Here is a 72,089-nt window from a genome sequence, read left to right on the forward strand (position 1 = left end):
GCCACTACCCAAAGCGCATACTGGGTACACACACTGCCTCGTTGTAGTGGATAGATTTACCAAGTGGATGGAAGCATTCCCCTACAGAACGAACACCGCTCCAACAGCTGCACCGTTGTTACTGAGTGAGGTGATCTGCAGGTGGGAAGTGCCAATACAGGTAGATAGCGATCAGGGATCGCACTTTACGGGTAAAATTTTTACCGAACTTCAGAAACTCATGAAAATGGAACACAAGTTATATATATCACATCACCGCAGTCCTCGGGGGCTATAGTGGGAGGAAATAGCACCCATAAGACAATGTTAAAGAAATTCTGTACCGATCACCCCACATCAACAGTATTTTATACATAACCTCAATGTGAGGGGGTAAGGGCAATTGGAGAAGCACTCCGAAGACAACCTCCGCTCTAAGGTAATTCAGAGGAATCTTGTTTTTTCCAGGATACCCATGTGCCTGATGGCGATACACTTCACACCGCAGAGTATGACCAAAATTTCCCCTTACCAGGCAATAACCGGATGTCTAATGAGGACTCCCGGACATCCACTTGTGTCCGAGCATAGATCACCACTTTTGATGGGCGCGGCCAACCAGGCCTGGTTAGAAAAGATAATCAAACAGAAAGCGGAGAAAAATAAGTTTGTAGCTCACCAAATGGGCAAATCTAAACAGCAGATTAAGAAGTACTTTGATAAAAAGGTTCGATCATTTGAATATCAGATGGGAGATGTTGTGATGGTGCTTAACTATGGGAAAATGGAGCACGTATTTGAACCAAAGTGGAAAGGCCCTTTCCCTATTATAGATAAGGCCAGTCCAGCCGTCTATCGAATCCAATTTCCCCAGGGTAGAAATAATCAGAAAACAACCAAATGGTATCACATTAACCAGTTAAAAACCGCCGCGGAATAAATGCTACAAATTGCTATACTTACATGAAGCAACCAGTAAACCAACATGGCTACCAGTCATCTGAGACTCACAAGAATCATCCTCTGCCTGAGCCTCACCAGCTACCCGGTGGAGAGCACTGTTATCATAAACAGTGGAAGCACTGAGGGCTCCTATTATGACACTGACCGCCGCCAAGATCCCGAATGTAGCAAAACGGTATACTATACCGACTGCAATTGGGAGAATCCCTCGGATGGTGACAGCATGTTCATCGTAGATATTCCAGAAGGTGACGCCGTGAGTCTTTTAAAAAATTTGTTCATGAGATGTGGGCATTGCTGGCAAGGCCACCATTTATTGCCCATCCCTAATTGGCCTTGAGAAGGTGGTGGTGAGCTGCCTTCTTGAACTGCTGCAGTCTGTGTGGTGAAGGTTCTCCCACAGTGCTGTTAGGTAGGGAGTTCCAGGATTTTGACCCAGCGACGATGAAGGAACGGCGATATATTTCCAAGTCAGGATGGTGTGTGACTTGGAGGGGAACTTGCAGGTGGTGTTGCTCCCATGTGCCTGCTGCCCTTGTCCTTCTAGGTGGTAGAGGTCACGGGTTTGGGAGGTGCTGTCGAAGAAGCCTTGGTGAGTTCCTGCAGTGCATCCTGTAGATGGTACATACTGCAGCCACGGTGCGTCAGTGGTGAAGGGAGAGAATGTTTAGGGTGGTAGATGGGGTGCCAATCAAGCGGGCTGCTTTGTTCTGTATGGTGTCGAGCTTTTTGAGTGTTGTTGGAGCTGCACTCATCCAGGCAAGTGGAGAGTATTCCATCACACTCCTGACTTGTGCCTTGTAGATGGTGGAAAGGCTTTGGGGAGTCAGGAGGTGAGTCACTCGCCACAGAATACCCAGCCTCTGACCTGCTCTCAAAGCCACAGTATTTATGTGGCTGGTCCAGTTAAATTTCTGGTCAATGGTGACCCCTCAGGATGTTGATGGTGGGGGATTCGGCGATGGTAATGCCGTTGAATGTCAAGGGGAGGTGGTTAGACTTTCTCTTGTTGGAGATGGTCATTGCCTGGCACTTGTCTGGCGTGAATGTTACTTGCCACTTATCAGCCCAAGCCTGGATGTTGTCCAGTTCTTGCTGCATGAGGGCACGGACTGCATCATTGTATTGCAAATGGAACTGAACACTATGCAATCATCAGCGAACATCCCTATTTCTGACCTTATGATGGAGTGAAGGTCATTAATGAAGCAGCTGAAGATGGTTGGGCCTAGGACACTGCCCTGAGGAACTCCTGTAGCAATATCCTGGGGCTGAGCTGATTGGCCTCCAACAACCACTACCATCTTCCTTTGTGCTAGGTATGACTCCAACCACTGAAGAGCTTTCCCCCTAATTCCCATTGACTTCAATTTTACTAGGACTCCTTGGTGCCATACTCGGTCAAATGCTGCCTTGATGTCAAGTGCAGTCACTCTCACCTCAACTCGGTAATTCAGCTCTTTTGTCCATGTTTGGACCAAGGCTGTAATGAGGTCTGGGGCCGAGTGGTCCTGGCGGAACCCAAACTGAGCATCGGTGAGCAGGTTATTGGTGAGTAAGTGCCACTTGATAGCACTGTCGACGACACCTTCCATCACTTCGCTGATGATTAAGAGTAGACTGATGGGGCGGTAATTGGCCACATTGGATTTGTCCTGCTTTTTGTGGATAGGACATACCTGGGCAATTTTCCACATTGTCGGCTGGATGCCAGTATTGTTTCTGTACTGGAACAGCTTGGCTAGAGGCGCAGCTAGTTCTGGAGCACAAGTCTTCAGCACTACTGCCGGGATGTTGTCAGAGCCCATAGCCTTTGCGATGTCCAGCGCACTCAGCCGTTTCTTGATATCACCTGGAGTGAATTGAGTTGGCTGAAGACTGGCTTCCATGATCGTGGGGATATCGGGAGGAGGCCGAGATGGATCATCCACTCGGCACTTCTGGCTGAAAATGGTTGCAAACGCTTCAGCCTTGTCTCCATCATGAGTGTCACTATGACAAGAACATGGATCTGTCGTGGCATCAAACGACAATGAACACTAAGGGAAAGACCGCCCGTACATATGGTCACACCAACAGCAGCCAGTTGGGCAGCTGGGTATCCCCTACACCTTTAACCATGAACGGGACCTGAACTACCCAAGCTTCACCCCAAGACACGATGGCTGTTGTGCATGCGGAGACAGCAAAGGAGACGAAAACCTGGGCGAGTTGGTCCACTTATGAGTAAATCCAAGGACCACAATGAAAGTTCTCACACATCACAAAGGAGACAGCAGTGCCCCAAGCAACAGCCGGGACCACTAAATGGACTTGTAGCAATTAGGACCCACAAAGCCTTATATAATGATGTGCACTATGAGATAATACCGGTTATTTTTAACTATAGCACGGTACATATGCCCCAGGGCTTGTGTGACCCCAAACACGAGGAGTTTTATCACCAGTTAGTACAACAATAGATTAAGGACTTTGTGAGGCGCAATGCAGGACGAGATGTAGATGAGCCTTGGCTACCAGAAAGCCAAGACCCCCTGTTTCAAGTCCCAGAACAAACACCACAGACAGAAGTCAACAGTACCACAGTCAGTGCTGGTAACGCTACAGAAAGGATTAGGAGGATGGATAGGGATCAGAGCTATTGCCAGCACTGCCATCTGGAACCAAATAGATATCGAAAGTATTTGGGAGCATTATGAGGCCATGAGACAACAACTGAAGGGAATTCTCAATAACAGTAATAAAAGGCAGGGAGATGAGATCTTTGAGCAACAACAAATACTCCAGTCTATGAATGAAACGATCACCGAAATGTATAAAGTTCAGGATAAGGTGAATGGGATAATCAAGGAAGGCAGCCAGGTGAAGGGGAACATCTCCAAGGTCATTACCTGCGCCATTTATGGCGGATTCTTCGTGAATCAAGTCCAGCGAGACTTTACCAACATCGAAAGTAATAGTGTCCAGTTTTGTAACAGATAAAAACCTTGAGGAATGGTTCATGCATAATAGCACCCAGGATTGGTGTAAAATTCAGAGATATGGGTTTGTATATTATGTGAAACGGCCATGCAGTACTAATAATGACACAGAAACTGATATCATACCTGTAGCCATGTGGCTGCCCAGACTTGGGGAGAATAAATGGGAAGTATTAAAGGTGGAGTCTATTGGAACACTAGAAGACAGGATGCATAAAGCCTTCCAAACGTACTTGAAAAACCTCATTTGAAAGAGCACCACCTGAAAGGCCCCCAATCTAGATTGTTGCACCAGATCGCAAGGATCCTGGATTTGTCAGTGCAATAGCACCAACCCAGGGGTCCCAGCATGTGGGTTCACTTTAGATAGTCAGTCACCTGCTTATACTGTACAATGGCAGAGATGGGGTAAATACGAAGCCCAGAGTATATACTTAGGGCAAGGAGAATACAGTGTGACCACCTCTCAGTCCCACTTCCAACAGGGAAATCAGACATGCACAGTCCAGCACCCAACATTTTGTTTGGTACCCACAGAATTGACTAAAATAGGGCATAATGTGTTGGTGCCGTTAGCCACCCATAATATCACCACCATCCAAGTTAATATCTCTATGCAGCATGAAGCTCTTAAAGCCATGGTCAAGTTTGGCCATCCAATCCCGCTCTTGTCACTAAATCTTAAATTGGTGTTAGCAATAATGGCCTCCTTCCAACAACATCTCATTAAGATGCAACAAGACAATGAAAATATCGAAAAAAAACATGCTAGGAGACCACCAGTGGTGGGAGATCGCCTACAAAATGCGGGTCAGCACCCTTGGACCAGAATATTATCCATGGTTATGCTCTGCGCACAATGAATTGTATTGATTGTATTGAATGTATTAGTGTGCTAGTTGTGATGCTTGCTAAAGAAATTGTGGATAACCTGGAATTAGCTGTGCTTATCAAAAGGTAATGCTTTTGATAACTAAAGAGGGGTCAATAAGGATATCTCCCCCTCAAGGTGGGGACTGTAAACAAGGGGTAAAAGGGGTCTTTTAACATATATGTTAAAGCTTAAAACTGTGGGATGAGGATGAATAGGTTAAAATGTTTGACTAAGTTAAAGAAGGCTAATCAAGGTAGCAGCCTTGAGACAGTAACAAATTTAATACAGCTACCTCAAGACAATGAAAAACAATCTAGACAGCAGCCTTGAGACTGTAACGAATTTAATACAGCTGCCTCAAGGTAAGGAACAAAGGGATGTCAGTTGCTGCGTTCAGCAGAATTTGAGAAGCTGGGCAAACATCTTACATCCTGACCAGCCACAAATGAGGCAGTGCGAGACGGTGGGCACTAACTCATGTGAGGGGCTGCACATACACATCGGGAAACAGGGTACAAAGATAGCCCCGTCTGCGATCAGAAACACAGTGGGGGGAGATCTAAGCCACTCAACATCGAGGGACCAATGCTGCCCTTAGGGCTAACCTTGTGTGGTGGGAGGGACGCGGAGCCTGGCTGTCCAGTCGATCACTAAAGTCACCTAGACGGGTAATATAATGCCTGATTGACTGTTAACTACTGCTTGCATGATTATAAATGTTATAAATATGTTATTAACTATAATATGATTATATGTTATTGCTCGCAATAAAAACTCTGAATAATGGACTTTAGCAATATGGTCTTGCGTCAAATTATTGGGCATTGATTGAGTCCTTGGAGTCCTAGTGGGGTACTTAATTATTGGTGCTCACTAGCGTACATCTGAGGGTCTCAGATCTTACAACAGGCTCGATGGGCTGATCAGCCTCTTTCTGTGCTGTAACCATTCTATGATTCTATGAATTACTACATTTGTTGCGTATAGTGCAATTCGCTGTTTCAAAACTTTAATTTTGTATAAAATGTACTGGAGGCAGCAAAAATATCAATTCTGAGGAGGTTTATGTAACAAATCACTTGCCCTAAGCATCAGCTCCTATGTTATTGTTTTAAATTATTTATTTCTGGCTATCCAATGGAGGGAATCTGATGCTTGGCAGTGGTGAAATATATATCCGAGCTCTTTTAAAAAATGTAATTATTTTTCCATAGTATACCCTGGCACTGAAGTGTAAAGAGCACTGGATGAAAAGCCATCTTATGTAAGGAAATAGTTTCAGTATTACCTATCACAAAGCACGGGCTCTATAGCCTGGAGGAAACTGTCAAGGTTTCCAGAGGTGATTTAATATGCAACTGTTCTGCCTACATTCAGTATGAGCTGTTGTGTAGCAATAATGACCATATTTTAATTTTGAAGCTCATTCAATTGGTATTGAAGAGTCAGAATGTCAAGAATCTACTTTTCTTTATCAGTCCTTTCTCACTGTATCTAATCATCTATAATGAATCAATTAACAAGCTCTTTTTGCCCATTTTTAAGCTTTAATCAGCCTATAAGCAATTTTGGGGTCATCTGATTATTTTTCCTTGGGGTTTCACCTCATCTTATTTGCCCAGTTGGAATTTTCTGTTGTATTGGTTCATTTTTATTTCCATTAATTATTTTTTGTTTCATTCTTCAGTTCTCTTGACACCAACTATTTTATTTTCCTCAATCAGACTCCCTTTGTCCTGCAATTTACATTTATTTGGTACCTTAAAAGTCAAATACCAAGCAGGAATTGGGAGTGGAGTTAGGGGAGCAACCAAAGGAGAGTCCAAAGAGATTTGTTAAGGACGATTTGGAAGGTAGCGGGGTTTCCAAACAGAATTCTAGAGTCCCTGGCTGTGATGGTTGAAGGTTTGCCATCGATAGTGAAGTGGAATGGGGGGAAAATACAAAAGAAAGGAAGGTGCTAACTTTAATGTAGGATTGAAGGAGGCTGTGGAGGTAAGGAGGAGGGCTGGAGGGTTTCGTAGGCAAGGATGAGGATTTAGAGGAGACCTGATAGATGTATATCAAATAGTGAATAGGCTAGAGTGCGTGCCTATTGATAGATTACTTCAGTTTGGCAGATTTGGGAGGACCAGGAAACATGCATTTAAACTATGCAGGAGTAGGAATAGGTTACATGTTAGGTGTTTTTTCTTTTCCCAGAGAGTATGAGCCTCTGGAATGCGGCGCCAGCTTGTGCGGTGTGTGTTAATTCTCTGTATGCCTTCAAAAGGGAGCCAAACTGGTTCTTGGTTGGGGCACAGATTGCATCATATAGAAGGTACGTCCTTTAACAATTAACATATGCATGGTCAACGTGATCTCCTGGACTGGCTTTGATCGCCTGAGCGGAATGAAGAGGAATTTTCCAGATATTTTTCCCTTTATTGGCGGTGAGTTTTTTGCCTCTCCCAGGAGAATACATCGCTGCTTGGGGGTTTGAAGTGTCTAGTCACGATGCTCCAGGCATCGTGGGTATGGGGCAGGCTTGATGGACCAATTTGTCTTTTCTTGCCCATCATTTTCGTATGTTCATATTTTGAAATTAATGTGTTGGAGAACGGGGAGACAATGGAAGTTGGCGGGGACAAGGAAGATAGGTGAGTGGAACTTGCCGCAAATTAGGATGGAGGTGTTGGAAGTCTGGATAGTGAGAGTTTGTGCAGGGTTGCTGTTGAGTACATTGGAGGAATCAAGTCTTGAGGTGAAGAAGGCAAAGCTGAGGGTTTCAGTCACAGTGGGGCTGAGTTCGGGACAAAGGTGACCAATACTGCAAAGATGAAAGTAGGTAATGGACTAGATGTGAGACTAGAGGCTCAGCACACTGTCAAACAGGGCATCAGGTTTAGTTTCAGTGAACACCGAGGTAGGGGATGGAATCAGGAACTAAAATGCAGAGTTTCTGGTGGAAACTGAACATGATGCTTTTAGTCTTGATCTTGACAAAGTCCACAACCCAAGGTCAGACAACACAACAACAGTGGTGGAGAGGTAAAGCTGTCTGTCAGCAGCTTATGTATGGAAACTGACTCAATCCTTACAGTGTCTCCATGAAGCAGCAAGTGTGTGAGGAATAGGAGGGGTCCAAAGATGGAACCTTGTGGCAAACCAAAGATAATTACGTCGAGAAGTGCGGAGAAAGTGGCATGGGCCTGTTGGGCCGAATGGCCTGTTTCTGTGCTGTAAATTCTATGTAACCACTGCAGGAGAACCTTGATAGGATGGTGCAATGGGGGAGATGAAATGGAGCTGGATGAAGGGATTCAAACAGAAAATGCTGCGTCAAAGTTGGATGGTAATGATACATTCAAGAACCCTGAAGAGGAAATAAGTTGGTAATGGAAGTGGATGGAAAGATTAAGAGTGGGTTTTTTGAGAAGGAGGTTAATCACAAAAATTTTGAAAGTAGAGGGAATGTCTGAGAAGAGGGAGTAATTAATGGTGTTTGTAAGCATTGGGCCAAAGAGAGGGAGTTGTGTGATCAAGGATTGGGTCAGATAGTGGGTATCATTGAAGAGATGAGGCCAATGAATGCTGAGGATGTGATAGGGGAGAAGCCAATACTGAAAAGATGAATATTCTGTGGTTGGGGTGGATGTGGAGTTGATTTTGGGGAAGGAGGATGAATGGGACATTGGGAGGATGAGGCAAGAGATGGCTGAGGCAGCTGAGTGGATGGTTTCAGTTCCATGACCTCCTTGCACCTGGCATTAGAGGTGAAGATGTAAGGGAGGGAAGTCAAATGGGATTGTCCTTATGGTCATGGATGATCCTGGAGTAGGAAGAGAACTTGACAGAAGAGATGATATTACATGAGCTGGTCAAGCCATATTTAGTGATGTATAACCAACCATGTCAACTTCAGGCCTGCTCCCTATTCAATCTTGACTCCTTTCCCAATTTCTCCCTCTCGTAAAATAAAAATATTAAGACAATAAATTGAAGGGGCTATGATGAAAATATGATGAGCAGAAGAACAGAAAATAAACTAGTTAAGAGAAATATAGAAAACAAGTCAGACTTTGAAGAAAACTAAAAAGAAAAGATTTACTTCAATAATTATTTCCCTTGATGCTGCCTTCTACTGCCAAAATTTCTTGGAAACTCAAGCCCAGATTTCCCAATCAAGATTTGCGTCCCCCCAGTCTCACTCTGCCCTGGGGTCTGTGTAATTATAATAACTGTGGAAGGCTCCCAGTGATATCAGTCCACTGGGCCGCACACCTCAGGCGATGGGGGATAAGGAAATTGCGGTGGCAAGTATTTGGTGGTGCTGATTAAAGCTAAAAAAGTTTGATTTTTTGAAATTCTCCTGGTTCCAGTAGTGCAATCAATTATTTGGCAATCAATTACACCAGGCCATGATGTCAATTTCAGCCCCACTGCCTTAGCAACACTGGTTGGAAGGAATGCAATGATGTTTCTGATGCTTGGCACTGCTGAGACATTAATGACGGGAAATAGTTCGGATGGCCTATTTCTGTTGTTAACATTTGAAATAGGAGTTAGTGTATTCAGCGTATACCATTTATTCAGTGAAAAGTCCTGCATTTGGTCATAGAAATTGGGAGCCAGCAGAGCAGCTCCCCACCATATTTCCTGCATGCACTCACCCAGTAACGGTCCCAAAACGGATAGTAAACATCCAGAAAATCCGGCCCTTGGCTTATTTTCTCGTATGTCATCATCCAGCAATTTTAAGGTTTGGACACTTTTTTTTTCTATTAAAAGTCTCAATTTACAGTAAAATATTGACTGCACATTTCAAGCTACAAGATTTTATCTCAAGCTTTCAAAATGACCTTGGGTATTTCAATAAAGCCCTAATAATTTTGGCTTTGAGGATTCAGGCACACTAAGTTGATTAGTTGTGAACCTCCAGGTCATTGCTTACTATTGTTACAGCTGTCAATTGCGATCATTGTTTGTACAGTATTTGTCTGTGGTGGTTTAGTGCAGGCATCCAAACCCTGACAAGTTAGTGACAAACATGAATGTAATCATTGGAATGACACATCTGTGTTCACTGGCAGCTTGGCAGCAAGTACGCATTTGATTGCTGACATTGACAGATGCACCTGCATTCCAAAATAGTCTGAGAAGACTAATCTGGTTATTTGGACTTTTGTACCATCTTGATGATGGAGTACAGGCCACAATATTGGCTTCATCCAATATATCAGCACTGGGCCATTCTGGGATGGTTGATTGGTAGCTCATTCAAAGAGGCTTTGACTTACATCAACATTGGTGTATGAGTCAGGTGGCATCAAACAAAATCTCAGTTCTGGTCAGCCTTGGCTCAGTGGTAGCACTCTCACCTCTTAGTCAGAAGGTTGTGGGATCATAATCCCACCACAGAGGCTTGGGTGGCACTCCCGTACAGTACTGAGGGAGTGCTGCACTGTCGGAGGTGACGTATTTCAAATGAGACATCTGCTGTCTCATGTGGACCTAAATGATCCCATGGCACTATTTTGAAGAAGAGCAGGGAGTTCTTCCTGGCCAACATTTATCCCTCGACCAAAACCTTAAAATCAGATTATCTGGTCATTATTTAATTGCTATTTGTGGGAGCTTGCAGTGCACAAATTGGCTGCCGCGTTTCCTACATTACAACAGTGACTACACTTCAAAAAAGTAGTTCAGTGGCTGTAAAGCACTTTGGGACATTGTGAAAGGTGCTATATAAATGCTAGTCTTTCTTATCTTTTTTCTTTAACTGCCAAAACACATGTTGAACTCATCTGGGAATTTCTCACCTTCCACACAGGTCATTCAGGCCTCAGTTTGGGCAACTCTAGTAAGCATCAACAGATTTGAAGAAGTAAAGGAGGAGAATCACATGATCGTCTGCTCCTCTAGTACAAGGCAAAATTCAATGATAACTTGGCTTCTAAATTGGGCTTTTGCATATCTATGGGTTTCTCAATGATAATCCATGCACATATTAACTTTGACAAGTTCGTCCAGGCAAAAGCCCAGGGACCTTCCCCCACCCCGCACCCTGCCCCACCCACAGAAGTTGGATTCTTGGGGAAAGAATGTCCAGAACACTCCAAATGAGATTGCAGTTAACAAAAAATATTTAGTTAAATTCATTCACTGGCCAATAACACATAATAATGCAACAGTTAGGTGACCAATATTACAAGGGACAAGTCCCTACCTATGTGGATATCATACAGCCTGCAAATCTCTTACAATATTCTGCAATTTATCTCATGTATCTTAATTGCAAGTAGGAGCACCAATATATGTAATTTAAACAGAGCACATTAACTTGTACATTATTTTGGCTTGACTAAAATCCTTACATAAATTGGACAATTTAATACTTCTACGTTACTGTGTTGACTTGGGTCTTGATCTTTTTGTTAAGTACAGATTGTTTGATCAAAGGTAAAATTGCCTGACCACAAAGTAGCTGATGATACCTCTGTACTTTAAGTATTTTGAAATTAGAAGCAGTCTTGTAAATAAACTCAGTTACACCTTTAATTGTGTTTGAAATGTTGTCTAATTGCCAGTAAAGGTAAAACTGTCAACAGCAAAAAGTAATGCTTTTCTGAAAAGGTCTTTATTTAATTTCTTCCTTTTTTCTCCTTCTTCCCACCTGGATGAGGAAGAAAAATAGTAAAATTAAAAATCAGTAATCCGATCAGTTGATTTGTTCATAGCACTCCATAAAATAGAAGAGCACAACTTAATTGCACATGTGGTAGACACGTGAACTTTCAGGCATTTTCTCATTTAAGTTCTTTTGTTCAAAAATATTCTTTTAAAATTGGAAAGTTCTTGAAGTGTATTCTTCAGCAAAACTGCCTACGAAAACAACTTATATATAATCACTAAAAGTACTGTCAAAGGCCATGGAAAAGCAAACTAGGCACTGGGTTCATTTCTACAGGGATAGAATTGAAAAGCAGAGAAGTTACGTTAAACTTGTATAGAACCTTGGTTAGACCACACTTGGAGTACTGTGCATATTATACTCTCCACATTATAAAAAGGATGTAGAGGCATTGCAGAAAATGCAAAAAAAGATTCACAAGGATGATACCAGAATTGAGAGGATATATTTATCAGGAAAGGCTGAAGAGAGAAAAGAGAAAGCTGAGGGGTGACCTGATAAGAGGGACGCTAAATTGGGCCATGCAGCGTCCGTTGATTCAGCACTACGTGGCCTCTTGAACATCCAAGATGGCGTCTTGGCTGCGCACGCATGTTTCCAGCATGATGTGCGCCGGACGCCATCTTGGTATAGGAGTTAGCGCATGCGCAAATACCGAACGCCAGAAGCATGAAAAGCAAGGAGAAAATGCATGCAATCTGTGTGCTGATTTAAAGTGATAGACACCAGATTGGACCTTAACGCTCAACTCAACGCACAGTCTTAACCAAGCAGACCTGAACGTGTCTTGGAGCGCCTGGAGGGCCTCCCCACCAGCTCTATTTAAAGAGACCATGCAGGATTTACAGGTTAGCTGCTGGATTATTGCTTCTGGCTGTTGGTGGAATAGGAAGTATTTTTTGAAGCCCCCTTTACTTACTGAGAGTTGCTAGAGTACATTTGAGAGTGGTTTGGCAGGTACTACCTTATGGTTCGGGAAGTTACAACCATGGTTGAACAACATTTGTGCCAACCATGGGTAGTCTGCTAGGGCTCCCGCTGGATATTGAGCACAACTGGGAGCATGCAGAGAAACTCATGCACAGCAGGTCAAGATGCGAGGAGAGGGAGAACGAGGAGGCGCAGGGAACTGAGCAAGAGGCCGCATCCAATGAGGGCCTTCCGGGACCAATTGTCTTACCTCAATATGACCGAGGAGGATTGATTCCAATGGCCGAGGTTCACCAAGGAAGCTGCGACCGAGATCTGCCAACTGGTGCGGTCACAGCTGCAGCCTCAGATCAGGGCGAGGACAGCATTGTCTGTGGCTGTGAAGGTAACCGTGGTGCTGAATTTCTATGACTCAGGATCATTTCAGGCCTCTGCTGGCGACAAATGCAACATCTCACAGTGTGCAGTGCGCTGCTGCGTAAGGGAGGTCACAGACGCACTGTACGAGATAAGGAACGGGCTCATCACCTTCCCTCTTGACAGAGGCAAGCAGAATGAGCGAGCACGGGGGTTCGCTCGCATTGCTGGCTTCCCCATGGTACAGGGTGCCATTGACTGCACACGCATTGCCCTGCGTGCCCCACATACCAACTCAGCTGTCCTCGTCAACCGAAAGGGCTTCCACTCCCTGAACGTGGAGCTGGTGTGCGACCACATCTTGGAGGTCGATGCCCACTACCCTGGGAGCAGTCATGATGCCTTCATCATGCAGCAGTCCAATGTGCCAGCTATCTTTCATCCGACTCGGCAAGTCAAAGGCTGGCTACTGGGCGACAAGGACTATCCCCTCACGCCGTGGCTCATGACTCCGGGGTCAGGAAACCATGCACACGTGTACAGCAGAGAGCCATGCTGCCACACACAACATCGTGGAGCACACCATAAGCCTCCTCAAACAACACTTCCGCTGCCTGGACCAGTCTGGAGGAGCCCTGCAGTACTCCGCTGAGCGGGTGGGAAGATTTGTGGTGGTCTGCTGCATGCTGCACAACCTCACAAGCCTGAGGGACCAGCCTTTGCCACCAATGATCGCAGAAGGCCTTGAGCCAGGGGTGGAGGAGGGGGAAGAGACTGGGGAGGAGGAGGAAGGGAAAGAGGCTGGGGAGGAGGAGGAGGAAAACACAAGGGTGCAACAGAGACCACATGCCATTTCTGCAAGGGCTCTGAGTGCTCACCTGATCCATGCCCACTATCAATAGTGTCAACTACATCCCCCAACTCACCAACAGTCCTACACTCCCTACCTTTCTGCTCTCACAAGACAATCAAATCGCCCTCCATCTGATTACACGTTGGATTTCCCCCTCAGCTCATCGCACAAATAAAAAACACCACAAAATGCAAATTCAAACTCACATTTATCAATGAATAATTGAAATTATAGAAACAGAACAGAACTATTCACCCTTGTGCATTGCCTTAGTGCCTGTTGTTGTGTGCCTTTCCCTATGCTAATACTCCCACGAGGTGCTTCCTCAGGAGGCTGCTGGCCTTCAATTGAGGAGAGTGCAGATGGCCTTGGAGGACGACCTCAAGCAGCTCTGGGCCGGGAGGGCCTGGCTTCAGTCTGCACCATCTCAGCATGGACTACAGCAGTCTGTCCTGGCTGGCCGATAGGCAACAACAAGGGCACTGGCGGTGTGGCAGTGGTGGGAGCAGGAATGCTGTTGTCCTTAGAGAGGACAGCAGGTCCGACTGCCATGGCGCCACTGCCACTCTCCCGGTGCGGTGCCTCAGCAATTCTGGTGATCAGTTGGAGAACGGATTGCTGGAGTGCTGTGACGCTCTGGAAGCCCCGTTCCACAGTGGTCCCCAGAGCCACAATAGCAGCAGTCTGAGCTTCCATGGCAGCAGTCTGAGTAGCAACCGTAGCTTGCAGACCTTTGATGACATCGGTTTGTGCTGCAATGGAAGCCGCGACATCAGTCATCGGATGCTGCATCATGGTGAGTTCCTCAGGTGTGCTGATGGAGGTGACCACCCGTTCCATGTTGGAAAGAATGGGCTCCAAGCTCTGCACAAAGCCCTGCGCCAAGTTGGAGCTGGACTCCTCCATGCCCCTTCTCATTGTGTGCAGGCTTTCAGGCAGGCTTTCCAGTGCCCCAAGCATTTGGTGGTTTACGCCCATCAGTCGTCTTCTGAAGCCTGGCCCATCAAAGTCCTCATCTGACTCTTCTGCAGCAGAACTAGTGAGGGACCTCGCCCTCCGGCGAGCTGGCACCTGTGGTATCCGTTCCCTCCACCCAGGCTCCTGTGCACTTATGCCTGGTGTCTCACCGCATGCAGATCCCTCCTTTAACCTAGCCTCTAAAGGACATGCAGTGTCAGTCTCTGAGCTGGTGGAAGAAAGTGTCAGATCGAGTGACAGTGTGGCTTCAGTGTCCTCCTCCTCTTCCTCCTCGGATGGTGCTGCCACATGCTCTTGGGTATCTGCAATGACAAAGGGAAACAGGTTAAGTTGTGGAATGGGGAGAGGAGCAAGTAAGACGTGTGTGCTGACAGCATCTGCAGCCCATGAGTCAGAAAATATTATGGGAGGAGGAAGATATGGGAAAGGAGAAGGAGCATTAGATATGCATAGACCTCCTTTATCGGGACCTCCAGCGTGGCATGTTGTCATGGCTGCAGCGACGGCTCGCCCATTGATCTGAAGCACTGTCTCCTCTAGGGGGATGTGGATGTGTAAGCAACCCCGTCCACCCTCAGATCTCTCCTGCTGCCGGCTGTTATGCTCCACCTTCTCCTGCAAGACAGAGGACAGTGTGTCAGTGAGTATCCTGCAAAGTGTGCAGGTGATGTGTCTGTTGTGGTTGAATAGCTGCCATTGTATGTGACCTGTGAGTGGTGGTTATGTGACCTGCAAGTGTGGTACTATGTGTGGGTGAGATGCAGCATGCCAAGTGCAGCATTGCGTACGGATGGGCAGTGTTTGTTGGCGGGTGGGTGATGGGGGGTGTGATGCATGGAGCAGTGATGCAGTTGGTAGGATGTGCCACTTGACACTTGTGTTCACTCACCTTGACCACTCGTGTCAAATCATTGCACTTCTTTCGGCACCGCACCCACATGCATGGTGCCATGCTCCTGGCATTCACTTCCTGGGCCATAGTCTGCCAATGCCTGCTGGTGGGTGGGAGCATTGAGGATCATCACTGTATGGGACAGGCTCGATGGAGCAGCTGGTCTTTTCCGATCCATCAGTTTCGTATATTTCATATGTTTGGGTTCAGAAGGAAATTTTGCAGAACATTATCTCAGGAGAATGAACAGGTGAGGTAGAATCCATGATATGATTAATTGTGCATTGTCTTTGAAGGAGCAGGCTTAACAGAGCAAATGTTCTTTACTCATTCTCTGCTTTCTTAAATTTTTTGAATTCCAGGAGCCCACAGTAAGTATGAGGCACATCACCCAACATCCCATCTACATTTAGTACACAGTGATATCAGCCTTAGCCAGGAACTTGGCCAGATCTCTTTTGAACACTTGCAGTAAATCTGATCTCACTGCACCGAGCTAGAAACTTGTTCCAAAGGTCAATGACCCTCTGAGAAAAGAAAAACCTTCTTTGATTGTGATAACTAAGGGCTTTTAAACTAGATATAAATCTAGTGGCCTTCCTCTGAACCTTTTCCAGTGCCTCTATATCACCCACCATGTCAGGGGGCCAAAACTGGACTCCAGAACATTCACAGAAACATAGGAATTGCTAAATGTTCATCTAGTTAGAAGTTCATCTAGTTCGCCTTCTATCATCCTGTTATCTCATGATGCAGTAATTTCAACAAGATCATGACTGATCTTCTACATCAACGCCATTTTCCTGCACCATCCCCATATCCCATGATGCCTTTAATATCTAGAAATCTATCAATCTCTGTTTTGAATGTACTCAATGACTGAGCCTCCACAGCCCTCTGGGGTAGAGAATGCCAAAGATTCACCACCCTCTGAGTGAAGAAATTTCTCCTCATCTCAGTCCTAAATGGCCTACCCGTTATTCTGAGACTGTGACCCCTGATTCTAGACTCACCAGCCAGGGGAAACATCCTCCCTGCATCTACCCTGTCGAGCCCTGTAAGAATTTTGTATGTTTCAATGCGATCACATCTTAAACTATGGAGAATACAGGCCTAGTCTACTCAATCTCTCCTCATAAGCCGATCCGGCATCCCAGGAATCAGTCTGGTGAACCTTCTTTGCACCCCCTCTATGGCAAGTACATATTCTCTTGGGTAAGGAGACGAAAATTGTACACAATACTCCAGGTGGGTCACACCAAGTTCCTAAATAATTGCAGTAAGACATCTTTAGTCCTGTACTCAAATCCTCTTGTAATAAAGGCCAACATACCATTTGCCTTCCTAATTGCTTGCTGCACCTGCATCTGGTGGCCATGAAACTACCGGATTGTCGTAAAAACCCACCTGGTTCACGAATGTCCTTTAGGGAAGGAAGCCTACCGTCCTTACCCGGTCTGGGCTATATTTGACTCCAGACCCACAGCAACGTGGTTGATTCTTAATCGCCCTCTGAAATGGCCTTGCAAACCACTCAGTTGTACAATCCTGCTACGAACAGTCATAATAAGAATAAAACCGGACGGACCACCCGGCATCAGACCACGAGGCACCGGACACGACAAAGGCAAACCAAGCCCAGTCGACCCTGCAAAGTCCTCCTCACTAACATCTGGGGACTTGTGCCAAAATTGGGAGAGCTGTCCCACAGACTAGTCAAGCAACAGCCTGACATAGCCATACTCGAATCATACCTTTCAGCCAACGTCCCAGACTCTTCCATCTCCATCCCTGGGTATGTCCTGTCCTACCGGCAGGACAGACCCACCAGAGGTGGCGGTACAGTGATATACAGTCAGGAAGGAGTGGCCCTGGGAATCCTCAACATTGACTCCATGAAATCTCATGGAATCAGGTCAAACATTGGCAAGGAAACCTCCTACCGCCCTTCCTCAGCTGATGAATCAGTCCGCCTCCATGTTGAGCACCACTTGGAGGAAGCAATGAGGGTAGCAAGGGCACAGAATGTACTCTGGGTGGGGGACTTCAATGTCCATCACCAAGAGTGGCTCAGTAGCACCATTACTGATCCGAGCTGGCCGAGTCCTGAAGGACATACATGCCAGACTGAGCCTGCGGCAGGTGGTGAACGAACCAACATGAGGGAAAAACGTACCTGACTTTGTCCTCACCAATCTACCTGTCGCAGATACATCTGTCCATGACAGTATTGGTAGGAGTGACCACCGCACAGTCCTTGTGGAGACGAAGTCCTGTCTTCACACTGAGGACACCATCCAACGTGTTGTGTGGCACTACCACCGTGCTAAATGGGATAGATTCAGAACAGATCTAGCAGCTCAAAACTGGGCATCCATGAGGTGCTGTGGGCCATCAGCAGCAGCAGAATTGTATTCCAGCACAATCTGTAACCTCATGGCCCAGCATATTCCTCACTCTACCATTACCAACAAGCCAGGGGATCAACCCTGGTTCAATGAGGAGTGTAAAAGAGCATGCCAGGAGCAGCAGCAGGCATACCTAAAAATGAGGTGCCAACTGGGGAAGCTACAACACAGGACTACATGCATGCTAAACAGCGGAAGCAACATGCTATAGACAGAGCTAAGCGATTCCACAACCAATGGATCAGATCAAAGCTCTGCAGTCCTGCCACATCCAGTTGTGAATGGTGGTGGACAATTAAACTAACGGGAGGAGTAGGCTCTGTAAACATCCCCATCTTCAAAGATGGCAGAGTCCAGCGCGTGAGTGCAAAAGACAAGGCCGAAGCGTTTGCAACCATCTTCAGCCAGAAGTGTCGAGTAGATGATCCATCTCGGCCTCCTCCCGATATCCCCACCATCACAGAAGCCAGTCTTCAGCCAATTCGATTCACTCCACGCGAAATCAAGAAACGCCTGAGTGTACTGGATACAACAAATGCTATGGGCCCTGACAACATCCCGGCTGTAGTGCTGAATACTTGCGCTCCAGAACTAGCCGCGCCTCTCGCCAAACTGTTCCAGTACAGCTACAACACTGGCATCTACCCGACAATGTGGAAAATTGCCCAGGTATGTCCTGTCCACAAAAAGCAGGACAAATCCAATCCGGCCAATTACCGCCCCATCAGTCTACTCAAAGCGATGGAAGGTGTCGTCGACAGTGCTTTCAAGCGGTACTTACTCACCAATAACCTGCTCACCGATGCTCAGTTTGGGTTCTGCCAGGACCACGCTGCTCCAGACCTCATTACAGCCTTGGACCAAACATGGACAAAAGAGCTGAATTCCAGAGGTGAGGTGAGAGTGACTGCCCTTGACATCAAGGCAGCATTTGACCGAGTGTGGCACCAAGGAGTCCTAGTAAAATTGAAGTCAATGGGAATCAGGGGGAAAACTCTCCAGTGGCTGGAGTCATACCTAGCACAAAGGAAGATGGTAGTGGTTGCTGGAGGCCAATCATCTCAGCCCCAAGATATTGCTGCAGGAGTTCCTCAGGGCAGTGTCCTAGGCCCAACCATCTTCAGCTGCTTCATCAATGACCTTCCCTCCATCATAAGGTCAGAAATGGGGATGTTCGCTGATGATTGCACATTGTTCAGATCCATTCGCAACCCCTCAGATAATGAAGCAGTCCGTGCCCGCATGCAGCAAGACCTGGACAACATCCAGGTAACATTCACACCAGACAAGTTCCAGGCAATGACCATCTCCAACAAGAGAGGGTCTAACCACTTCCCCTTGACATTTAAAGGCATTACCATCACCGAATCCCCCACCATCTACATCCTAGGGGTCACCATTGACCAGAAACTTAACTGGACCAGCCACGTAAATACTGTGGCTACAAGAGCAGGTCAGAGGCTGGGTATTCTGCAACGAGTGACTCGCCTCCTGACTCCCCAAAGCCTTTCCACCAACGACAAGCACAAACAGAAGTGTGATGGAATACTCTCCACTTGCCTGGATGAGTGCAGCTCCAACAACACTCAAGAAGCTCGAAACCATCCAGAACAAAGCAGCCCACTTGATTGGCACCCCATCCACCACCCTAAATATTCACTTCCTTCATCACCGGCGCACCGTGGCTGCAGCGTGTACCATCCACAGGATGCACTGCAGCAACTCGCCAAGGCTTCCTCGACAGCACTTCCCAAACCCGCAACCTCTAACACCTAGAAGGACAAGGGTAGCCGGCACATGGGAACAACACCACCTGCACGTTCCCCTCCAAGTCACACACCATCCTGACTTGGAAATATATCGCCGTTCTTTCATCGTCGCTGGGTCAAAATCCTGGAACTCCCTACCTAACAGCACTTTGGGAGACCCTTCACCTTACGGACTGCAGAAGCTCAAGAAGGCGGCTCACCACCACCTTCTCAAGGGCAATTAGGGATGGGCAATGAATGCTGGCCTTGGTGGTCGGGAAACTTTTAGAAACGATAATCTGGGACAGAATTAACAGTCACTTGGACAAGTGTGAATTTATTAGGGAAAGCTTGCATGGATTTGTTAAAGGCAAATCTTGTTTAACTCACTTCATAGAGTTTTTTGATGAGGTAACAGAGAGGGTCGATGAGGGCACTGTGATTGATGTGTTGTATATGGACTTTCAAAAGGCGTTTGATAAAGTGCCGCATAATAGGCTTGTCATCGAGATTGAATCCCTTGGAATGAATGGTTACAGAATTGACTAACAGAGTAGTGGTGAATGGCTGTTTTTCGGACCAGAGAGAGGTATACAGTGGTGTTCTCCAAGGGTCGGTACCACTGCTTTTCTTGATATATATTAATGACTTGGACTTGGGTGTACAGGTCACAATTTCCAAATTTGCAGATGACACAAAACTTGGAAGCGTAATGATCGGTGAGGAGGATAGTGATAGACTTCAAGAGAATATAGACAGGCTGGTAGCATGGGCGGAGGCATGGCAGATGAATTTTAATGCAGAAAAATGCAAAGTGATACATTTCGGTAGGGAGAATGAGGAGAGGTAATCTAAAATAAAGGGCACAATTTTAAAAGGGTACAGGAAAAGAGAGATCTGGGGTATGTGTACACAAATCGTTGAAGTTGGGCGGGTAGGTTGAGGAAACAGTTGATAAAGCATACAGGATCCTGGGCTTTATAAATAGAGACATAGGGCCTGATGTTACCAGGGCTGCGGGTTCTCGGCGGGGGGGCTATCGGGCGCGTGGGTAACGCGCCCGGTGAAATTAGTCAGTTTCCCGCGCGATTGTAGGATCCAATCCACTAATTGGATCCACTCACCTGCTCCTCCGGGTTCCCCACTGCTGATCTGCGCGTCGGGCGGGCTGCGCATGCGCAGTAAGATCTGTCAGCTGGAGGAGCTCTATTTAAAGGGGCAGCCCTCCACTGACAGATGCTGCAACAAATAGCAAAAATTACAGCATGGAGCAGCCCAGGGGGAAGGCTGCTCCCAGTTTAATGATGCCTCACTCCAGGTATCAATACATGGGGTGAGGAGGAGCGGGAGGACAGAGATCTTCCTCCCGGCGTGCGAGAGGAAGCGGCCTGCCTCTGCCACCAGGAAGGCCTGGCTCGAGGTGGCAGAGGAGGTCACCTGCACCACCAACATATCGCCCACCTGCATACAATGCAGGAGGCGCTCCAACGACCTCAGTAGGTCAGCCAAAGTGAGTACACGTAGTCTTTCCCCTACACTCCGTCTGCCACATCACTGCCCCCACCCCACATCTCCTTCAGCACTGCCAACACTACTCTGTCACATCACCCCTCAGACCCACTCAAACCTCATCCTCATCTTACCTGCACCTACTCACCTCGCCAGTACTCACCCCGCCACTACCACTCAACCCAATCCTCATACAATCTCATGGCTCTCTCTCATACTCACCCTCTCGTGCATCTCTTTCACGGCCAGCCTCACTCAACCTGCCACTACCTGTGCTGCAGCCACAGGGCATGCATCACATATGTGCAGTAGGCAGCGTAAGGCAAACGTGTCGTGAGCATGACGGGGATGCACAAGGGTGTCTGAGGGTTTGTCATGGGTGTTACTTATATTGAATTTCTGACCAACTCACATTACATATTATATTGGCACCACTACTGCCATGTCTTCGCGAATCCTGTCTGGTTTGTGCAATAATGCCCTCTCCTGAGGATCACTATGAGGACCCACAACTGATGCCACCCATTGTGTCATTGCAGATTGGGTGTAGGTGTATTTGCAGGGCTCTTTTGCGCAGACGACTGAGTGACATCGGCGATGTCCCCGGTTGCACCCTGGAAGGATGCGGAGGAGAAGTTGTTGAGGGCAGTGGTGACTTTGACAACGACAGGTAAGAAGATGGTGCTCGGGCCAGCTGGGAGCAGCTCGGCATGAAAGAGGCTGCAGATGTCCACGACTACATGTCGAGTGACTCTGAGCCTCCGTGTGCACTGCTGCTCAGAGAGGTCCAGGAAGCTGAGCCTCGGTCTGTGGACCCTGTGGCAAGGGTAGTGCCCTCTGCGACGCATCTCTCTCTGCGGTAGCCCTCCCTCCTGCTGTACAGGTGGATGTGTCACAGCACTCTGTTGTGGAGCTCCACGTGTCAGAGGTGGACGGCGTGGATGGCAAGGCTGGTGAGGCTGGTGATGCTGTTCGCCCTCTGAGGAGGTCAGGACTGCAGCTACGGCGGCCCCCATCCGCAAGATGTACATCTGAGGGGGTCCGCAAGGTAGGTACATGTCTCCGGACCCCGGGGTAAGTGTGCAGGTTGGTGACTTTGACTGTCAGGAGGAGGGTGGTGGAGGCCAAACTTTGTCCCAAGTGACAGAGTGGCCTCCTGCAATGGGTGAGGGTCTCCCCCACCCACCTGTCAAATGGACCTTTGCAGCTGCCACAGGCTGACAGCTGCAACACGTCCATTTGACCTGGGAGTGTTTCCCCCAGTGTGGGAAACAGTCCCAGTATGCTCTAAAATCCCACATAATCCTTTAATCAGGTCAGTTAAATAGAGCCCATAGAGTAGAAAGCAAGGAAGTCATCATGAACCTTTAGAAAACATTGGTTCAGCCACAACTGGAGTATTGTGTCCAGTTCTAGGTGTCACACTTCAGGAAAGATGCAAAGGCCTTAAAGAGGGTGCAGAAGAGATTTACTGGAATGATTCCAGGGATGAGGGACTTTAGTTACATGGATAGACTGGAGAAGCTGGGGTTGTTCTCCTTGGAACAGAGAAAGATGAGAGCAGATTTGATGGAGGTATTCAAAATTATGAAGGGTCTAGACAGAGTAGATGGAGAGAAACTGTTCCCAATGGCAGAAGGGTCAAGAACCAGAAGACATAGATTTAAGGTGATTGGCAAAAGAACCAAAGGCGACATGAGGAAAAACTTTTCCACACAGTGACTGGTTAGGATCTGGAATGCACTGCCCGAGGGGGTGGTGGAGGCAGATTCAATCATGACTTTCAAAAGGGAACTGGGTAAGTACTTGAAAGGAAAAAAAATGCAGGGCTACGGGGATAGGGCACGGGAGTGGCACTAGCTGGATTGTTCTTGCATAGAACCAGCATGGACTCGATGGGCTGAATGGCCTCCTCCTGTGCTGTAACCTTTCTATGATTCTAACCAGACTTTTATTCTGGCCACGGTGGTTTCTAATTGCAGATGTGAAATTACTATATATATAATAAATTGGCATTTTGAATTTCTTGAATACTTTAATGATATGAAGTAAACATTGTGTGATTTGAAGTTTAAGTTGTGTTGAGTATTGGTGAGCATGAATTGATGTGTTGAATTATTGGGACATTTTGAAGTAACTCTATTTGTTTAATCATGTTTTACGGTATATGGAAATGTGATAGCTGTTAGTAAACTGACCCATTGATCTTGTGATTGATTGTGGTCAAACCAAAATGATCATGAAGAAGAAAAAAAAGAATGGTTAAAGGATTTCTGCAATCTCTGTGATAATGATCTGGAGTAGTTAGATTGTACTGCAGAATTGTTTCATAGAATGTTTAAAGTTAATTGAAGGAAATACTATTAATTTCTAATGTTTTAACGGATTTTCAATTACTAAGGATGGATAAAAGTTGGTAATCGGAGAAGCTGAAATGTATTATCCAGAGTTTAATTATATTCGGATCTTTGTGCAAGTTATCACTGTTATAAAACCACAAAGACTTTTTGGAAAAAGATCAATTTGAACTTCTTTAAAGCACTTATGCTTTAATAACATTACAGCAAAAAAAACTGCTATTGTGATTGACTCCTCCCAGGATGTTAATCTGACTCACAAGCAGTTTTATTGTCCCTTAGTGAGTTCCAAGAGAGAGAGAGAGAGAAACTTTGGGAGATAGACAGGAAAGCTAGTCCGTCTCTCCCATGTTCCTCTGGACACATTTTTCTATGTTTGTTTCAGTTTAAAGGGATTATTCTTTAAATTACATCATTTAGTACTATTATTGCAGTGCTTTAGGTAATTGTATAAGATTTTTAAGTTTCTTAATTTAAGTGGCTATTTCCCCACAGTGGTGGAAGGAAATCATGAATTGACAAATTTACCCCTTGGGCTATCAAGAAGAGCCACAGTGGATTTCCTGTTATTCCATTCTTTTAAAAATAGGGAATTATGGTTGGTGTGGAAGCTATCCAGTTGCGTTAGGAATTTAAGACCTTAGCTGCAGACATCGGCAAATATCAAATGTCACAACATTTGGACTGAGACCTTGCCTCTCAATTTAACCAATTCAGGGTTATTTGTTATTTTACGAGACAAAGTGCTCGAGGGGAAGGGAAATATGGGAGTTACCTTCAAAATTAATTACAAGTACTTCTGTCTCTATTGTAAAACCACCAAACTTTATTATGAAATTGAAATTGATAAGACAATTATAATTGATATGAGTTGCTGTTCAAGCACTTGAGAAGGGAAAATGTATTTAAAATTTAAGGGGACGATCAAATTTAATTAAAACAAAAAAAATCCAATCTAAGTGGTTCCTGTTCAGTGCTATGTATCAAAGGGTGTATTTTGGGGAAATAAAATTGTATATTGACAAGTCCTGTCAGTCCAATAATACTGCTCTCTGGAAATGGGATAATTTTGAAATGATAAAATGAACTCAAGATATTTTGGGGAAAAACGTGGTCCAAGAAGAGTTTAGGAAAAATAAACAAAAATGTGTTCAGTATAACTTCGACCAGGTTGGGAATGTCTAATCTATGCTTTAAGGGTTAATGCAAATATTGTGTTGGACAGTAAAGTTCCTCTAGAGGTCTGATAAATAGAAACATAGAAACATAGAAAATAGGAGCAGAAGTAGGCCCTTCGAGTCTGATCCACCATTCAATATGATCATGGCTGATCCTTTATCTCAATACCATATTCCCGCTCTCTCCCCATACCTCTTGATGCTTTTGTGTCTAGAAATCTATCTAGCTCCTTCTTAAGTATATTCAGTGACTTGGCCTCCACAGCCTTCTGTGGTAGAGAATTCCACAGGTTCACCACCCTCTGAGTGAAGACATTTCTCCTCATCTCAGTCCTAAATGTCCTACCCTGTATCCTAAGACTGTGACCCCTCGTTCTGGGCCACCCAGCCAGGGGAAACATCCTCCCTGCATCCAGTCTGTCTAGCCCTGTCAGAATTTTATATGTTTCAACGAGATCCCCTCTCATTCTTCTAAACTCGAGTGAATACAGGCCGAGTCGACCCAATCTCTCCTCATATGACAGTCCTGCCATCCCAGGAATCAATCTGGTCAACCTTCACTGCACTTCCTCTATGACAAGTATATCCTTTCTTCGGTAAGGAGACCAAAACTGCACACAATACTCCAGGTGTGGTCTCACCAAGGCCCTGTATAACTGCAGTAAGATATCCTTGCTCCTGTACTCAAATCCTCTGGCAATGAAGGCCAGCATACAATTTGCCTTCCTAACTGCTTGCTGCACCTGCATGTTTGCTTTCAGTGACTGGTGTACAATGACACCCAGGTCCCTTTGTACATCAACATTTCCCAATCTATCACCATTTAAATAATACTCTGCCTTTCTGTTTTTCCTTCCGAGGTGGATAACTTCACATTTATCCACATTATACTGCATCTGCCATGTATTTGCCCACTCACTCAACTTGTCTAAATTGCCTTAATGAGATGAAATGGTTAATTGATAGCTTTTTCTTGGAGATGTCTGTGTCCTTGCCTATACTGAACAATGAGAAAACTGGATTTGATAGCTTGGCTACTACCCGAGACATCGGGACCCTGCAGAGGGAGATGAAATGGTTAATGTGGCTCAGGAGAGTCAGAAAACCTTTTAACCAAGGCACTGACACATGATCCATAGGGAAACCACCTGATTAATGAGATAATCAGGATAGAGTTAAAAACACTGGTACCTATCAGAGGGATTGAAATTAAAGTAAAAAGGGACATAGAAATTTGGATTTCCAAATTTAGGGTTGGGTTCCTTTGAGTTAACAATGAAATTGGGACCGAAGCTAAGTAGCCACCCTGCCCAATCCTAAATCTAGGGCCCAGAAATGGTCTGGTGACTGTTGAAATTCGTGAATGGCTGTGTAATGAAGTAAGATAGTCATTATCCGGACTTGGCAAGGAGTTCATAATGATGCCTGTTATGAGTTGGTACCGGCGTTGATATCCCTATCAGCGATAGCCTTTCTACCAAGGCTTTGTTATCAGGCCCACAGTAAATTATATAGTGCAATGCTGCAGGAGATAGTATATGACTTTCATCAATGAAATGCAGGTCGGGATTTAGACCAAGCATGGCCCCCACAACCTCATACACCAGGCCATAAAATATATAAAAGGGTGTAGCCGAGTGGATAGGTATTGAGGTTACTGTAGGCACTTCAGCAAGGAATAGATCAGATATTGAAACAATGATTGAACATGATGAAACCATGCATATACAAATAAAGGGTATTTTACAAGCATGAATAAGGGGGATGAGAACCTGAATGCCTGGTGAAAGTTATCAATAGGTGGGTTGGTACCCATGTGGCCTATCAAACCTGAGATTGGTATTGTATAACAAATAGTGATGTTACATTTAGGCATGGTAACGCTATCTGTCCTATCACTTGTTCTCCTTTCTTTCTCACCCCCATGGAAATTACTGAGGTTGGGGAACATACACTCATGCCAATGCGACCACACAATGTAATGGAGATTTATGTTAATCTCACTTCAGCACCTGATTAAAATGAATCAAGCCAATACGCATATAGAGCACAGTACAAAAGTGAGGTGACCATGAGTGGTGGGAAACAGTGTATAATGTGGGACAACACCCTTGGATCAGAATAATTAGTATGACTTTAATATGTATGCAATATATACTGGTGTTTGTTATGATAATTTGCTCATGTATAATGCAACATTTAATTAGAAATCATGGAAAAGAAATGCTTTTGCGTATGTCATGGCAAACCCATCCTAAACGGGAATCAATGATAAAAACTTACAACCAAGGACAATGCTCAGGGTATTAAGTCAATCAGTCAGAAGATTTGACAGGCCCACTTGAGGAGGGGATGTGGGGTTCAAAACCTCTTAAACAAAAGACATTTGATGGAAAAGGTGAACTATTCCCCTTTTAAACAAAAACATTTGAAAACCTGCAAACACTGTGATGTAGTAAACTGTGTTCTCGCAAATCCTGTTTTCCCTCAATGACGCTGATGGCATTGGATAAGTATGAGTTTCGGGATCAAAGACATTGTGCTGCAGATAGAGATCTAGATTATTAAATAAGTAAGGTAGATGGATAATATTGAGCTTAAAGTGTTGTCAGACTTTGAAAACACATGGGCTCTTGGAAATACAAGTTTTTCAACACAGCAGGGAGTAATTTAAGAAAAGGCAACAAGGGTATACATCATAGGCTTCAGATCAGTAAAGCAATGATAGGTGTGAAAAAAGCATGAGCCTCTCATTCCTCTCTGGTAATCTGTTCAAAGAACTGGGATTTGTAAAACATCAAATAGCATTGCATCCAACATATGGTCAAATGGTATAAGGAATGGATTTGAAACCATTGAAGCAATCAAAATTGGAGATGTCAGGACCATTAACAATGTCTGGGCACAGAAATGAAAGGGGCTATCTCTACATGAAGGGCCATAAACAGAGATAGTAAAGGGGCCTTTTACGTTCCATGGTTCGAACACATGGTCTTTTCTACATTAAAGGGTTTCCAGTCGTATGATCAAAGCCTAAACTGTCAATCATTGAGGTATGCTAATCATTGAGGAATAGCAACAGGGAGTGATTGGACAAAAAGAATGAACCTCCCCAATCCTATACCCTATTGGTAAAAACAATATAAAAGGAAGACATTGAGAGAAGAACAACCTCAAGGCAGTCACAAGGAACGCACACTGCAGTCGAACATCACGCAAGAAGAAGAGGACCTCATGGACTGAAGAGCTGATCAGCCTTCAGGCCTCAATGAGCAAAATCCTTGGACTAAAGCTATATATATTACATGATTTGCCTGATATGTGTATGAATTGTTAAGTCATTACATAATAACGTTGCAAATTATTATAATGGGATTTTATAGAGGAAAGTCATATGTATGGTTTGATTTTGTTTCATGAATGCTCGTATGAATTATCATTAAATAATTACTTTTAATGAAACTATCATGAGTGAGGATTACTTCTTTGCTTGACCATTCATCCAGTTCCAAGAATCACAGGAAATAAGGAATACCCTACACATAGGAACATAGGAACAGGAGTAGGCCATTTAGTCCCTTGAGCCTGTTCCATCAATTAATGAGATCATGGTGACCTAACACCATATATCCACCTTAGCCCCATATTCCTTAATACCTTTGGTTAACAAAAATCTACCAATCTCAGATTTAAAATTAACAATTGAGCTAGCATCAACTCCCGTTTGCAGAAGAGAGTCTTTGTGTGTAGAAGTGTTTCCTAACTTCACAGGGAAACCTGCTGAAAAAATTTTAAAGATGTCCTGACATCAAAATCGCCAGGACGTCCGGGAAACCCATGCTTCTGGATTTCCTGTCCCAAAATCCTTCCCCCTGCTATCTCCACAGCTCGGAATATATATCCAGGCCAAGGTGCTAGCTGTGGCTCAGTTGGTAGCACTCTTGGCTCTCAGTCAGAAGGTTGTGGATTCAAGTTCCACTCCACAGACTTGAGCACATAATTTAGGTTAACACTTCAGTACTGAGGGAGTGCTGCACTGTCAGAGGTGCTGCCTTTCGGATGAGATATTAAACTTAGGTCCCCATCTGCCCTCTCAAGTGGATGTAAAAGATCCCATGGCACTATTCGAAGAAGAGCAGGAGAGCAGGGGAGTTCTCCCCATTGTCCTGGCCAACATTTATCCCTCAACCAACATCACTAAAGCAGACTATATGGTCATTATCACATTGCTGCTTGTGGGACCTTACTGTGCGCATATTGGCTGCCGTGTTACCCACATCACAACAGTGACTACATTTCAAAATTGTCTGTAAAGCACTTTGGGACGTACTGAGGTCATAAAAGGCACTATATAAATGTAAGTCCTTTCTTTTACATGAGAGAGAATGATATGTTGATTGGGTGAGATTAAGGTGGAAGGAGGCTCGTGTGGAGCATAAATGGTATAGACCTGTTGGGCCGAATGGCCTGTTTTTGCGTTGTAGAATTCTATATAATTCTATGTAAATTATTTACATTAGTTCCTCATTGAAACAGAACTTTTAAAAATTATTACATACATTATTAACACCATCTACCTACAATATTGGAAGGTCATATTCAGGTGAAATGGTCAAAGACCATATTACTTCTGATTGGCACTTAATATATCCATGGAAACAATACAATTCATACTATTGATATTTTATTATGCACATCAGTTCTGCTGAAAGGAAAAGTACCAAAGTTAGCTTTACTCCAGTGTTTCTGTGAAAACAAGGAGATTAGAAAAAGGGAACGATTAGTTCATTGGCGGGGGGGGCAAGAAATGGTTGGAAAATCCATTTTTAACCATTGATTAGAAAATGTATATGGATCATAAGTGGAATAAGATTTATGTACATCACTGCACAAATATAAGATACAGTCAGCATTTTGTGTGCCAATTATGAGAAGTTATAGTAATTTATTATAAAATGAAAATGTAATTTAAGTTGTCATTTTAGTTCACTTGCTAAACAGTTCCCTCATTTTTACCTTTAATGCCCTCATCACTAGGAAGTCGCTCATTCTCTCCTATCCCTGTCATTCCCCCCACCTGAAGGGCTGAGAACTGCAGACCCGAGTTCATCAGGTGCATGAGCAGTCCTGAGCCTCCATCGCTATCAATGCTCTGAGTGGGGTGAAAATCAGACTGAAGGGATTCAAACACAAAGCTGTGGGAGAAGTAAGGTGATGACATCTCTGCAGCATTGAACACATTCAATCACACCATCCTCCAAGGACTATCCTCCATAACTGCACTCCTCAATGCAGCCAGCCCATTTCCAGCCCTCACGTGATCACCTCTAGAGTTTTTGAACGACTCATCATTGGACCCTTCCTTTTGTTCATGTTACCCCTGCCCCCAAGTCTCTCCACCACTTCTCGACCCCACGGCAACCTTTCTGCTATCATAGATGAGTCAGAGTTTCCTCCAATTGAAAATTGGCAAGACTGAAGCCCCCGACAAAAGCTCTGCTCTCTCATAAACAATTCTTTGGCTCAATGAGCCTGAATTAGGCTATATGCAAACTTGTTGTTTTCTTTGACCCATAGCTGATCTCTAAACCCCATATCCTACCCTTTACATAGAACGCTTGAACCATCTGAGCAAGACTGCGTGCCTCCATTTCTATCTTAACCCCACTGCTGCCAAAACTCTCATCCACATCTGTAGGTTCAACTTCTCCAATACTCTAGTCACACTCTGTCCCTCACTAAGGACCACTCATTCATCATGCCCAGCCTTACTGACGTATACTTGCTCCTCGTCCCACAACAGATTGAATTTAAAATCCTCATTTGCAAATTGCTGAACTGCCTCATACCATCCTATCTCAGTAACATTCTCCAGATTTATGTTCACTCTCGGGGCCTCTGGTCTTCAAAAACTGGCCTCCTGTGCAACCTCCTTCCTCCCTTCCTTCACCTCACCATTTCTCTGCTCTTATTCTCTGAAACTCCCTTCCTAAACCCTGCTTCCACTCTACTCATTTGCCCCCTTTAGAAGCTTTCTCCAAATCAATTCATCAGTCACCTGCCCAAAAAAGGCTTGGTATCTGCTTCTTTTCTTTTCGATAAAGTACCTTGAGGTGATTTTCCATGTTAAAGTTGTTGCTTTATACCCCAACAGCTTATATAAATGTTAGTGGATATTATAACTGCAGCTAATTTGTATTAAGAAATGTGGTTACTGCTAGATGCTAATGTTTTCAGTAACTTTTAAAATAAATTTTAGCTTTCTGAGGCTTATTAATATTTTGCTGCATTCTGTTTTGTTACTTTGCTCACTGTTCTCTTTCTTTCTTGTTTGTCTCCTTTCTTTCTCTCTGTGGTTTCTTTCTCTCTCAGTTTTGCCTCTACTTCTGTTACTTGGTTGTCCCACTTTCCATGTCTCTCATTTCATAGGTCTTTCATCATTCTCCTACTCATTTGACTTGAAAATAGTAAATGAGATCCTCTGTCAAAATGACATTATTACATATTTGCTTTGAAAACTGCTGAATCTTGGCACATGAGAGGCAGAGCAGAGCAAAGCTGCATAGATTGAGAATTTACAGAATAAGTAAAGGGCAGCAGGCTTGTGCAGATGGCCTGCAATTTCTGCTGCCATGACCTTTTCCAACTTATTTAATCTCATGAGATAAAAAACCCAAGCAAATTCTCTCAGAAGATAAAACTCTCTGAAATTTCCCTTTGACACCCAATGATAATTGAACAAAAACTCCTAGATATCAATCTAATATCATAATCTACATGATTCAGCCTGACCAGCTGCCTCCCATTGATGACAAATTCATGGTCACAACAAAACTGAAACTATGCTGTTCCATAAATCATCTATAATTATCTCTTGGCCTTCAATCCTGTTCGCAGCAAGATATTTATCCGGCTTCTTTTCATGGACATAGAATTAATGACCTTTGATGGACATCTATTGTACATATTTACTACTATGTAGAGAATAAAATTCCAAGGTCTAGAAAAAATGTCAAATAACGTAACTATCTATAGTTCTGGGTTTTTTTCTACTTGAGTCTATACTTAACCTAGTGTTCATTTGAATATGGAATCTGTGTAGATCTAGGAGCACTGAGGACATTTTGATTTGAAATGTAATTTAAACAGTGGTAGGTCTGAATCTCTTTATCATAAACCATGGAACATCCTCTGGGGTAAATTGAGAGCATCAGCTGTGGTTATAGAATTTGCCATTGGAGGCCAGGAGCATTTGTCAAAGTAATCGTGGGACAGGGAGCCAGGATTTGGGGGCTGTCATCAGAACTACTAGCATTCAATGCAAGGTATTTCACCTACCCTACGGAGGTTCATGTTGGCAAGCAAGATGGGAATTTATAGTTAAGACCTTTAGTATTGTTGCAGGGTAGATTCCATAATGTATTATGATGAGCACGAAGGCCTTTGGATTTTGGGATGTAGCAGCAAGGCATTAAAAGAAAATAAACAAATTAAGGGAATGAATGTGATGGTCTTAGATATGTCTGAATTACTGAGGTATCAATCATCTTTTTTTGTTTGCTCATTTTTATTTCTTACTCCAGTATATATCTACATAAATAATATGGACCAAGTTCTTTGGGGTTGAAACTTAACAGTTATATTTTTAATAGCACTGGTTCACGGATCAATGACATCAATAAAATAATGTATGTAGGAATTTCACATGAGTCATATAACTGTATAACTAAAATTGCCACTCAGCAAGATTCAATTTCTTTTCTACTTAGGGAAAGGCCAATTTTAGAGTGAAAAAATAGACTATATTTGGGCTAGAACAGCAAGATTGGTGCAGAATAACGCAAAAGATGGAAGAGGTGGTGAAAAAAAAGATTTGATAGGTCTATTTGTACCAGCTATCATTGCTCACAGATAGTCTGGAACATGATTTTGGTGGTTCACTGCTACCATGGAGCTTCATTTAACCTGCCCGTAACTTTAAAGCCATTGCTTATGTACTCCCTGTGGGGAAGTGGTTTGAATGGACACAGCTAAAAGGGAATTAGAGACTAATTGCTAAGGAAAGTAGATTGGCAGCTGAAAGTAAATCCCTGTCTCTCATCCTTGGGCAGAAGCCTGGTTATCAAGGTCAAAAAGACCATCAGGTGATTAATAGCTTTGCTTCTCTCTTTTATACATTTTCAACATTTTAAAATGTGAACTGAAGAATGGTTCTACATGAGATTACCTTTACATAGATATTGCATGAAGCCATCACATATTTTGATTGCACAGTGCTATTGCGATAGATGCATTAGCACATTATTGTTTCTTGCCATGGCTGTGCTTGTATTGGGAGGGTGTTTAAGGGTTAAAGAAACAACAATCTGCATTAATATATGACCCCGGTGTCAGCTGTGCCTCAGTAGGTAACGCTCTTGTATGTGGATGGCCCGACTAGAGAGGGGGCAAAACTTGACCTCCTCTTGGGAAATAAGGAAGGGCAGGTGACAGAAGTGTTGGTGAGGGATCACTTTGGGACAAGTGATCATAATTCCATTAGTTTTAAGATAGCTATGGAGAAGGATAGGTCTGGCCCAAAAGTTAAAATTCTAAATTGGGGAAAGGCCAATTTTGATGGTATTAGACAGGAACTTTCAGACGTTGATTGGGAGAGTCTGTTGGCAGGCAAAGGGACGTCTGGTAAGTGGGAGGCTTTCAAAAGTTTGTTAACCAGGGTTCAGGGTAAGCACATTCCTTATAAAGTGAAGGGCAAGGCTGGTAGAAGTAGGGAACCTTGGATGACTCGGGAGATTGAGGCACTAGTCAAAAAGAAGAAGGAGGCATATGACATGCATACGCAGCTGGGATCAAGTGGATCCCTTGAAGAGTATAGAGATTGCCGGAGTAGAGTTAAGAGAGAAATCAGGAGGGCAAAAAGGGGATATGAGATTGCTTTGGCAGATCAGGCAAAGGTGAATCCAAAGAGCTTCTACAAATACATAAAGGGCAAAAGGGTAACTAGGGAGAGAGTAGGGCCTCTTAAGGATCAACAAGGTCATCTATGTGCGGAACCACAAGAAATGGGTGAGATCCTGAATGAATATTTCACATCGGTATTTACGGTTGAGAAAGGCATGGATGTTAGGGAACTTGGGGAAATAAATAGTGATGTCTTGAGAAGTGTACATATTACAGAGAGGGAGGTGCTGGAAGTCTTAACGCGCATCAAGGTAGATAAATCTCCGGGACCTGATGAAATGTATCCCAGGACGTTATGGGAGGTTAGGGAGGAAATTGCGGGTCCCCTAGCAGAGATATTTGAATCATCCACCGCTACAGGTGAGGTGCCTGAAGATTGGAGGGTAGCAAATGTTGTGCCTTTGTTTAAGAAGGGCGGCAGGGAAAAGCCTGGGAACTACAGACCAGTGAGCCTGACATCTGTATTGGGTAAGTTGTTAGAGGGTATTCTGAGGGACAGGATCTACAGGCATTTGGAGAGCCAGGGACTAATTAGGAACAGTCAGCATGGTTTTGTGAGAGGAAAATCATGTCTCACAAATTTGATTGAGTTTTTTGAAGGGGTAACCAAGAAGATAGATGAGGGCTGTGCAGTAGACGTGGTCTACATGGACTTCAGCAAAGCATTTGACAAGGTACCGCATGGTAGGTTGTTACATAAGGTTAAATCTCACGGGATCCAAGGTGAGGTAGCCAATTGGATACAAAATTGGCTTGACGACAGAAGACAGAGGGTGGTTGTGGAGGGTTGTTTTTCAAACTGGATGCCTGTGTCCAGCGGTGTGCCTCAGGGATCGGTGCTGGGTCCGCTGTTATTTGTTATTTATATTAATGATTTGGATGAGAATTTAGGAGGCATGGTTAGTAAGTTTGCAGATGACACCAAGATTGGTGGCATTGTGGACAGTGATGAAGGTTATCTGGGATTGCAACGGGATCTTGATCAATTGGGCCAGTGGGCCGATGAATGGCAGATGGAGTTTAATTTAGATAAATGTGAGGTGATGCATTTTGGTAGATCGAATCGGACCAGGACCTACTCCGTTAATGGTAGGGCGTTGGGGAGAGTTATAGAACAAAGAGATCTAGGAGTACAGATTCATAGCTCCTTGAAAGTGGAGTCACAGGTGGATAGGGTGGTGAAGAAGGCATTCGGCATGCTTGGTTTCATTGGTCAGAACATTGAATGCAGGAGTTGGGATGTCTTGTTGAAGTTGTACAGGGCATTGGTGAGGCCACACTTGGAGTACTGTGTACAGTTCTGGTCACCCTATTATAGAAAGGATATTATTAAACTAGAAAGAGTGCAGAAAAGATTTACTAGGATGCTACCGGGACTTGATGGTTTGACTTACAGGGAGAGGTTAGACAGACTGGGACTTTTTTCCCTGGAGAGTAGGAGGTTAAGGGGTGATCTTATAGAAGTCTATAAAATAATGAGGGGCATAGATAAGGTCGATAGTCAAAATCTTTTCCCAAAGGTAGGGGAGTCTAAAACGAGGGGGCATAGATTTAAGGTGAGAGGGGAGAGATACAAAAGGGTCCAGAGGGGCAATTTTTTCACTCAAAGGGTGGTGAGTGTCTGGAACGAGCTGCCAGAGGCAGTAGTAGAGGCGGGTACAATTTTGTCTTTTAAAAAGCATTTGGACAGTTACATGGGTAAGATGGGTATAGAGGGATATGGGCCAAGTGCAGGCAATTGGGACTAGCTTAGTGGTATAAACTGGGCGACATGGACATGTTGGGCCGAAGGGCCTGTTTCCATGTTGTAACTTCTATGATTCTATGATTCTTGCCTTTGAGTCAGAAGGTTGTGGGTTTAAGTTCCGTTCCAGAGATTGAGCGCAAAATCAGGCTGATACTCCCAGTGTAGTACTGAGGGACTGCTGCACTGTTGGAGGTGCCGTCTTTTGGATGAGACGTTAAACCGAGGCCCCATCTGCCTTCTCAGGTGGACATAAAAGATCCCATGGCACTGTTCAAAAACAGGCAGGGGAGTTCTCCTGGTGTCCTGGCTAATATTTATCCCTCAACCAACAGCTAAAAACAGATTATCTGGTTTTTAACACATTGTTGTTTGTGGGACCTTGCTATACACAAATTGACTGCTGTGTTACCTACATTAGACCAGTCACTATACTTCAAAAAAGTACTCAATTGGCTGTAAAACACATTGGGACATCCTGAGGCCATGAAAGGCACTATATAAATGCAAGTCTTTCTTCTTTTTATAACATGGAAAAACACCTCAAAATGCTTCACAGAAGTGTAATCAAAAATTCATGCCAAACCAAAGAATTTGAGGAGGGGTGACCAAAAGCTTTGTCAAAAAGGTGGGTTCTAAGGAGGGTCTTAAAGGAGGAGAGGGAGGTGAAGAAGCGGAGGGGTTTAGGAATGGAATTCCAGTGCATGGGGCCTAGGTGGTTGAAGACATGGTCGCCAATCGTGAAGCAATTTGTTTATTCCAGGGCCCTGAGTTTCCATTGGGTTGGGCAATGAGAAAGTCCTTTCAAATGATGGTTGGCATCACTATACTTGCCTGTCTATGAGTAGGTTGCTGTTGTTTGTTTATTTTCCTCTGGTACTGTATATATTCTCCTCCTGAAAGGTGGTTGGGGTAAGGATGATGAATTTGTTTGTGCTAAGTGTGTTTCCAAGAATAGGTCCTAAGGTGCTTGGTATTTCCCCAATTTCAGGTGAAGGCTGGACATCATTTGTACAGAGACATGTCCCACAGGTCTTTCTGTTTTTTGTGTGTGGAGGAGGGAGCGGGGCGGGGTGGGTGGGGGTGGGGCTGTTTGTAATATCAGAATCCTATTTGCCCCTGAGCTGAGCTTCGACCCCATATCCTCTCCATCACATAGACCGCCTACTTCCACCTACGTAACATCGCCCACCTTTGCCCAAATGCTGCTGATACCCTTATCCACGCCTTCGTCACCTCCAGTTTCAACTATTCCAATGTTCTACTGGCCGATCCCCCACCCTCAAACCACTGTAAATTTCAGCTCATCCAAAACTCCGTTGCACAACTTTTATCCCTCACCTGGTCCTGATTGCCTACTCCCTCTTTACTCACCCTCCTGCAATGACTCACGGTTTCTCAATTCTTCCAATTTAAAATTCTCATTCTCGTACTGAAATGACCTCATGGTCTCAGCTCTCCCTATCTCTCTAAGCTTCTGTAGCCCTACAACTCCTCCCCCAAATTCTGTTTCTCTGCTTCTAGCCTTTTGTGTATTCCCCCTTCTTTGACTCCACCATTGGCGGCTGTGCTTTCAACTGCCCCACACTCTGGAAATCCTTCCTTAAACCCCTTCCGCCTCTCAACCTCCCTCGCTTCCTTTAATATCATCAAAATCCTCACGAAAACCCACCTCTTTGACCAAGCTTTTGGTCACTCCTCCTAATATCTCCTTCTTGGGCTTGACGTCTATTTTTGTCTGATTGCTGCCTCTGTGAGTTGCGTTAAAAGCGTTGTATAATTGCAAGTTATATAAATACAAATATAGTGCAGCAACTCGCCAAGGCTTCTTCGACAGCACCTCCCAAACCCGCGACCTCTACCACCTAGAAAGACAAGGGCAGCAGGCGCCACCTACAAGTCCAAGTCACACACCATCCTGACTTGGAAATATATCACCATTCCCTCATCGTCGCTGGGTCAAAATCCTGGAACTCCCTACCTAACAGCACTGTGGGAGTATCTTCACCACAAGGACTGCAGCGGTTCAAGAAGGCAGCTCACCACCATCTTCTCAAGGGCAATTAGGGATGGGCAATAAATGCCGGCCTCGCCAGTGATGCCCACATCCCATGAATGAATAAAAGAAACGTTGCTGTTGTTGAAGCAGAAGATGATACAGGGCTATGGGGAGAGAGCAGGGCAGTCGTAATGGTTTTAGATTACTTCAGCAAAGCTCTAATACAATGGACCAAATGTTCTACTTCTGTGCTGTAAACTTCAATGGTTCTATGATTCTTAAGTCTGTGCTGGTGTTTTTCTCCACATGAGCTATCTAATCTATTCACACTCTCCTGCTCACTCCCATATCCTTTAAGGAACCATCTCATTTTCTTTATAATTATGTTACAAATAGGATTACCATCAAAATATTCATTCCACTATAAAAGGTGTGTATGTGCCAATATTATCACAGATAGAGATTTTTTTACATGAAAAATGTGACTAGTCATGATTCCGCTAATATAGGGTAAATTTTAAAGAACCGAAAATAGTGCTTCAACTCTTGAACTTCACCATGTGTTCCCTCCATCCAGACAACTGGCACATATTCCATCACACTCCTAACTTGAGCCTTGTAGATAGTGTTGAGGCTTTCAGGAGTCACGAGGGGAGCCACTCATCACAGAATACCCAGCCTCTGCCCTGGTCTTGTAGTCACGGTGGTCCAGTTCAGCTTTTCTTCAATGATATTCACAAGATGTTCACAGGATTGTGGTGCCATTTTAGGTCGAGAGAGGACTGCTGCCTGCCATTTGTCAGCCTAAGCATAGATGTTATCCAAGTCCTTCCTATAGGCTGGCATGGGCTCTTCATTATCGGAGGAGTTGTGACTGAAGCTGAACATTGTGGAATCATCAGTGAACAGCCCCAACTCCTGACCTTATGACGGAGGGAAGGTTATTGATGAAGCAGTTGAAGATAGTTGGGTTGAGGACACTTAATTGAGGAACTCCTACAGTGTTGTCCTGAGGCTGTCATGACTTGCATCAGATATGACACCAACCACTGACTGTTTTTCTTCTGAACCCCATTGACATCAGTTTTGCTAAGGCTCCATTGATGTCATACTCGATCATATGCTGCCTTGATGTCAAAGGCAGCTACTTTTACTTCTCCTCTGGCATTCAGCTGTTGTGTCGATGTCTGTAACAAAGCTGTGACAAGGTTTGGACCAGAATGGTTCTGGCAGAAGCTGAACTGAGCATCGGTGAGCAAGTTATTGGTGAGTAGATGTCACTTGATGGCACTATTGATGACTCCATCCATCACTTGACTGTTGATTGGAAGGAGGCCAATAGGGTGGTAATTGGCCTGGTTAGATACATCCTGTTTTTTGTGGAAAGAGCATACCTGGGCAATTTTCCACATTGAATCTACTTTATTACTTTGTGTTAGCCAGTAACTTCAATCTCAGGCTTAATCATGGGGTAGAATTCTATTTGTGATCTAGTCACATGGTACATAAACAAGAACTGCTACCATAGGACCCTGCTAGTAAACAAAATAAAATTAAAAAGCAAAACGATGGGTTCTTGGGATTGGTGCAATGGTATTTTCTAATCGTCTATAATATATATGTAACAATAACCAGAGAAAGGAAATTAAGTGAAGACGTGACACATTTCTACATATAACAAAAATAATCATTCAGGAGTTTCTTTCAATCATTCTTGTAGTTTGTAAGATCATCACAGTTAGAAGATTTTATTTTGCACAGAGGGTGGTTAGAACATAGAATTCTCTTCTACAATCCATTGAAGTGTCCATGTACTCTCAAAAGGGAATTCGACAGTTGCTTGGAAAAGGTATTTGGTGAGGGGGGGGGGGGGGCAGGGGAAGGGTAAACAGGAGAGTGGGATTCGATGAGGTGGCTCTTGTGGATAAAAATATCAGACTTAATGAGCCAAATAGCCTGTTTTTGTGCTGTAACATTCAACAATTCTATCTCTACCCTTTGATATTAAATAGAATTATATAGATTACATAGAAATTACAATGTAGAAACAAGCTATTTGATTCAACCAGTCTGTGTTAGTGTTAATCCTCCAGATGAGCAGTAATCCTGATGCCATGTGCCCGCCCTGTTCCCATGTCCTGTGTTACTGCTCACAACCTATCAGCCTGTGCACCAATAGAATCATATAGCATACAGCACAGAAGGAGGCCATTCGGGCCATCATGTCTGTGCCGGTTCTTTGAAGAGCTATCTAATTAATCCTACTCCCTTGCTCTTTCCCCAAAGCCCTGCATATTTTTCCTTTTCAAATATATATCCAATTCCCTTTTGAAAGATATTATTGAATCTGCTTCCATCGCCCTTTCAGGCAGAGTAACCAGATTATAACAACTCTACCCCGTTTTTTTGCCATTATCTTAAATCTGTGTCCTCCGGTTACCAACCTTCCTGCCAGTGGAAACAGTTTCTCCTGATCTACTCTATCAAAATCCCACTTAATTTTGAACACCTCTATTACATCTCCCCTTAACCTTCTCTGCTCTAAGGAGAACAACCCCAGCTTCTCTAGTCTCTCCACATACCTGAAGTCCCTCATCTCTGGTATCAATAGGTTCTAGTTTATAAGCAGGCATTGTGCTCTTTCAAAGAGAGAACTCTGAATATAAAGATGCTTTTCTATACAGAGGTTCCTAACTTGTCCAGTTAATTAAGACTTTGAGGTGCATTTACACTACAAGTTATGCATCATTATTAAGTGGTTTCAGCTTTACAACATTGCTAAGCTTATGCAGTTTAAATCCTGTATTAAGGCCTGGACTGACTCCGGAACAAAGCACAGACTCCTTCCTCATTCTGCTGCCCTCTAGTGTTGGGTTAGACCCTGATCCAGACTTCTGCTAGATTTACAATGTAACGAGTATCAGTGTGAAGCATAACCACTTTGCATCAACACTACTGTTGTGATGTAAGAGCATTTTATGTGGATCAAAGGAGAACTTGGCATGTCTGGGTGCAGGAAGTTCTCTCATTTCAAAACCACTGTCCAAAACATTAAAATCCTTTGAAAATGAAGAGACTTGTCAGCAGTTAATTACTGTAGTCTGCAGGCTTCCAGAAACTAGTGGTCAACTGGAAAGCATTCATGCTGTTTAGATGTTATTTAATTGATGTATATTGGCCTCTTTCTTTTTCAAAACACACATTGACCAGTACATCTTCATAAACTGGTGGATCTAATAATTTTAGTTTTGAAGTGGATGTTGAATATAAAAATCTGCACTTTAAAACTATTTATTGGTTACAAAATCAAAATTTAAGGTGAAACATGGGTGCATGAACATTTGATAGATATGAATAGATGCAGTCAGAGTTATCTATCAGTTTGAGGTACAAATCATTAACTTAATAAAATTAGCTGGTTATGCAAGAAATTCAGTGTATCACTATAAATCAGCACTAATGTGTGCTGAGTATTACTTATAGCGGTGATCAGAGTCTGCGATTATTATAATTTTGAGGGGTTATTTTAAAGTTAAACCCACTATATAGCTGGCAAGTTAACAGCTTTGATAGCTAGTCTATTGGATAGATTATTATCTAGATACTGGTAATTAGCAATGGTTCAGAGCTGACACGACTTTGACTTGTAAAATTTGCAGAGCTATGGGGAAAATGCAGGGGAGTGGGACTAATTGGTTAGTTCTTTCATAGAGCCAGCAGAGGCATGATGGGCTGAATGGCCTTCTTCTGTGCTGTATCATTCTACGATTCTACGATTATAAGCGGCATAGTTGAGTCAGTCTCCTTCCTTCCCTGGGATGCAGGTATTAGCTCCTGGGGTATCTGATGTCATGGTTCTTTCTGGGATCATTACTTAGGATCTTTAGCTAATTGCTTTATGGCCTTTCCGTGGCTTGAACTAGCTGAGAACTTGTGTTCGGTAAAAGCCTTTTCCCAACAGTCTGTTCAACAGCTAAATTCCATTTTGTTTGGTCAGCTTTCAAGCTAAACTCCATTTTAGACACATTTTCCCTATGAATCTCAAAGACACCCTTCTGCATATTTCAGGGCACTGTTGCTATAACAGCCAAATGTAGACATGTAAATAATATAGTTTTCCAACAAACCTCATTTACAATAGAAGATTTTAACAAAAGGTGATAGCGAGGTCCGTGTGATAATAATGTAGATCACCCATTGTAGACTGCTCAGATCGACTGCCAAGATAATGAATGCATATATTGCACCAGCGGCAATAAAAAGCCAAAGTAAATAATGGATTTTAGCATTAATTTGATATTGTCTGTTTTAACAACTAACATGAATATCTGGGATAGATTTCCAGGAAAAGAAATAGAGGCAAAACTCTGGAATCCTTTAAGAATGAATTGGATGTTGCACTGGGGAAGAGTTAGGATCTTTCTGGATGGATGAACTGAGATGGGGCGAATGGCCTTCTCATCAGTGACTATCTTGTGATCAAAGAAGTCTTAAATAACAAATGAAACATTTCTGATATTTTTCAAATACACTTGGCCCAGGTTTTGCTGGAGTGAGGCATCTCGCGGCGTGCCCCGTTAGTTACACTTTTTCCCTTACCTTTCAGCTCGAAATTTTTTTGCCCCTGTAATTTGCTGGAAGTGCGAGCTGATAATGACGCAATGAGGGGAACAGGGCATCTGGGACCTTGGTGAACAACTGAACTAATAGTCTAGCTCCTTAACCAATGAAATTTAAGGATTGTGAAAGAAACAGAGGAACGACAAAAAAGGAGATAGGGTGAATTAGAGTCAGATCAGTCACAGAAAGAGAACTAAAGAGGGAAAGATTGGATTAAGAGAGAGAGAAAAGAGACAGAAAGGAAAAGTAAGAGAATATTAAAAAATTTAACATTTAAAATTTTAAAAATCTCGACCAACAATTTACTTACTACCTGTAGGAATAAGACTCCACAGTTTAAATTGTTTCCTTTCTGGGTCGGAGAGGTTGAGTGGCATTGCAGGAACATAAATCTCCTCATTAAAAAGGTACTCACGCTGTTAAGTAGCAGCCCTAGCTTTCTGCAGCGAGTTTAATTGCCAATTAATGCGCAAATACAGCAATTTCATGAAACTCACATGGAGTTTGAGCGCGAGGTACTGTTTTCGTGAAGCTAACGGCAGAGCGGCGCAAATCGTCCAGCAACTAGTGGCGATTCGCAAGTCACACGGTATCTCTTCCTCGCCACAAGTTGCTGGACGATTTACAAATTATCAAGAGCGAGCGCCATTAAACTCGCCGTTATTTTGGCAGCAAAATCTGGGCCAATGTTTTTTTTTGATGCAGCGCTTCCCATATCCTATTTGTGTGAGTAATATATCATGGGCATTGACAATTTCAGTTACTGACACATGCTAGTGAAACATTTCAGCCCTCAAGCAACAGTCTCACACAGACAGTGGCAGCAATTGGTGCCAGCAAAATTATTTGAATCCACAGGTGTTCTACTGTTATCTTTAATTAAAAAATAAATACACTGCCTCAGGCATATACTTGAGCATACTTTTGATGAGTAATTTCCAGTTACAGCTCAATCAGTCACTCAGTCCAGTTTAATCTGTGCCCAGCATTCTTAAAGCTTCCTATAATTTTGGAAAATAAATTCTGCTCTACTTTTCGAGAGGATTCATGATCATCGGAAACAAGGAAGAATTCCATTGGATGCTGATTCATTCACCTGGCAAGAGAGACTGAATTGAGGTGTACAACTATGTGGCAAAGAGAAGGCAATTAGAAAAACCATTCCAGTGCCTGAAAAGGGTTTTAAATGAACAGCATTTATAACAAGAAAGAAGGAAAGAATAGCAAAGTAATTTTGTTCTCATCATATTTTTAAAATATTATTATGAGTGTTATCTAATTGGCAACTTTCACATTTGTTTCTTCTGGTGCTAAATTTGATAATTTAGCTGACTTGTGGCTTTTTCAATTAAACCATTTGACATCACCCTTCAATGCATTAAAGCAGGTATAGATGACATGCTTTGTTTAGGTATGTATGATTTATTTAATTTGATTTCACTTGGAGACAAGTTAAATTAACATAAACAGGCTGAGCAGAGAAACAAGCTTACATTAATGGGAGGTCAATTCTGATGAAGCTGGCAAGCATTTGGTATTTAAATACAATGTTATCACCAGAAATGAAAAATTGATTCATTTAAAATAGAGTCCATTTATGGTATAATGAATATTTACTTTGTCAATTGAAAACAAAAAACAAAAGTTGTAATGCCTGTGATAAAAGAAAGTTTGCATCCTGCATCAAAAAGGAAAAAAAAATCTGGAGCACTTTTAAATAACTTTAGATAGAGTAAATGTGAATTAAGAATAAATGTACTTTTAAGAGTTTTCTTGTCTGTACCCATCTTTCCCGCAACTCTATGTTTGAACCCCTCCAATCAGGTTTCTGTCCCTGCCACAGGGCCCTTATCAAAGTCGCAAATGACATTCTATGTGACTGTGACCATGGTAAACTATCCCTCCAATGCCTCTCCTCCATTGTCCAGCTTGGTGGGACTGCCCTCGCCTGGTTCCATTCTTATTTATCCAGTCATAGCCAGAGAATCTCCTGTAGTGAGATCTCTTCCCGCTCCCGCACCATTAGCTCTGGAGTCCCCAAGGATCTATCCTTGGCTCCTCCTATTTCTCATCTACATGCTGCCCCTCGGCGACATCATCTGAAAACACAATGTCAGATTCCACATGTACACTGACGACATCCAGCTCTACCTCACCAACTCCTCTCTCAACCCCTCCACTGCCTTTGATTTGTCACACTGCTTGTCCAACATCTAGTATTGGATGAGCAGAACTGTCCTTCAATTAAATATTGGGAAGATTAAAGCCATTGTCTTCAATCCCTGCCACTAAATCCATTCCCTAGCCATTGACTCCATCCCTCTCCCTGGCCACTGTCTTGAAGCAAAGCCAGACTGTTCGCAACATCGGCATCCTATTTGACCCTGAGCTGGGCTTCTGACCCTATATCCTCTCACTGACCAAGACCGCCTAGTTCCACCTCTGTTACATCGCCTGTCTCCGCCCCTGCCTCAGCCCATTTGCTGCTGAAACCCTCATCCATGCCTTTGTTGACTATTGACTTGACTATTCCAATGCTCTCCTGGCCAGCCTCCCACCTAACACCCTCTGTAAACTTAAGCTCATCCAAAACACTGCTGCCTGTATCCAGACTCTCACCAGATCCCGCTCACCCATCACCCCTGTGCTTGCTGACCTACATTGGCTCCCAGTCAGGCAACGCCTCGATTTTAACATTCTCATCCTTGTGTTCAAATCCCTCTAGGGTTTCGCCCCTCCCTACCTCTGTAACCTCCTCCAGCCCTACAAGCCTCCCAGTTCTCTGTGCTCCTCCAATTCTTGCCTCTTGCGCATCCCCGATTTTGTTTGCTGCACCATTGGTGGCCGTGCCTTTCGCTACCTAGGCCCTAAGCTCTGGAATTCCATCCCTAAACCTCTCTGCCTCTCTACCTCTCTCTCCTCCTTTAAGTCGCTCCTTAAAACCTACCTCTTTGACCAAGCTGTTGGTCACCTGTCCTAATATCTTTTTAGGTGGCTCGGTTTCAATTTTCTTCTGATCATGCTCTTGTGAAGTGCCTTGGGATGTTTTACTACATTAAAGGCACTACATAAATGCTAGTTGTTGTTGTGTCAGAGGAATGGCCATTACACAACACAGTCCTGATTTTCATTTATGAGCAATAAGTTGTTTATAGGCATTTTTCTTTTGATAAAATTCTCCCACGTGGCACACTTAGATTTCTAAAAAGCATGAACAAAGTTGTGCATGAAAGGTTACAAGATAGCAATGGGAATTCAGGATATATTTTGGGAACAGATATGAAATTCGTGAAGGATAAAGAGCAGTGGGTGCTAGTTAGAGGAGTTATTTTTAAAATGGGGAGGTGGGAAAAGAAATGAGGTGCCCCAGAGGTCAGTATTGGGATCCTTGTTGTTTCTAATTTAGATCACTGACTTGGATTTAGAAATTCAATGTCAATGAGGAGCGAGAGTTGAATCTGAGGAGGCACATCAAGAAATATAAAATGAATTGAACAAAGTATGTAAGTGAGCAAAATAATGGCAGATGATATTTAATACAAAGGAAGAAAAAAAGTAAGCAACACAAGTACTGCATGAATGGTGTTGAAATAGCTAAGAACTAAGTTGAAAGCGATCTTTGGGTCTTAGTAGACTTGATGCCCCTGATCCCGGTACTTGGGAGAGAGCAAAGGTTCAGTTCTGCCCCCAGGAGGCTGCCACAGGAATTTCCAGCTTTTTATGCACTTCGAGAATTTGGCCACTTGAATCTGCTGAACTGTGCATGGTACGAATACATTGGTAGTTGGAATTTTTTTTCTTAGCTTCACCTATTTAATTTCCAACACAATCTACACACATGAGCTTAGATTTTACCTTCATCTTGCTCCTGGCAGCAGCTGACCTCTTCCTCATTCACAGTTAGGTATGTGGGGCCTGGGTAACTGCATTGAATCATTTGCAGACTGGTCTTCATGCAGCTGGTACCTTTTACTTTTTACTGGAGGTTGGCCTTCAGCCCCAGATAAATCAGCCCTCCTTTGGTGCACCTCCTGCAGCATCAAAAGGAGCAGTTTTGCCACATGTTTCCACTATGCCATTGTGAACAATTGATCAACTTTTCTGCTGCCACCACAACTTTTACTTTTCATGCTGAGCCACAGCCCTGTAAGATGTTCTGCCTTGATAGATTTCGCACTCCCCACCCAAGTGCTGCACAGGCTGAGCTCTCTGGGCAAGCTTTTCAAATTGGGGAAGGGGAGGGGGTAGTGAGGTCTCCCATTGCAAAAATTGAGCACTGCCCACCCCAGACTGCCTGCATAGCACTCAGAAGCAGGGCTTCTTTTTTCACAGAATGACCATGGGCTGAGATGCATCAACCACACCACTTCAAGCAGACACCAAGTTAGATATACACATGTAGGAGGGCATGTTTGAAGAAGGAAGACAACGTGAGAGGAGGATTATTCTTGAGCAGGTGCGGAGGCTCAAGAAGTCCAAAAAGCTGTTGGAGAGATGGTTACTGGCCCTGTTGTTTTCCTTCATGATTCTAACCTCATATGAAAATAGAGAGTACCCTTTGAACATTATTGGGCAAAGCCATCACTTGTCTCATTGCAGAAGTTATGTAAGCTGGTCTTGGCTGTACAGCAAATACTACCAGCTAATCATGCACGGTTGTGGAGCGATTGTGATTTGCTTTGCAAGCTGTCATTGAGCAGCAAGGAGCATCAGTGGCATTTACAGGTGAGACCTCAGGCATGTAGGTAGTGAACACAGTTGGAGCATCTCTCAGGAATACCTCCATTGATAGTACTGAGGCATTGGGGTCTAAATTCCAAAGCACGATTAAGGCTGATTTCAGGGCATTTGGAAACTTAATTGAAAATCTCTGTTATAGAAATATAGAAACCAAGAGGGAGAGACTCTGAGGCTTTGCACCAGTGCAGTAGTCTCTACTTTTTGTGGCCAGTGGCCTCCTTTTAGGCTTAACTTCCAACAGCAGCATACTTACAGAAGCACAGGAACATAGAAATGGTTGATAAGCAATCAACAGTCCCTTGACAGTACATGCCTTTCGGAAAGTGACAGAAGGAGCTCGACAAAATACTCAATCTCCCTACAGCTAGAATTGGAAAGGCTATTCCTCACATTCATACAATTGGGTCTATAATATGTGGACATAACTGACCTTCAGAGTCACGAATGTCTGCAGAAGACCTCAAAGCAAATATCCATATCTGTTCCTTTCACAAGGGCTTCAATAAGCAGTAAATAAGATAGACAATGAATAAAAGCAAATGCTCAGCATTAAAGATTGTAGTCCTTCCTTGTTTTTATTACTGCTTAAAAAATTAACGTAACGAAGATAAGCAGGTCAAATTTAAATAAGATTTTTCACAACATTCAAAATTCTGTCCTTTTGATTGCCATAAAGCCCTGTCGACACATCAAGGAGAAAAGTCCACAATGGTTGGCCAATGCACCTGGCCTAATTTGGGCACTGGCTATTGTGCTGCAAGTGGCCCTTCCTATCCTGTGTATCTGAAGGTATTGTTTTGGGTTCACTTTCTTTATCTTGTTAATTATCGCACAAATTTCTATAACAGAGGTTTTCAAACTTCTGTGTGTAACGGACCCCGCTGCAAATATTGGCACGAACCCAGGAGCCCCCTGTACTAACGCCCAAAGGACAATGTCAGCTACCCAAAGGAAAGCAGTGCTTTCGTTGCAGAAAACTTTTTATATTAGTATACAGCGACAGATATAATGTGCCAGTGAGCCAACAAAGAAAGACAAATATAGAAGTCTGAGCTCCCCTGTAATTATTATGAATTCTAAAGCAAAGAATTAGATTATGTTTGGATGCGGAAGGTACAGACGAAATGGAAACACAGTTACAAGGTCTAAATTAATTGGGGAAAAAACAGTCCCAGTGATGCTAATAGGAACATAAGTGGGTATAAATTTGTCATGGGTAGTAGCGCAAAATGGGCGACAGCAAATTGTCAGCCCATTTTGCAGACTCACAATTTTCTTTAAAGAAAACCAAGGTTGAGAAAAGATTATTAATCTTTCAAAGCTCACTCCTCTGGCATCCAGGTGCACAAGAAGTGCCCCTAAAGTTTTATCTCCACTATCCTGCATGGAAGGTTTGAGGAAAGCAGAAATTGAATAGAACGACAAGATGCATGTCAAACATATTGTCTACAAAGCAACAATGGCTAGACTTGAAACAGTCAATGATTGGCTGTCAAGACATTTGGGATTACTGAAAGGTACTTTAAAAAAAAATCATCTTCAAAAACTCACTGATGTACTTTTTATTCAGTGGGTGGATCTATATTCTTAACATTGAAAAACTGAATGGGCCTCATAACCTAAAAATCCTATTCTACCTTGTACATTTCTTGTTTCTTAGGAATATAAGAAGATAGGAACAGGAGTAGGCCATTTAGCCTCTCGAGCCTATTCCAACATTCAATGAGATCATGGCTGATCTGTGACCTAACTCCATATATCCGCCTTAGCCCCATATCCGTCAATACCTTTGGTTAACAAAAATCTATCAATCTCAGATTTAAAATTAACAATTGAGCTAGCATCAACTCCCGTTTACAGAAGAGAGTTTCAAACTTCTACCACCCTTTGTGTGTAGAAGTGTTTCTTAACTTCACTCCTGAAAGTCCTGGCTCTAATTTTTAGGTTATGTTTCTTAGACCTAGGCTCCCCAACCGGTGGAAATAGTTTCTCTCTATCTACCCTATCAGTTCCCCATCTTCAGCTGCTTCATCAATGACCTTCCCTCCATCATAAGGTCAGAAGTGGGGATGTTCGCTGATGATTGCACAGTGTTCAGTTCCATTTGCAACCCCTCAAATAATGAAGCAGTCCGAGCCCGCATGCAGCAAGACCTGGACAACATCCAGGCTTGGGCTGATAAATGGCAAGTAACATTTGCGCCAGACAAGTGCCAGGTCCAACATGAGAGAGTCTAACCACCTCCCCTTGACATTCAATGGCATTACCATCGCCGAATCCCCCACTGTCAACATCCTGGGGGTCACCATTGACCAGAAACTTAACTGGAGCAGCCACATCAATACTGTGGCTACAAGAGCAGGTCACAGGCTGGGTATTCTGCGGCGAGTGACTCACCTCCTGACTCCCCAAAGCCTTTCCACTATCTACAAGGCACAAGTCATCAGTGTGATGGAATACTCTCCACTTGCCTGGATGAGTGCAACTCCAACAACACTCAAGAAACTCGACACCATCCAGGACAAAGCAGCCCACTTGATTGGCATCGCATCCACCACCTTGAACATTCACTCCCTTCACCACCGGCGTACCGTGGCTGCAGTGTGTACCATCCACAGGATGCACTGCACCAACTCGCCAAGGCTTCTTCGACAGCACCTCCCAAACCCACAACCTCTACCTCCTAGAAAGACAAGGGCAGCAGGCCCATTGGAACACCACCACCTGCATGTTCCCCTCCAAGTCACACACCATCCTGACTTGGAAATATATTGCCGTTCCTTCATCGTTGCTGGGTCAAAATCCTGGAACTGCCTACCTAACAGCACTTTGGGAGAACCTTCACCACACAGACTGCAGCGGTTCAAGAAGGCAGCTCACCACCACCTTCTCAAGGGCAATTAGGGATGGGCAATAAATGTTGGCCTTGCTAGCGTCACCGTATCCCATGAATGAATGAAAAAAAAATTTTGAAAACTTCGATCAAATCACCCCTTAATCTTCTAAATTGCAGGGAATACAACCCTAGTTTGTGTAATCTCTCCTCGTAATCTAACCCTAGTAAATCTACGCTGCACTCCCTCCAAAGCCAACTTATCCTAAAGTGCGATGCCCATAACTGAACACAGTACTCCAGATGTGGTCTAACCAGGGCTTTGTATAACTGTAGCATAACTTCTACCCCATTGTATTCTAGTCCTCTAGATATAAAAGCCAGCATTTCATTAGCCTTTTTGATTATTTTCTGTAACTATCCATGACATTTTAATGAACTACGTACATGGACCCTTAAGTCTCTTTGGACCTCCACTGTTTTGAGCTTTTCACCATTTAGAAAGTACTCTGAACTATCCTTTTTAGGTCCAAAGGGGATGACCTCACACATGCCTACATTGAAATCCATTTGCCACAGTTTGAATCTATTAATATCTCTCTGTAATTTTATTTTTCCACTACCATCTATACTGCTTAAAATATAACGCCGCCTATCTTTGTGTCATCGGCAAACTTGGATATGTGACTTTCTATCCCGTCATCTAAGTTGTTAATAAATAGTGAATAGTTGAGGCTCCAACACAGATCCCTGTGGGACACCACAAGTCATATCCTGCCAACTTGAGTACCTGCCCATTATCCCTTCTCTGTCTCCTGCCGCTCAGCCAATTTCCTAACCAGATCAATAATTTGCCCTCAATTCCATGAGCTTCAACTTTAGTTAACAGTCTCTTATGAGGGAGTTTATCGAAGGACTTCTGGAAGTCCATATAAACAACATTCACAGACATTCCCCGTCCACTACTTTGGTCACCTCTTCAAAACATTCAATCAGGTTCGTCAGGCATGACTTACCATTTACAAATCCATGCTGGCTCTCTCTGATCAACTGAAAATATTCATGGTGTTCAGTTACTCTATCCTTAATTATAGACTCTAGTCATTTCCCGACAACAAATGTCTCTCATATTTCTCTACGCTTTGCTGGGTTTGTATTTGGAGAGAAGGTCAGGTTGTTTTCCTTGAGGCAAATGGAAACTTTGAACTGAATTGTAGTCTCATTTAGTTATGGGGCTGGAGGGAGAAATAGTGAATTTAGAGCTGTGATTTGATGGCAGTCCATTAGCAGATGCTGACTACTCATACTGGTTCCAGATTCCACCTTTGCTCACATAATAGTCAAATAATTGCTTTCCATTTAAATTATCTAGTGACAGTACATGAAGTATGAGGTAATTATGTTATGTGTATGCATATGTTGCATAAGTTTGTGCTGCTTACACAGTGATGATTTGAATTAAACACAATTAACCAGATTTACACAACACTATAATGAGGAGGGTGCTAAAAGTATATAAATACTGAAACATTTTGCCCTTAAAGTGAAATAAAAAAACATTAAAAGTGCCAAAACATGATAATTCAAGCGTACACAAAGCATACTATAGCATTACGTCAATTTGCATTCATATAGCGCTTTAACATACCAAGGCACTTCACAGGGGTGTAATCAACCGAGCTGAAGGAGACATTAGGAGAGGTCAAAGAGGTAGTTTTTAAGAAGCCTCTTAAAGGAGGAGAGGGAGGAGAAGAGGTTTATGGAGGGAATTCCAGAGCTTAGGGATAGCTGAAGGCATGGCTGCCAATGGTGGGGTGAAGGAAGTGGGGAATGTACAAGAGGCCAGAGTTGGAGGAATGCAAAATTCTCAGAGCATTGTAGGGCTGGAGGAGATTACAGATTATTGTGCAGTAACTGTCTTTACTGTATTACAGGAGTATGGAAAAACCCAAGTTCTAAACACTACTATAGCTCACAAAGGCTCAGACCAAACACCAGGGGGAAAAAAATTGGATAAGGGCCGTTTTTGAGAGTAGGTAGCGAGATGTGCTGTTACCCCGCGGCCAATGACCCCTGCGCAGGCAGGACACGAGTTTCGGCCAGCCGAGGACTCACCTGCAATCAGCGTTCCATCCGGGCCTTGCACCTGGAATCAATGCAATTTGCACTTTCCACCACCAGGGGGAGCTCAATCTCTGAAAGGGAGAATGTTTTTTAGAAATCTCTTAAAGGTAGCTGGTACCTGTTATTTGCTGAAAATAACAGTCCACTGTCTGCACGGAGTCTGAACGGAGATCAGACATCGCACACTTAATTCACAGATGCAGGTCCCATCCCTATGTTTACACACTGATGAGTTATGTTAAAACATTGAATAAAGGTTTTGCACTACTAAATCCCACATCCTCCAATCTGCACGCCAGGCCTCACCAATCTGACGATCTGAGTTTGTACCAGGCCTGCGAGAGTGCGTGCACCAAGGTTTTCTGCTGATGCACTAGAGACCTTGGTGCAAGAGGTGGACAGAAGGAGGGACATCCTATATCCACAGGGGTGGGGGCAGGGGTGGGGGGGGGAACAAGAGGCCCTCCAGACATATATCCAAAAGGCAGTGGGAGGCAGCGGGGGATGAAGTCAATGCCAGGCACACGGCAGTGCAGGAAGAAGTTCAATGCTTTGACATGAGTGGGCAAGGTGAGTGAGGTCAACTGTCAAGTGACGTCTCCTACCAACTGCACCACACACTACACCCCCCATCACCCACATACCAACAAACACTTTCCATCAGTACTCAACTCTTCCAATCAGATGCTTCCTCTCACCCTTACACATTACCACTGTTTCAAGCCGCCCATCCACAACTCACAGGCCACACGCACTGGCAGCTATTCAACCATGACAGGCACATCACCCAGACACACGTCACGCTTGCTTGCAGGAGAAGGTGGCACATATCAGAAGGCAGCAATTGGCAGTGGCATTTAGCCCCTTGAGCCTGTTCCATCATTCAATGAGATCGTGGTGGACCTGTGACCTAACTCCATATACCCGCCTTAGCCCCATATCCCTTAATACCCTTGTTTCACAAAAATCTATCAATCTCAGATTTAACATTCACAAGTGAGCTAGCATCAACTGCCATCTGCAGAAGAGTGTTCCAAACGTCTCCCATTCTTTGCATGTAGAAGCATTTCCTAACTTCACTCCTGCACGTCCTGGCTCTAAATCTATGACTATGTCCCCGCATCCTAGTATTCAAGTCTAGGAGACCTCCAAAAACAGTTACAAATGTCTCAGCAGCCAGAAGCAATAATCCAACCACTAGCCTGTAAATCCTGCATGGTCCCTTTATTTAGCACTGGTGGGGGGGGTCCTCCAGGCACTCTAAGACACGTTCAGAGGTCGAGCTTAAGACTGTGCCTTGAGTTGAGTGCTAAGTCCCAAAATGGTGTCTATCACTTTAAATCAGTGTTGCGCACTGATTGAAGCCATTTTCTCCCTACTTTACATGATTCCAGTGCTCGTTATCTGCGCCTGCGCTAACTCCTTTACCAAGATGGCGTCCGGCGCACGTCATGCTGGAAACGTGCATGTGCATCCAAGACACCATCTTGGATGGCGGAGAGGCCGTGTAGCGCTGAAACAACGAGCGCTACACGGCCCAATTTAACGCCCTAGATGTCTGTCCTTTTTAACACTTTTCACACTCTGCTGTTGAAAAGAGAATGGAACCACTAATCTAATGGATAAATGCCCCATTCACTGTATCTTTGCAACAATGGTAAGAAGGTTTTAGGTCTGATTTTCTGTTTGTGCTAAGTTAGTTAGTTGATCGCAACTGCAGCAGCAATTGTGGTGCTGTGATTAGCCTCAGTGCCCCGGCCTAAGGAGACAAAATAGTCCAGGGCTGAGTGAGAGAGAAAGAAAGAGAAAAAGAGATAGAGAGGGAGAGAAATAGAAAGGGAGAGTCAGATGAGAACAGGATTATGATCGTTTGTGATGCCCCTGCAATTGAATAACATTCTGACACACACTGTCTAGGCTCTCATATTTACAACAGTCACTGGCTGACATAACAACAACTTGCATTTATATAGCACCTTTAACGTAGTAAAACATCCCAAGGCGCTACACAATCACGTTATCAAACAAAATTTGACACTGAGCCACATAAGGAGATATTAGGACAGGTGACCAAAAGCATAGTCAAAGAGATAGGTTTTAAGGATCATCTTATCATAGACTCATAGAAACATAGAAGGTTACAGCACGGAAGGAGGCCATTCGGCCCATCAAGTCCGCGCTGGCTCTATGCATGAGCAATCCAGCTAGTCCCATTGCCCTGCCCTTTCCCCATAGCCCTTCACATTTTTTCATTTCAAGTACTTATCCAGTTCCTTTTTGAAGGCCCTGATTGAATCTGCCTCCACCATTCCCTCGGCCAGTGCATTCCAGATCCTAACCACTCGCTGTGTAAAAAGTTTTTCCTCAAAAAACCTTTGGTTCTTTTGCCAATTACCTTAAATCTATGCCCTCTGATTCTTGACCCTTCTGCCAATGGGAACAATTTCTCTCCATCTACTCATGCTTTTGAATACCTCTATCAAAGCTCCTCTCAACCTTCTCTGTTCCAAGGAGAACAATCCCAGCTTCTCCAGTCTAACCCATAATTTAAATCCCTCATCCCTGGAATCATTCGAGTAAATCTCTTCTGCACCCTCTCAAAGGCCTTCGCATCCTTCCTAAAGTGCAGTGCCCAGAACTGGACACAATACTCCAGTTGTGGCCGAACCAGTGTTTTATATAGGTCTATCATGACTTCCTTGCTTTTGTACTCTATACCTCTACTTATAAAGCCCAGGATCCCGTATGCTTTTTTAACCGCTTTCTCAACCTGCCCTGCCACCTTCAATGATTTATGCACATACACCCCCAAATCCCTCTGTTCCTCCAACCCATTTTTCCTACCAAAATGCATCACCTCGCATTTTTCCGTGTTAAACTTCATCTGCCACATGTCCGCCCATGCTACCAGAGCGTCTATACCCTCTTGAAGTCTATCGCTATCCTCCTCGCTGTTCACTACCCTTCCAAGTTTTGTGTCATCCGCAAATTTTGAAATTGTGCTCTGTATTCCCAAGTCCAAGTCATTAATATATATGAAGGAAAGCAGTAGTCCCAGCACCGACCCCTGGGGAACACCTCTGCACACCTCCCTCCAGTCTGAAAAACAACCGATCACAACCAATCTCTGTTTCCTGTCATTTAGCTAATTCTGTATCCATGTTGCTACTGCCCCCTTTATTCCATGGGCCGCAATCTTATTAGCAAGCCTACCATGTGGCACTTTATCAAATGGTTTTTGAAAGTCCATATACACCACATCAACTGCATTGGCATCATCTACCCTCTCTGTTACCTCATCAAAAAACTCTATCAAGTTAGTTAAACACAATTTGCCTTTAACAAATCCGTGCTGACTTTCCCTAATCAATCCACATTCGTCCAAGTGACTGTTAATTTTGTCCCGGATTATCGTTTCCAAAAGTTTCCCCACCACTGAGGTTAAACTGACTGGCCTATAGTTGCTGGGTTTATCTTTACACCCTTTTTGAACAAGGGTGTTACATTTGCAATTCTCCAGTTCTCTGGCACCACCCCCATATCTAAAGATGTCTGAAAGATTATGGCCAGTACCTCCGCAATTTCCCCGCTTACTTCCCTCAGCATCCAAGGGTGCAACCCATATGGACCAGGTGACTTATCTATTTAAAGTACAGCTGGCCTTTCGAGTACCTCTTCTTTCTCAATTTTTTGCCCATCCAGTATCTTAATTATATCTTCCTTTACCGAGACTCTGGCAGCATCTTCTTCCTTGGTAAAGACCGATGCAAAGTATTCATTTAGTACCTCAGCCATGCCCACTGCCTCCATGAGCAGATCTCCTTTATGGTCCTTAATCGGCCCCACCCTCCTCTCACTACCAGTTTACTGTTAATATGTCTGTAGAAGACTTTTGGATTCCCTTTTATGTTGGTCGCTAGTCTATTCTCATACTCCCTCTTTGCCCCTCTTATTTCCTTTCTCACTTCCCCTCTGAACTTTCTATATTCTGCCTGGTTCTCACATGTGTTATCAACCTGACACCTATCATATGCACCTTTTTTCCGCTTCATCTTATTCTCTATCTCCTTTGTCATCCAGGGAGCTCAGGCTTTATTTGCCCGATCTTTCTCCCTCATTGGAATGTACCTTGTCTGTACCCGAACCATCTCGTATTTGAAGGCCGCCCACTGTTCAATTACAGTTTTGCCAGCCAATCTTTGATTCCAATTTACCCGGGAGAGATCTGTTCTCATCCCACTTAAAGGAGGAGAGAGAGGTAGAGAGGTGAAGGAATTTCAGAGCATAAGGCCTAGGTAGCTGGAGGCATGGCTGCCAATAGTGGAGTGATGAAAATCAGGGATGCACAAGAGACCAGAATTGGAGGAGCACAGAGATCTTGAAAAGTTGTAGGGCTAGAGAAGATTATAGAGAACGGGAGGGACGAGGCCATGGAGGGATTTGAAAACAAGGATGAGAATTTTAAAATGAAGGTGTTGCCGGACCAGGAGCCAATGAAGATCAAAGAGCACCGAAGTGATGGGTGAATGGGACTTGATTCGAGTTAGCAGAGTTTTGGCTACGTTCAAACTTACAGAAGATACAAGGTAGGAGAGCATTGGAATAGTCGAGTCTAGAAGTAACAAAGGCATAGATGAGCTGAGGCGGGGCGGAGATGGGCAATGTTATGGTGGTCGAAGTAGGCGGTCTTGGTGGTGGAGAGGATACGGGGTTGGAAGCTGTGAACAGAAACGGTCAGTAACTTTAGGGGAGACCGGGTGGTGCGGGAATGGGGAGGTTGGGATAGTTGAATCAAATAATTGTGCAGTCACTTGTACAAGATGTCTGAATTCTAGTTAATGAATCATAACATCATTTTCCAGAATATTTGCATGACAATGTGTAAGAATGTGGTTTAAAGCCAAGCAAGGTCAATATCCCATCTCGCATAGCTCGCATAAAGGTCCCAAGCATCTTAGCAAGAGATCGAGTGTTATTAGGAGGGACAGGGGCGAAGTTCAGCATCTCTGTGAGAACAAGGACAGCTCAAACACCAGAACATCAGGGAGGCCATATTCAGAACTATAAACACCCAGAGGTCAAGAGATGTCCCATTTCTAGATGGTATATAAAAAAAAGAAATAGTAACAGGAGTAGGCCAAATGGCCCCTCGACCCTGCTCCACCAATCAATAAGAATATGGTTGATCTTCTACGTCAACTCCACTTTCCCACCCTGTCCCCATATCCCTTGATTCTCTTAGTGTCCAAAAATCTATCGATCTCAGTCTTGAATATAATAACGACTAAGCATCCACAGCCCTCTGGGGTAGAGAATTCCAAATATTCACAACCCTCTGAGTGAAGAAATTTTTCATCATCTCGGTCCTAAATGGCCGATCTCTTATCTTGAGACTATGAGCCCTAGATCTAGACTCTCCAGCCAGGGAAAACAGCCTCTCAGCATTTACCCTGTCAAGCACTTTAATAATTTTATACATTCTAATGAGATCACCTCACATTCTTCTAAACTCCAGAGAATATAAGCCCATTCTACTCAATCTTTCCTCATAAGACAACCCTCTCATCTCAGGAATCAATATAGGTGAACCTTCATTGCACCGCCTCTAAGGCAAGTATATCCTTCCTTAGGTAAGGAGACCAAAACTGTACACAATACTACAAGTGTGGTCTCACCAGAGCCCTATATAATTGCAGCAAGACCTCCCTACTCTTATACTCTAGTCTCCTTGCAATAAAACTAAGATACCGTTTACCTTCCTAATTGCTTGCTGTACCTGCATGTCAACTTTCCGTGATTCGTGTACAAGGATACCCAAATCCCTTTGAATACCAACATTTCTTAGTGTCCTCACCTTTTCAAAAATATTCTGCTTTTCTATCCTTTCTACCAAAGTGGATAATTTCACATTTCCCAACATTATACTCCATCTGCTACCTCCGCACCCACTCACTTAACCTGTCTATATCCCTTTGCAGCCTCTTTGTGTCCTCCTCACAGCTTACTTTCCCACCTAGCTTTGTATCATCAGCAAACTTGGATACACCACACTCGGTCCCCTCATCTAAGTCATTGATACAGATTGTAAATAGCTGAAGCCCCAGCACTGGTCCTTGGGGCTCCCCACTAGTTACAACCTGCCAACCTGACAATGACCCATTTATTCCTACTCTCTGTTTCCTGTACATTAACCAATTCTCAATCCATGCTAATATATTACCCCCAATCCCATGAGCCCTAATCTTGTGTAACAACCTCTTGTGTGGCACCTTATCGAATGTCTTTTGAAAATCCAAATATACTACATTCATTGGTTCCCGCTTATCTACCCTGCTAGTTGAATGCTCAAAAAATTCGAATAGATTTGTCAAACACGATTTCCCTTTCATAAAACCGTATTGACTCCGCCTAATCATATTATGATTTTCTAAATGCCCTGTCACTACATCCTTAATAATAGATTCTAGCATTTTCCCTGCTACTGATGTCAGGCTAACTAGCCTATAGTTTCCTGTTTTCACTCTCCCTCCTTTCTTGAATAACGGGGTTACATTTGCTACCTTCCAATCCATGGGGACCGTTCTGGAATCTAGGGAATTCTGGAAGATCAAAACCAATGCATCCACTATCTCTGCAGCCACCTCTTTTAAAACCCTAGGATGTAGGTCATCAGGTCCTGGGGATTTGTCAGTTTTTAGTCCCATTAATTTCTCCTGTACTTTTTCTTTACTAATCTTTACGTTAAGTTCCTTACTTTCATTAGAGCCTTGGTTCCCCATTATGTTCTTTGGGTCTTCTACTGTGAAGACAGATATAAAATATTTGTTTAACGTCTCTGCCATTTCCTTATTCCCCATTACAATTTCTCCTGTCTCTACCCCTAAGGGACCCACATTTACTTTTGCTAACCTTTTCCTTTTTACATACTTGAAGAACCTCTTACAATCTGTTTTTATATTTCTTGCTAGTTTACTCTCATATTCAATTTTCTCCCTCTTTATCAATTTCTTGGTCATCCTTTGCTGACTTCGAAAATGGTCCCAATCCTTAACCTTACCACTCTTTATGACAACATTGTAAGACTCTTCTTTTAATCTAGTACTATCCTTAACTTCTCTAGTTAGCCACATTTGGATCACTTTTCCCGTGGAGTTTTTATTCCGCAAGGGTATGTCCATTCGTTGAGAATTATGAATTATTTCTTTAAATGTTCACCATTGCTTATCTACGGTCATATCTTTTAATCTAATTTCCCAATCTATCTTAGCCAATTTGCCCCTCATACCTATGTATTTGGCTTTGTTTGAATTTAAGACATTAGTTTCGGACTTAACTACATCACTCTCAAACTCAATATGAAATTCTGTCATATTATGATCATGCTGCCTCAGAGGATCCTTAGCTACAGGATTACTAATTAACCCTGCCTTCTCACACAATACTAGATCTAAACTAGCCTGTTCTCTAGTTGGTTTCTCGACATATTGTTCTAGAAAACTGTCTCGAATGCATTCTATGAACTCATCCTCCAAACTGCTTTTGCCAATTTGTTTTGCCCCGTCTATATGAAGATTAAAGTTCCCCACGATTATTGCATCATTCTTGTTACATGTTCCTATAATTTCCTGATTTATATTCTTTCCAACATTATAACTACTGTTAGGGGCCCTACAAACTACTCCTACCAGTGTTTTCTGCCCCTTGTCATTTCTTAGCTCCACACATACTGATTCTACATCCTGATTTTCTGAGCTAATATCCTTTCTCATGACTGCCTTTATCTCATCCTTTATTATCAGGGCTACCCCCACACCCCTCAACCCTCCTTTTCCATTTTGCCTATTTTTTCTTAAAGTCAAGTACCCTGGAATATTTAGTTCCCAGCCGTGGTCACCCTGCAACCATGTCTCAGTAATGGCTACTAGATCCAACCCATTTATCTCTATTTGTGCCATTAATTCATCTATCTTGTTACAAATGCTTTGTGCATTCAGATATAGTGCATTTAATTTTAACTTTTTACTATTTTTCCCTGATGTGACCTTAGTCACTAATGCCCTATTACCTGACACAATCTGCTTGTTTTTATAGTTGAACCAGAATGGTTCCACTAATGTAATCTGTAGACAGTTGTATTATAGCTATAATACTATTGAATGTAATGTTGAAGACAGCTGTAGTGCAACTCTGTTGTAAGTCAATCTATTAGACTTGCTATTTTATAACCACTTGGGCTAGAATCAAGTGGAAGTTATTGTTGATGGATTAACAATCCCTAGTTGTGACAATAATGGGAGAAATCTGTTTACATCGGCGTCCCTGGGTTGGCCCGAGTTTTAAAAGTTTAAAAATAATTAGTGTTGAAGGAGAGACAGAGGGAGACAGAGACAGAGAGAGACAGAAAACAGAGAGGTAGAGAGGCAGAGAGAGAGAAAGAAATAACCATAGTGATTGCATCAGATAGCTTATGTTCTAAGCAAAAGAAAAGAGGGAAAGAAATTGTGCAGGAGGACAAGGAGTTAAAATGAGTCCTTTCACACCAGACAGAGACTGTAAAGGAATTATGTAAAAATCAGTAGATTGTTACGAGCTGCAGAATGTGTTCTTTGTTTTAAGAGCCTGTGTTAGTGCTTTCTTTTCGCAATGTTTGCTTTGTATTCTCTTTTGTGTAATGTTACAAAGATTTTGTTTGGCTATGAATGCTAACGTGTCCTTCAATTAAAAGTAGAAGAGATGAAACTTAAACTTGTGCCTCTATGACAACAATCTGGAAATATTGGACTAACTGAAAGTAAGATGGATGAATGAAAAAATTATCTTCCCTGACACAAAAGGTTTTTTTTAAATGTACATGAATGCTGCAACCGTTGTTTATTTTTCTGCAAAGGTTCCAAGGACATCGACATCTGTTTTCATTCACAAAGCAACAGCCTTTGCATTTATTTAAAATAAGTTTCTTAATGTAAGTGGATATTTCCCATCATGATAGAAGGAAATATTGGGCATAATTTTGTGTTCCCTTTGCTGACTATTTCTCCTGAAGTGAGGTAATTTCATGGAAATGTGCGTGGAGTGCTCTCTGGCCCCGCAATAAAAGCTGACAGAAGAAAATTAATGAATTGTTTGTTGTTTTTAACCCATTGGACTCTCAAGAAGAGCCAGAATGGATTTTACGTCCTTCTTTTTAAACAGGGGATCATGATTTTCAGGACCGCAAAAGTGTTGACACAGGAAACGATTCAGTGGTGTTAAGAATTTAAGACGATGGGCTCTAAATTGGGCCACATAGCGCCTGTTATGTAGGTGTTATGCAGACTCCTAAGGACTCAAAATTGTGTCTGGTATGCATGCACACATTTCTAGCGTGACGTGCGCTGGACGCCATATTGGTAAAGGCGTCTGCTCATGCACAGATAACGAACACTGACAGCATGTAAAGTAGGGAGAATATGCAGTAGATCATTGTGCAATGCTGATTTAAAGGGATAGATGCAATTTTGGAACTCAACGCTCCAGCCAACACACTGTCTTAACCTCACACAGCTGAATAGGTCATAAACAGGGAGTGGGCTGGCTAGCTGGCAGGCAACAGCAAGGGCACTGGTGGAATGGCAGGGGTGGGACAGGAATGCTGTCATCCTGAGAGAGGAGAGCAGGTTCATGTTCCATAGAACCACTGCCACTTGTTGCCTCCTGTTCTGTGCCGCCTTCTCCTGCAAAAAAGCGGGAAGTGTGTCGGTGAGTGCCCTGCAAGATGTTTGGGTGATGTGGCTGTAATGGTTGAATAGCTGCCAGTGTGTGTGACCTGTGAGTTGTGGGTTTGCGGCTTGCAACAGTGGTAATGTGTGAGGGTGAGAGGAAGCATCTGGTTGGATGAGTTGAGTACTGATTGAAAGAGCTTGTTGGTAGGTGGGTGATGGGGGGTGCAGTGTGTGGAGCAGTGGATGCGGCTAGTGGTGCAGTTGGTAGAAGATGCCCCACTTGACAGTTGACCTCACTCACCTTGACCACTGGTGAACTTCTTCCTGCACTGCATCCATGTTCGTGGTGTTATGCGTCTGGTATTGACTTCGTCCCCTACTACCTAAGTTAAACTACTACCGAAAGGTAAACTATGTGTGGAGGCGGAAGGTGTGGGCATGGTTCTTAATGAATACTTTGCACCTGTCTTCACAAAGGAGGGGGGTGATGCAGGGATTGAAGTTGAGGAGAAGGAGTGTGAAATATTGGATGGGATAAACATAGTGAGAGAGGAAGTATTAAGTATTTCTTTGAAAGTGGATAAGTCACCAGGGCAGGGTGAAATGTATCCCAGGCTGTTAAAAAAAGCAAGTGAGGAAATAGCGAAGGCTTTAAAAATCATTTTCCAAACTTCACTGGATACAGGTGTAGTGTCGGAGGATTGGAGGACTGCTAACATTGTAGTATTGTTTAAAAAGGGAGCGAAGGATAGACCAAGTAATTACAGGCCAGTCAGCCTAACCTCAGTGGTAGGCAAATTATTGGAATCAATGCTGAGGGACAGGATAAACTGTCACTTAGAAAGGCACGGACTAATCAAGGACAGTCAGCACGGATTTGTTAAGAGGAGGTTGCGTCTGACTAACTTGATTGAATTTTTCGAAGAGGTGACAAGGAGGGTCGATGAGGGTAGCGCAATTGATGTAGTCTGCATGGATTTTAGCAAGGCTTTTGACAAGGTCCCACATGACAGATTGGTCAAAAAAGTAAAAGCCCATGGGATCCAAGGGAATGTGGCAAATTGGATCCAAAATTATCTCAATGGCAGGAAGCAAAGAGTAATGGTCGATGGATGTTTTTGCGACTAGAAGGCTGTTTCCAGTGGGGTGCCGCAGGGCTCGGTACTAGGTCCTTTGCTTTTTGTGGTATACATTAATGATTTGGACCTAAACGTAGGGGGCATGACTAAGAAATTTGTGGATGACACAAAGAAAGGCCTTGTAGTTGATAGTGAGGAGGGAAGCTGTAGACTGCAGGAAGAAATCAATGGACTGGTCAGATGGGCAGAAAAGTGGCAAATGGAGTTCAATCCGGAGAAGTGTGAGGATTTGGGGAGCATTTGGGGAGAGCAAACAAGGCAAGGGAATACACAATGAATGGGAGGATACTGAGAGGTGTAGAGGAAGAGAGGGGCTTTGGAATGCATATCCACAGATCCTTGAAGGTAGCAGGACAGGTAGATAAGGTGGTTAAGAAAGCATATGGAATGCTTTCCTTTAATTGCCGAGGCATAGAATATAGAAGCAGGGATGTTATGCTGGAACTGTATAAAACACTAGTTAGGCCACAGCTTGAGTACTGTGCACAGTTCTGGTCACCACATTACAGGAAAGATGTAATTGCACCAGAGAGGGTGCAAAGGAGATTTACGAGGATGTTGCCAGGACTGGAGAATTTTAGCTATGATGACAGATTGGATAGGCTGGGGTTGTTTTCCTTGGAACATAGGAGACTGAGGGGTGATTTGATTGAGGTATATAAAATTATGAGGGGCCTAGATAGAATGGATAGGAAGGACCTATTTCCCTTAGCGGAGGGGTCAATAACCAGGGGGCATAGATTTAAAGTGATTGGTAGAAGGATTAGAGGAGAAATGAGGAAAAATTTTTTCACCCAGAGGGTGGCGGGGGTCTGGAACTCACTGCCTGAGAGGGTGGTAGAGGCAGAAACTCTCAACTCATTTAAAAAACAACCTGGATGTGCACCTGAAGAGCTGTGATCTGCAGGGATACGGACCAAATGCGGGAAAGTGGGATTAGGCTGGGTGGCTCGTTTCTCAGCTGGCGCAGTCACGATGGGCCGAATGGCCCCCTTCTTTGCCGTAAATTTTCTATGATTCTACGATTCTACACCTCCCACTGCCTCGGGAGTATATGTCTGGAGGGCCTCTTCCCCCCCCCCACACAAAGGATATAGATGCCTCTCCTTCTGTCCACCACTTACACCGAGGCCTCTAGTGCATCATCAGAGAACCTTGGTGCATGGTCTCTCACAGGCCCTGTAAAACTCAGATCGGCAGATTGGTGAGGTCTGATGTGCAGATTGGAGGATGTGGGATGTAATTTTGAGCAACCTTTATTCAATGTTTTAAAATAAATCAACAGTTTGTAAACATAGGGACGGGACCTGCATCTGTGTCTTACATGTGCGATGTCTGATCTCCGTTCAGACTCCGTGTGGACCCGTATCTTATATTTTGCAAATATCAGAGTCCCGCAAACGTTGAGCAGCCCAGTTGTTGCTCATTAAAAATTCCAGAGGTGCCATCATCACCACGCTGCATTATATTGCAGCACAGATTCACTTCCCAATTGACTTCCACCCACTTCCTGCAGCCACTTTGCACCTCCCCTTTAAGAGGTGCAGGCTGCCTTTGGTGGTGTTCGCTCCTCACGATATCTGGTCCCCCTGCTGGTGAGCAGCCACTCAACAGTGCAGCTGGGCCTGCTTGGAAGCAGCAATTAGAGAAATCACCAGGAAGCACGAATATTACGTGCCTGCATCTCAGCAACTGGGCGCAAATTAATTGCGCACCGCGACCCCCCGCGCCTGGTTTCAGGGATTATCCAATATAACCCCCCTTATCTGCAGACATCGGCAGATATCATATGTCACAGCATGGTCATGTTTTGTACTAAGACTTAAGGCCTATCGAAAATTCAAAATTACATAGAGAAGGAAAAACAGTCATTAGCCTTGAGAATAAACCAAGTTGCTTTTCCTCTTTTGAAAACATTTTTGCCAAAATTAATTTTTTTTATATTCGTTCATGGGATGTGGGTGTCGCTGGCAAGACCAGCAATTATTGCCCATCCCTAATTGCCCTTGAGAAGGTGGTGATGAGCCGCCTTCTTGAACCGCTGCAGTCCATGTGATGTAGGTTCTCCCACAGCGCTGTTAGGTAGGGAGTTCCAGGATTTTGACCCAGCGATGATGAAGGAATGGCGATATATTTCCAAGTCAGGATGGTGTGTGACTTTGAGGGGATCATGCAGGTGGTGTTGTTCCCATGTGCCTGCTGTCCTTGTCCTTCTAGGTGGTAGAGGTCACGGGTTTGGGAGGTGCTGTCGAAGAAGCCTTGGCGAGTTGCTGCAGTGCATCCTGTGGATGGTACGTACTGCAGTCACAGTGCGCCGGTGGTGAAGGGAGTGAATGTTTAGGGTGGTGGATGGGGTGCCAATCAAGCGGGCTGCTTTGTCCTGGATGGTGTCGAGCTTCTTGAGTGTTGTTGGAGCTGCATTCATCCAGGCAAGTGGAGAGTATTCCATCACACTCCTGACTTGTGCCTTGTAGACGGTGGAAAGGCTTTGGGGAGTCAGGAGGTGAGTCACTCACCGCAGAATACCCAGCCTCTGACCTGCTCTTGTAGCCACAGTATTTATATCGCTGGTCAATGGTGACCCCCAGGATGTTGATGGTGGGGGATTCGGCGATGGTAATGCAGTTGAATGTCAAGGGGAGGTGATTAGATTCTTTCTTGTTGGAGATGGGCATTGCCTGGCACTTGTCTGGCACGAACGTTACTTGCGACTTAACAGCCCAAGCCTGGATGTTGTCCAGGTCTTGCTGCATGCAGGCTTGGACTGCTTCATTATCTGAGGGGTTGCGAATGGAACTGAACACTGTGCAATCATCAGCAAACATCTCCACTTCTGACTTTATGATGGAGGGACGGTCATTGATGAAGCAGCTGAAGATGGTTGGGCCTAGGACACTGCCCTGAGGAACTCCTGCAGCAATGTCCTTGGGCTGAGATGATTAGCCTCCAACAAACACTACCATCTTCCTTTGTGCTAGGTATGACTCCAGCCACTGGAGAGTTTTCCCCCTGATTTCCATTGACTTCAATTTTACTAGGGCTCCTTGGTGCCACACTCGGTCAAATGCTGCCTTGATGTCAAGGGCAGTCACTCTTACCTCACCTCTGGAACTCAGCTCTTTTGTCCATGTTTGGACCAAGGCTGTAACAAGGTCTGGAGCTGATTGGTCCTGGTGGAACCCAAACTAAGCATCGGTGAGCAGGTTATTGGTGAGTAAGTGCCGCTTGATAGCGCTGTCGACGACACTGTCCATCACTTTGCTGATGATTGAGAGTAGACTGATGGGGCGGTAATTGGCCGGATTGGATTTGTTCTGCTTTTTGTGGCCAGGACATACCTGGGCAATTTTGCACTTTGAAGGGTAGATATCAGTTTTGTAGCTGTACTGGAACAGCTTGACTAGAGGCGCGACTAGTTCTGGAGCACAAGTCTTCAGCACTACAGCTGGGATGTTGTCAAGGCCCATAGCCTTTGCTGTATCCAGTGCACTCAGTCGTTTCTTGATATCGCATGGAGTGAATTGATTTGGCTGAAGACTGGCTTCTGTGATGGTGGGGAACTCGGGGGGAGGCCAAGATGGATCATCCACTTGGTACTTCTGGCTGAAGATTGTTGCCTTGTCTTTTGCACTCACCTGCTGGGCTCTACCATCATTGAGGATGGGGATTTTCACGGAGTCTCCTCCTCCTGTTAGTTGTTTAATTGTCCACCACCATTCACAACTAGATGTGGCAGGACTGCAGAGCTTTGAACTGATCCGATGGTTGTGGAATTTCTTAGCTCTGTCTATAGCATGCTGTTTCCACTGTTTAGCATGCATGTAGTCCTGTGTTGCAGCTTCACCAGGTTGGCACCTCATTTTTAGAGATGCCTGGCATGCTCTTCTGCACTTCTCATTGAACCAGGGTTGATTCCCTGGCTTGATGGTAATGGTAGAGTGAGGGATATGCCGGGCCATGAGATTACAGAATTTGGTGGAATACAATTCTGCTGCTGATGCAAATCGCTAAACTACATAGAATTACATAGAATTACATAGCATGTACTATACAGAAACAGGCCATTCAGCCCAACAGCTCTATGCTGGTGTTGATACTCCACATGAGTCTCCTTCCTCCCTACTTCATCTAACGCTATCTGCATATCCTTCTATTCCTTTCTCCCTCATATGTTTATTTAGCTACCCCTTAAATGCATCTATGTTAGCCACCTCAACTACTCCTTGTGGTAGCAAATTCCACATTCTAACCACTCTCTGGGTAAAGAAATTTCTCCTGAATTCCCTATTGGATTTAATAGTGACTATCTTATATTTATGGCCCATAGTTCTGGTCTCCCCATCAAGTGCAATCATCTTCTCCACGTCTACCCTATCAAACCATTTCATAATCTTGAAGACCTCTATCAGTTAACCCCTCAGTCTTTTTTTCTGGAGAAAAGAGCCCCAGCCTGTTCAGTCTTTCCCGATAGGTGCCTTCTCCAGTGCCTCTATATCCTTTTTATAATATGGAGACCAGAACTGTTCACCGTGCTCCAAATGTGGTCCAACCAAGGTTCTATACAAGTTTAACATAACTTCTTTGCTTTTCACTTCTATCCCTCTAGAAATGAACCCTAGTTTGCCTTTTTATGGCCTTATTAACCTGCGATGCTAGTTTTAGTGATTTGCGTAGCTGTAGCTCCAGATCCTACCCCATTTAGACTCTTAATATCCAAGGAGTATGTGGCTCCCTTATTCTTCAAAATGTAATACCTCACACTTATCTATATTGAAATGCATTTGTCAATTATACGTCCATTCTGAAAGTTTATTAATGTCTTCCTGTATTGTCGCAGTCCTCCTCGATATTAGTTATACCCCCCAAATTCATCTGCAAGTTTTGAAATTGTACTTCTGATTCCAGAGTCAAAATCGTTTATGTAAATGGTGAACAACAGTGGTCCCGACGTTGATCCTTGTGGAACACCACTTCCCACCTTTTGCCAGTCTGAGTAACCATCTTTAACTCCTACTCTCTGTTTTGTTTCGTAGCGAGCTTACGATCCATACTACTACTTTTCCCCTGTCTTCACATGGTCTGACTTTAGTCATGTGTCTACTATGCAGCACCTTGTCACAGACGTTTTAAAAATCCAAATATATTACATCTACTGCATTACTCTTGTCTACCCTTTCGGTTACTTCTTCAAAGAATTCATAAAGGTTGGTCAAGGATGACCTTGCCTTTTGAAATGCGTGCAGACTATTCTTTATTATATTTTTGGTTTCTAGATGTTTTTCTATTACATTTTGGAGTAAGGATTCCATTATCTTTCCGACCACTGACGTTAAGCTAACTGGTGTATCGTTCCCTAGACTGGTTCGATCTCCCTTTTTAAATAAAGGAATCACATTAGCTGTCGCCAGTCCTCTGGCACTATTCCCTTTTCTAATGCTTTTTTCTATATATGTAATAGTGTCTCTGCTATCTCTTCCCTAACTTCTTTTAATATGCACGGATGCAATCCATTCAGACCAGAGGTTTTATCCTCTGTAAGTTTGATTAGTTTATCAATTATCTCCCCCCTTTCTATCTTAAATATCTTTATATCTTTTTTGATCTCTTCTTCTAATGGGGCAGAAATTGCTTGGTAAAGAACACTGAGCTCAACATCGCTCGCCGTTGTTAGTGGCGAAATCGAAGAGCAAGCTCCAGCGTTCGCACATGCACAATGAAACACAGAAAACCGGAACTTGCTCTTCTGGTTCATCGGCGATATGACAGCTTTGAATTAAAGGGATATCGCTAGCTGCAATCAGTGAAATCATTGAAAAAGCGCCAACTTGCACATCTGCCCAGCTAGAAAGTAACTAATATCACCACAAAACAGAAATGCCTAAAAGTACCTGGTCTAAACTAAGTTTTAATAGCATGTTAAGTCTTAATGACTGCCAAATAACTTAAAAATTAACTTTTGAAAATGTGGAGGCTCATTACTCCTTATTTTAATAGTTATTGGACATTAAAAATTATTTTTTTAAAAATTAATTTAAATTTTTTTTTCCCTTCTGTCTCTTTTATTTAATTCAATTATTTCTTACCCTCTTTTTCTTTCGCTGTCTATAACTGTTTAGCAATGATTTTAATGTTGTGCCTTTCTTGATTTCACGTTCCAAGCCTGCAGAAACAATTTTGCAGCTTGCCAAAAACGTTGCAATCTGATTCGTCGAGGGGAGAGAGTGCTCTTCTCACTTTTCCCATGAGTCCTAGTTTCCCTTGACCTATCGCTGGGCTCCTCCCGACTTCCTATTAGAGGAATTGCACCTGGTAAGCTAGTGGGTTAGTATAAATCTATGGAGTGGCGAGCACTGTTGGTTCGCCGCTCTGAGCAATTTCTGGGCCATTGTCATTCCCGCCATGTTAGTCTTCCAGGTAAATACTGAGGCAAAGTAATTATTCAATATTTCTGCCATTTTGCTGTCGTTGCCTGTGAGTTTATCGTCTGTATCCCTTAGTGGCCTTATCCCTATCCTGATTTTTCTTTTGCTATTTATGTGTCTGTGGAATACTTTACTATTTCTTGTTATATTCGTTGATATTTAATTTTGTAGTTTCTCTTTGCCTTCCTGATTGTTTTTTTAAACTTCTGTCCTAACCTTTTCATATTCCCTTTTGTCATCCTCTCTTTTGTTGTCTGTGTACTTGGTGTATGCCTTTTTCTTTAGTTTCAATTTTACCCTTTTTTCTTTATTCATCCATAGTGAATCATTACTGGCTGGTTTGTTCTTGCTTTTTAGTGGGATATATTTCTCCTGGACTCTATCGAACACAGTTTTAAATGTTTCCCATCGGTGTGCTATTTTTTTGCTTTTCAGTATTTTTTTCCAGTTTATTTTCCCTAGTTTCATTCTCATCCCCTGAAAATCAACTTTTTCCAATTAATTACTTTGGACTTTGGTCGTTGTCTTAGAATCATAGAATAGTTACAGCATGGAAGGAGGCCATTCGGCCTGTCGAGTCCATGCTGGCTCTCTGCAAGAGCAATCTAGCTAGTCCCACTCCCTCGTCCTATCCCCGTAGCCCTGCAATTTTTTTTTCCCTTCAAGTACTTATCCAATTCCCTTTTGAAGGTCATGATTGAATCTGCCTCCACCATCCCCTCGGGCAGTGCATTCCAGATCACAACCACTTGCTGTGTAAAAAAGCTTTTCCCCATGTCACCTTTGGTTCTTTTGCCAATCACCATAAATCTATGTCCTCTGGTTCTTGACCCCTCTGCCAATGGGAACAGTTTCTCTCTATCTACTCTGTCTAGACCCTTCATGATTATGAATACCTCCATCAAATCACCTCTCAACCTTCTCTGCTCGAAGGAGAACAACCCCAGCTTCTCCAGTCTATACACGTAACTGAAGTCCCTCATCCCTGGACCTCTCTTCTGCACCCTCTCTAAGGCCTTCCCATCGTTCCTAAAGTGCGGTGCACAGAACTGGACACAATACTCCAGTTGTGGCCGAACCAGTGTTTTATAAAGGTTCATCATAACCTCCTTGTTTTTGTACTCTATGCCTCTATTTTTAAAGCCCAGGATCCCGTATGCTTTCTGAACCGCTTTCTCAAGCTGCACTGCCACCGTCAACAATTTGTCCACATATACCCCCAGATCTCTCTGTTCCTGCACCCCTTTTAGAATTGTACCCTTTAGTTTATATTGCCTCTCCTCATTCTTCGTACCGAAATGTACCACTTCCCACTTTTCTGCATTGAATTTCATCTGCCACGTGTCCGCCCATTCTACCAGCCTATCTATATCCTCTTGAAGTCTATCACTATCCTCCTCACTGTTCACTATCCTTCCAAGTTTTGTGTCATCTGCAAACACAAACCTTTAACAAACCCATGCTGGCTTTCCTTTATTAATCCACACTTGTCCAAGTGACTGTTAATTTTGTCCCGGATTATCGTTTCTAAAAGTTTCCCCACTACTGAGGTTAAACTGATTGGCCTGTAGTTGCTGGGTTTATCCTTACACCATTTTTTGAACAAAGGTGTAACATTTGCAATTCTCCAGTCCCCCGTATCTAAGGATGATTGGAAGATTGTGGCCAGTAGCTCCGCAATTTCCACCCTTGCTTCCCTCAGCAACCTAGGATGCTTCCCATCCGGACCAGGTAACTTATCTAGCCTTTCTGGTACCTTCTCTTTATCAATTTTTAGCCCATCCAGTATCTCAACTACCTCTTCAGTTACTGTGATTTTGGCAGCATTTTCTTCTTTGGTAAAGACAGATGCAAAGTATACATTTAGTACCTCAGCCATGCCCTCTGCCTCCATGTGGAGATCTCCTTTTTGGTCCCTAATCGGTCCCAACCCTCCTCTTACTACCCGTTTATTGTTTACATGCCTATAGAAGAGTTTTGGATTCCCTTTTATGTTAGCCACCAGTCTATTCTCATGCTCTCTCTTTGCCCCTCTTCTTTCCTTTTTCGCCTCCCCTCTGAACTTTCTATATTCAGCTTCGTTCTCACTTGTATTATCAACCTGACATCTGTCATACGCCCCCTTTTTTCTGCTTCATCTTACTCTCTACCACTTTTGTCACCCAGGGAGCTCTGGTTTTAGTTTCCCTACCTTTCTCCCTCATGGGAATGTATCTAGACTGTATCCGAACCATCTCCTCTTTAAAGGCCGCCCATTGTTCATTTACAGTTTTACCTGCCAATCTTTGATTACAATTTACCTGCGCTGATCCGTTCTCATCCTATTGAAATTGGCCCTCCTCCAATTGAGTATTTTTACTTTAGAGTGGTCCGTGTTCTTTTCCATAACTAATCTAAACCTTATGATACTATGATCGCTGTTCCCTAAATGTTCCCCCACTGACACTTGCTCCACTTGGCCCACCTCATTTCCCAGAACCAGATCCTGCAATGCCTCCTTCCTTGTTTTACTTATCCCCTTCTCAATCTTTATCTTAAACGTTAATATGTTGTGATCGCTATTGCCTAGATGTTCCCCTACGCTTATGTCTCTTATCTGTTCTGGTTCATTTCCCATTACTAGATCTAGCAGTGCTTTTTACATACTGTGTAAGAAAGGAGTCCTGCACACATTGTAAAAGTCCCATTTCCTGTACCCCTTTATCTACCTCTTCTTGCCACTATATTTGGGGATAGTTAAAATCTCCCATGATTATCATTCTATGTCCTTTACTCATTTCACATATTTGCTTACATATTTCTTCCTCCGCCTCATTTCCACTATTAGGTGGTCTGTAGTATACCCCTATTAGCGTGATTGATCCCTTCTTATCTTTTATTTCGATACATATGGATTCTGTTTCTATCCTCCTGTTAGTTATGTCCCTTTTTTCTACTGTCATTATGTTATCTCTAATTAGTACATCTACTCCACCCCCTTCTTTCCCTATCCTTTCTGATTATGTTATAACCTGCAATATTTAGTTGCCAGTCCTGTTCTTCATGTAGCTATGTTTCAGTTATTCCAGCTACATCTGGTACCTCACTACGGATTATTGCCTCCAGTTCCGCATTTTATTTTGGACG

The 72,089-nt window shown here is 43.6% G+C and overlaps 1 protein-coding gene across 2 annotated transcripts; it reads right to left on the reverse strand.

Annotated features, from left to right (window-relative positions):
• Nucleotides 1–10,904: 10,904 nt before the first annotated feature.
• Nucleotides 10,905–50,640, reverse strand: LOC137322552 (uncharacterized). 2 transcript variants are annotated; one of them, XM_067985474.1, is made up of 4 exons: nt 50,594–50,640; nt 45,860–46,035; nt 15,044–15,203; nt 13,802–14,890 (listed from the first exon to the last, which is right to left on the reverse strand). In XM_067985474.1, exons 2-4 carry the CDS (start codon nt 45,896–45,898, stop codon nt 13,992–13,994), a joined length of 1,098 nt encoding a protein of 365 aa, XP_067841575.1. In that variant the 5' UTR covers nt 45,899–46,035; nt 50,594–50,640; the 3' UTR covers nt 13,802–13,991. The 2 variants fall into 2 exon arrangements, 1 of the variants encoding a protein (XP_067841575.1); XR_010963170.1 differs by lacking the exons at nt 13,802–14,890; nt 15,044–15,203 and adding an exon at nt 10,905–11,452.
• Nucleotides 50,641–72,089: the final 21,449 nt, after the last annotated feature.

This window comes from Heptranchias perlo, chromosome 6, assembly GCF_035084215.1.
Source record: "Heptranchias perlo isolate sHepPer1 chromosome 6, sHepPer1.hap1, whole genome shotgun sequence".
Taxonomy (NCBI): Eukaryota; Metazoa; Chordata; class Chondrichthyes; order Hexanchiformes; family Hexanchidae; genus Heptranchias; species Heptranchias perlo.

Excerpts from the sequence above, each read along its gene's own strand:
- LOC137322552 (XM_067985474.1), bottom strand. The coding sequence starts at position 45,898 with ATGAGGAAGAGGTCAGCTGCTGCCAGGAGCAAGATGAAG. Across the intron at positions 15,204-45,859 it reads CTGCCAGGAGCAAGATGAAG|GAGAAGGTGGAGCATAACAG; the intron begins GTAAAATCTAAG and ends TCTGTCTTGCAG. Across the intron at positions 14,891-15,043 it reads TGGAGGTCCCGATAAAGGAG|ATACCCAAGAGCATGTGGCA; the intron begins GTCTATGCATAT and ends TTGTCATTGCAG.